The 70490-nt window shown below is 33.7% G+C and overlaps 8 protein-coding genes across 15 annotated transcripts; 6 read left to right on the forward strand and 2 right to left on the reverse strand.

Annotated features, from left to right (window-relative positions):
• Nucleotides 1-17237: 17237 nt before the first annotated feature.
• LOC130634823 (uncharacterized) lies at nt 17238-18758 on the forward strand. 2 transcript variants are annotated; one of them, XM_057444662.1, is made up of 4 exons: nt 17238-17630; nt 17976-18011; nt 18076-18094; nt 18620-18758. In XM_057444662.1, the coding sequence occupies exons 1-4, from the start codon at nt 17281-17283 to the stop codon at nt 18662-18664; spliced, it is 450 nt and encodes a 149-aa protein (XP_057300645.1). In that variant the 5' UTR covers nt 17238-17280; the 3' UTR covers nt 18665-18758. The 2 variants fall into 2 exon arrangements, with proteins under 2 accessions (XP_057300645.1, XP_057300636.1); XM_057444653.1 differs by lacking the exon at nt 18076-18094.
• Nucleotides 18759-21358: 2600 nt separating this feature from the next.
• LOC130635085 (uncharacterized) lies at nt 21359-24596 on the forward strand. 3 transcript variants are annotated; one of them, XM_057444690.1, is made up of 4 exons: nt 21359-21772; nt 22118-22153; nt 22239-22257; nt 22797-22935. In XM_057444690.1, the coding sequence occupies exons 1-4, from the start codon at nt 21423-21425 to the stop codon at nt 22839-22841; spliced, it is 450 nt and encodes a 149-aa protein (XP_057300673.1). In that variant the 5' UTR covers nt 21359-21422; the 3' UTR covers nt 22842-22935. The 3 variants fall into 3 exon arrangements, with proteins under 3 accessions (XP_057300673.1, XP_057300664.1, XP_057300657.1); XM_057444681.1 differs by lacking the exon at nt 22239-22257; XM_057444674.1 differs by lacking the exon at nt 22239-22257 and having other exon boundaries at nt 21718-21772; nt 22797-24596.
• A 938-nt stretch (nt 24597-25534) lies between these two features.
• Nucleotides 25535-27101, forward strand: LOC130635419 (uncharacterized). 2 transcript variants are annotated; one of them, XM_057444848.1, is made up of 4 exons: nt 25536-25953; nt 26284-26319; nt 26405-26423; nt 26963-27101. In XM_057444848.1, the coding sequence occupies exons 1-4, from the start codon at nt 25604-25606 to the stop codon at nt 27005-27007; spliced, it is 450 nt and encodes a 149-aa protein (XP_057300831.1). In that variant the 5' UTR covers nt 25536-25603; the 3' UTR covers nt 27008-27101. The 2 variants fall into 2 exon arrangements, with proteins under 2 accessions (XP_057300767.1, XP_057300831.1); XM_057444784.1 differs by lacking the exon at nt 26405-26423 and having other exon boundaries at nt 25535-25953.
• An 8478-nt stretch (nt 27102-35579) lies between these two features.
• Nucleotides 35580-37145, forward strand: LOC130635566 (uncharacterized). 2 transcript variants are annotated; one of them, XM_057445046.1, is made up of 4 exons: nt 35580-35972; nt 36325-36360; nt 36454-36472; nt 37007-37145. In XM_057445046.1, the coding sequence occupies exons 1-4, from the start codon at nt 35623-35625 to the stop codon at nt 37049-37051; spliced, it is 450 nt and encodes a 149-aa protein (XP_057301029.1). In that variant the 5' UTR covers nt 35580-35622; the 3' UTR covers nt 37052-37145. The 2 variants fall into 2 exon arrangements, with proteins under 2 accessions (XP_057301029.1, XP_057300948.1); XM_057444965.1 differs by lacking the exon at nt 36454-36472.
• A 3623-nt stretch (nt 37146-40768) lies between these two features.
• On the reverse strand, nt 40769-41713 carry LOC130657047 (uncharacterized). Its single transcript, XM_057460044.1, has one exon. It carries the CDS (start codon nt 41711-41713, stop codon nt 40769-40771), a length of 945 nt encoding a protein of 314 aa, XP_057316027.1.
• Nucleotides 41714-45700: 3987 nt separating this feature from the next.
• Nucleotides 45701-47263, forward strand: LOC130635700 (uncharacterized). 2 transcript variants are annotated; one of them, XM_057445249.1, is made up of 4 exons: nt 45701-46114; nt 46460-46495; nt 46578-46596; nt 47130-47263. In XM_057445249.1, exons 1-4 carry the CDS (start codon nt 45765-45767, stop codon nt 47172-47174), a joined length of 450 nt encoding a protein of 149 aa, XP_057301232.1. In that variant the 5' UTR covers nt 45701-45764; the 3' UTR covers nt 47175-47263. The 2 variants fall into 2 exon arrangements, with proteins under 2 accessions (XP_057301232.1, XP_057301153.1); XM_057445170.1 differs by lacking the exon at nt 46578-46596.
• A 9683-nt stretch (nt 47264-56946) lies between these two features.
• Nucleotides 56947-58850, forward strand: LOC130635836 (uncharacterized). Of its 2 annotated transcripts, XM_057445445.1 has the most exons (4): nt 56947-57334; nt 57681-57716; nt 57802-57820; nt 58294-58850. In XM_057445445.1, the coding sequence occupies exons 1-4, from the start codon at nt 56985-56987 to the stop codon at nt 58336-58338; spliced, it is 450 nt and encodes a 149-aa protein (XP_057301428.1). In that variant the 5' UTR covers nt 56947-56984; the 3' UTR covers nt 58339-58850. The 2 variants fall into 2 exon arrangements, with proteins under 2 accessions (XP_057301428.1, XP_057301351.1); XM_057445368.1 differs by lacking the exon at nt 57802-57820.
• Nucleotides 58851-61363: 2513 nt separating this feature from the next.
• Nucleotides 61364-62797, reverse strand: LOC130657147 (degenerin mec-10-like). The gene has a single exon (XM_057460147.1). It carries the CDS (start codon nt 62795-62797, stop codon nt 61364-61366), a length of 1434 nt encoding a protein of 477 aa, XP_057316130.1.
• Between the last annotated feature and the right edge of the window lie 7693 nt (nt 62798-70490).

Consider the following 70490-nt stretch of genomic DNA (forward strand, 5'->3'; position numbering starts at 1 on the left):
TAAAGACCTGTTGCCCAAAGAATTAAAGTCAGGTGTCATTTACAAATATAAGTGCAGTGGCTGCAACGCCACTTATATTGGTGAGACGTCGCGTCATCTTAAGGTTCGGGCAAGCGAGCACCTCAGAGTGTCTCCCTTAACAGGTAAGAAATCAACCTAATCTAATAGCACGGCAATTAAAGATTATCTTAAAGCCTGTCACACCACATCATCTCTTGACGATTTTAGTATACTCTCTAGGGGTAGCAACCGGTATTTGCTAGAGATTAGGGAGAGTTTGTTCATAATGCGGGATAGTCCCCAGTTGAATAACAACATTAGATCTGCTCCATTGTATTTATACAATTAGTGTTTAATCTGTAACTATGGTTACTGTTAAACTTGTATATATTTAGTAGAACATAGTACGTTTTTGATTGCTTGAAAATGAGTGTGATTGAACACCCGAACGTCGCAAATAATGTAGTTTTTTGTTGTCAATTTACTAGCGCGATGATTCTTCATCATTGTATTTGTTAACAAAACTACAAGATATGCAGTTTTGTTACAAAAAAACTTGGAATTGCTTAGAAAACAACAACAATAAGATCATTCACAACACACAAAAACAGGTCACTCATCAGCTGAATTTATATGTTTACAAAGGTTTAGTAACCTTTGTAAACATATAAATTCAGCTGATGAGTGACCTAAGTGTCTTATTTTTATTCCAATGTCTAGTCAGAGTATTAAAAGTTAAAGGTATTCAATGAAAATCACTGCGAACTTATTATTACCAATAACTTTCGTAAGACTGCACTGTCTGAATTTTTTTCCTTAGTATTAAGGAGGATTAAATTGCCATTATTACCCCAAAAAGGTATACAAATGACGGTAGAAACGCGGAAAAAAAACAAGTTAAAGTTAATTAAAAAAAACACTGCGATCTAATTATTACTAATTAGTTTAGGAAATATGCAGTGTCTGATTTTTTTCTTTAGTATTAAGGAGATTTAAATTGCCATTATTTCCCCAAAAAGGTATAGAAATGACGGTAGAAACGCGGAAAAAAACAAGTTAAAGTTGCTGTGCATATTAACAATCGCAATGGAGAAACGATGTTTTTGTGCAGAAACAATTCATGAATTATTAATGAAGATTAAAATAACAGACCAATTTGCATATTTTTTCTACACTTTGTAAATATAGTGCGTATAAAAGTAATTGTTTTAAACCACCTCAAAAACGTCGAACTGACGATGAGCCGAGACGAAATCAAACCATCGCGCTATCGCGATTGAAGATGCACCGCGATTTTATTACTACTTCTACATCTAGCTAACCTTGTTAAGCCTATTCAGGTTGGGGAGGGGCTAAAATGCCTATATATTCCTTGTTCCCTTAAATCTAATGTAGTTTATAAATTTATTGTGCTAGCTGTAATACTAGTTACATTGGTCAAACGACCAGACATTTTGCTACTAGAGTTAAGGAACATTTAAAGAGTGACAAGAGTTCCCATGTCTACAAACATCTTAATAATAATTTGGAGTGCAAATACAGTTGTAATGAATCTTATTTTTTCTATTATAGACTATGCGTCTACCAAATAGCAATTAAATGTGAAGGAAGGTTTGTATATAGGTTGGCAACAACCCATTCTTAATAAGCAGATCTGGCAGCTAAGTTGTACTCATCTATCTATTTCGTTATTATTAATATTTTATTACTATTTTCTTCATTTTATTGAAGATATTATTTCTGTTTGTCTGTCGGTTTGTCAGTATTCATATTACTGTGGAAAGTTTATCATTTCTTGAACATGATAGTTTAATAGGCGACGTTTCGGGAGATCCTTCTCCCATCATCGGGCAAAGTAAAATGATGTTGAGCATGTATTTATATAATTGTAGAGGATCGAAATTCATAAAAATTAACCAATCAGAAACGAGCTGATAATTACAGCTAATTACGGTAATTAACAGTTTCGGACCTAGATGTAGGTAACTACTTCTTCTGTAGGGCTGGTAACCACATCCCAGGAAGTTGATACGAGATGCTGTTTATGTGTTTGTTACGTGCTACACTGTTGATGGTTTCTTCAATCTTCCTGGCCGTTGTTCTGGATTCTCTGTCAATGATTTTCTTCTCATCTCAATTAAACTGATGCCTTCTGCTCCAGCTGTGGTCCGCAATTTCGTTTTTCTTTACATCTCCGTTTCTCACTGCGCGCATATGTTCTTGTACTCGTAGCTTAAATTTTCTTTTTGTTTTGCCTATGTACACTGCATCACAATCTTTACAGGGGATTTCGTAAACAACATTGCATTGTTCTTCCAGGTTTATTTTGTCTTTTGGTTTAGGCAAAGTGCTTCTTAGGGTGTCTTTAGAGTTAAGAATGCGTTTGATCTTGTGTTGCCTTAAAACTCGACGAGGGATCTCGCTAGTACCTGGTACAAAGGGTAGGAATGCTGATGCGATGAAATCCTCTGATGTTTCCTTGTTGTCTCCGTTGCATCTTCTCTTCATTTTATTTTCTACTTGCGTGATGACTTTATGACTGTATCCATTTGCGATTAATGCATTTCTTACACGTCGAATTTCTTCTTTCCTCTCCTGTTTGTCACTGACTACGCTGTTGGCACGATTCAGTAATGAAGATATGACACTTTCTTTGCAAGATTTCTGATGGTTTGATTCGAAGTTAAGGTACTGGTCAGTGTGTGTTGGTTTACGATACACTGAAACTGAAAGGAACCATTCTTGCGTTTGACCAAAGTGTCCAGGAAAGCGATACTTCCATCGTGTTCAAGCTCAACAGTGAATTTGATTTGTCGATGTAGGCCGTTGATGTGTTCATGGAACTCTTCTAGATGAGATCTTTTGATTATGGCGAATACGTCGTCAACAAATCTTTTCCAAATCTTTAGACGTCTGTCTGATGTGACTAATGCTGTTGTCTCGTGTGCTTGCATCCAGTACCGGATTTTCTGCGTTTGGTCGAACTTGTTCTAACCAAAACATGGTATCTGTTTAACAAGAACTTCTACACTCAAACAGACGGAGTTGCCATGGGAGGCCCTGCATCATCAGTAGTCGCAGAAATATACATGCAAGCACAGTTGAAAATTCAGTTGAAAATGATTGATGTATTACAAGCAAATCATGTTCTGCAAATTATAAAATGTTTTTTTCACCTCAACATTTGTTGTTGATATGTGGTCTAGCCTCTAAAAAAATTTTTAGATGTCTATTTGCAAGGGAACCTATTCTCAATTTTTTGAAATATTCAGACAATCGTGTGCATCATATGTTCCCAACATATGATGCACACGATTTGTTTTAAAAAAACCCTCCCCCCATTTCTCAATGTTGGAGAGCCAGGGTAGACCGTAACGATATTTCAACATTGATAAAGGCGGGAGGGGGTCAATAAAATGTATGGGGGGGTTAGTTTTTGTAAAAAAAGTAATTACTCTCGTGGCATGTTTTTGTTGCCGATAGAGAGACTCCAATTTAGTTTTGTGAGTACTACTCCAAACTATGTTTCCAATACATGACTAGTCCTATAGAGAATACCAAAAGATTCAGAAATTTTTGAGTTAACGATAGTGATATGTTTATCCCAGTTTACATTCTCTCGAATCCATTTCGGAAGGGACGGGTTGATGACGTCATCAAAAAACCTTCAAACTCTAATATCTCACCAACCGTTTGTCAAAAGTACATGATCAGCGTTTCAAGATCTATACGAGGAAGGCAAGAGGTATATAAATTTCTATAATAAAATTTTTGTGTTTTCACGGGCCTTTGTTGACGTCAGCATAATTTTTAAACCCTTATATCTCCTTTTGCATTCGTCGAAAACATATCATCCTATACATTATTTTGATCAACGTTTTAACCTCTACACATCACAATAAAAAAATAAAATAAATTTCTCTAATTTTTTTTGGGATCTTCACTGCTGTCGTCAGCAAAACATCTGAAACAACCTATTTTTAAACCCTTATATCTCATTAACCATTCATCAAAAGCACGTGACTACATACATTTTCTTGATCAGCGCTTTAGGATCTACACAATAGGTAACGTAAAAACAAGGTTCTAATTTTTTTGCGGATGGGTTGCTGATGTTATCAAAATTCATACGACGCTTATTTTTCAATTATATCCTGCCTCAGTGGATTTTTCCACTGGTTTTATCGACTAGTTATTATTATTATTATTATTAAGCATAAATTTGGGTTCCATATTATACAATGGTTCTTCGCCCTAAAGTCAAAAAAAGAAATAAAAAGAAATAATGGCTTATTAACCGTTTAGCCGGTCTATACGGCAAAATATAGACCGAGGTCATGACGTCATGGACCGAGCGCAGTGAGGTCCATGCGAGTGACAGAGGTCTATATTTTCCCGTATAGACAGGCTAATAAGGTTAATAAGTCATTTACTACCCCACTGATTATTTCATAACCATTAATGAAAAAAAGGTTTTAGAGTCCAGGGGTCTTTAACAAAAAAGGCTTAGGTGGAAACCATGTAACTTTCTTTATATTCCGAACGTACACAGACATTCGATCCACAACTCGTTCAAAAATAAACAATACAATACAACTTTTAAAAATAGAATATTTTCAAAACAGTTTTAAAATTCAATTCTTTGTCGTTTCGCTGGTGGAGTGTTCGTATTAAAATTAAATATACAATTGTTAAAATTTCCTCCGGAAAAAAATAAAGAGAGGGTTGAAGACTGCGTGGAACTGGAAGTATTAAGAGCTGTCGATTGGTTATGTACGTCAAGTTGGTTATTATTTGAGCTCAAGATGTTTGACATTTTGTAACGGTGAGTGGTACTAGCTGATTTGTAATTTCTTAACGAATCAATATTTTTGTGACCACTGTGTTGGGCTACATAAACTTCGGGGACATTTGCATCCAAAAGCTTTCCAATCGATGTTTTTCTAACGGAATGATTTGCCACTTTTCTGCCTGTAAGCCCGTGTTTTTTGGAACTTAAAAATTCTTCAATTTTATTTTTCCCTAGGGGAGTTTTCAAATACCAACTGTCTTCTCTTGTGTAGTCAATTTTTTGCCTCAATGTAAGAAAAAAAGGCGAGTTTTCCATCAGCAATTCCTCCGGTCGATGTTTTTTGAACTCTTTGTAAAGGGAGACTGGGCATCTTTCCGTTACGGTGGCATATGCAGTGGGATAGAAAAATCTTTTTTCTTCCCTTTCATTTCCTTTTCTGGTTTTCGTACCTCTTTCCTTTACCAAAACTAAACATTCCCCTCTTTCTGGATCGTTTTCCAACACAATGTCTCCCCAAAGCAACTTTCTTGCCTCATCTCTTGCACGAAAGCCAAAATGTAATGAGATAACCCACCACATTGTTCTTTGCAGTGTGAGTGCATCCTGTTTTCCAAAAAAGCCAGTCTTGTATAATTTTTCAATTTCATGTTCCTCCAATTCCCTTATAGCATTTGGTTTATTTCCGTACCCAAGTTTTGTCAACTGTTTTCGTTTTGCTGCTAACACTTTTCTGGACTCTTCAAAATCATCATAAACGAGGATGTTAAAAGGAACTTTCATACTGTCTAGATGTCTTTGTAAGCCACGGTGTAGTGATGTAAGGGAGTCAGGTTCATATTCTTTTCCGTTCTTTTGTTTGACATTAATAAATAGTTTGCACAGTGTGTTGTTCAGTTCTTCTGGTGGTATGAGATGAGGTGGTCTATATTCTTGAATGCTTCAACAATACCTGACAAAGGTGTTTGCTGCAAACGTCCTACAATATTTTGTAGCTTTTGACTGTTGTCCTGCTATGAATTCGTCTATTTCATTTAAATCGTCAAATAAACTATCGTCTACCAGACGAAAACAAGGAGTAATTGACATTTTTCTACCACTTTAAATTAACTTTCTTGTTTTGTTTTTGTTTTGATGTCGGTTAATACGGCGTCATATAGACTGGTCACGTGAAAAAAAAAACCAATCAAATTTTCCGAGAACGTTCGAATAAACGTAAACATTCGAAAATACTCAACAGTGGGGTAATAAAAGTACATACAATTTAGATAAATTATCAATAAATGTTAGTTTAAAAACGGATAATATCAGAAGTGAAGAGTACATAAAAACTGACTTTAAAATCGCGTTACGGTAGAATGAAGAGCGTTGGAATACAAAAGCTGATATTGAAACCTGGAATAGAATGGAACATTTAAAAAGAAATCAAACAAGATTGGCAAAATAAAATCCAAAAAGAAAGAGATTAGAATCAAATTGATAATGTACGAGCAAGAGCTTTGTCTCTATAAAATTGCTTTGCTTTTAAATAAAAACTCTATTTCTCTTTTATTTGCCTGACCGCCGAAGGAAGTTCATTAAATATCTTCGCTTGGCTTTGGGAGGTTTTCGGGTTATTAATGTGATCGATCAATGGACCTTGAGCATTAGATCGTATTGTTCTCGTGTGGCTAATGATTTTTATTTTGAAGTAACCTGGCCAAAGCTTGTCGTTGAGCCCACGATGCACCAGTTTAACGACATTATAATCAATGTTTTCTCGAATTTGCAACCAATTGAGGACAATTCTTCAGGTGCTTGGCGTGACGACAAAGAACGTATCCAGCAGCACAGTTTCGAAGCCGCTGTATGGATTCTGAGTGGATATTTGCAGGTAACTCGGTTACGTAGATGTTAAAAAGAACAGGACCCAAAATGCTTCCCTGAGGAACGGCAAAGCATATGGGAATGTGAGATGATGTTTTGTTGTCAATTTGTACAAACTGCTTCCTGCTGGTAAGATAGCTCGATAGGATTTTGATCTTGCTTTTGTCAAAGTTGAAAGCAGCGAGTTCTTTTTAAAAAATACGGTCGTCAATAGTGTCAAATGCTTTTGAGTAATCAATCAATACTGCTGTTGTAACACTTCTGGTTAAGGCTTTTTGAATTTCGTCTCTGAATTTTAAGAGAATTGTGGTGGTTGAGTGTCCTTTCCTAAAACCTGATTGTGTGTTGTTGTAGATGGCTCACATTTTCACATCACCTTTTTGTAGACTTTTGACAGTACTGGCAGAATGGAGATTGGCCTGTAGTCCTTCAGATGCAGCGGGTTGTCAACTTTTGGTATTGGGCAGACTTGCGCTGTTTTCCAGCTGTCAAGAAAGATCTGTTTGTCGATGGAATTGGTAATGATGTGGACGATATTGTCAGCAACTGGTTTCAGGAATTTTACTGTTATTTGGTGGTATCCGGTGGAGCAGTCATTCCGGAGACTGGTAATGATTCTCTTCACTTCACAATTTTAATTATATAAGTGGCTAACAAAATTGAAGGTGTCTAACAGCTGCGGTATATTTGTGACATTTAAACTATAAAGCTACTAAAATTACTTCTTCTTACAATGCGAAAATTATTCAGAAAAACGTTGGCCAAAGCATCTCAATATAAATCCGGCCCATGAAATTTAAATCATTCAAATTGTATGTGGTAACATATTTTATCATGTGTGAAACAAAAAAAGCTGATCTCTAAACTCTTAACAACCACACTTAGCAACATGTCAAACACAAATCTTCATCAAAATTGGTTATATTATTGCACAATCCACCCTGCCAAAGGTTGACACCAAATGTGAAGAATAAACAGTTAACTACCTTTCAAATAATGCATAGTGCCTCTAACAGGAAATTTTATCTTAAATGTCAAAAATGGTTTGCAAGGATAAATTATCATAAACGTTTTTCGACATACTGCATACGGTCCTTTTTCACCAAACTTTACACAAAAATTCAAAAAGAACGGTTGTAAGCCTTAAATTAACAAAAATCTTACATTAGATAAATCTCAAATCTCATACATTAGTTTTTTACAAAAGGTTACATAATATATATATAAAAAATAACAGCTGATATGGTGTTAAACTAATTGGCTAAAATGTTTTTTGTCTTACATATGCTCTTTCCCCACGAAAGTCAAATTTAAAAAGCAAATAGTTTGCACCAAAATTTGCAACACAAAATACAAATTCTAAATAATACTCAATTCTCTTATTTTGGTCTATTGCATACCGATGGTCTATGTAGAATATGATAATAACGACAAAATCAAAAATTGCCAAATTTAATTATTTTTGTATATCTATTGCATATTTTCTTTTAATCCAAAATGTTAAAGAAAAACAGTTTGCAACAAAAATCAGTTATTTTGATAATATTGCATACACTCTTTCCGCACAATAGCATTTGATTCAACAAAAATCAGTTCTTTTGACATTTTCATGTTGTCCTTTTCCATTAAATCTTACAAACAATTTCAATAAACAACGATTTTAAACGCATCAAATTTAAATCAAGAAGGTGCCGACGACGTCCGGGACGATTTTTTATGTCCGTCCTAAGGAGAAGCCCTCTTTAAAGGATGTCTGTTTTAAAGAGGTTCCGCGGTATTATAACAAGGTTCTACGTATTAATACTAACAAAGTATGTATCAATTAAAATACATAAAATTATACATCATAAGAATTTCTATAAAAACCCTTCTCGCAACACGCCCTCACGCAAACATCGATGATGAAGAAGTGACTATCGTTAGCGCAATGTCCGAGCTCGGCCAGATGTTTACATTCACCGGTATGCATATGGTTTGTAAAAAAGACACAGCGATCATTCTCAGGACCAGTGCATGTTCCACAGGTCTTTGGGCATTGTTGCCGATAGTAGCGATCTTGACAATCTATGCTAATGTTGCTAAGGAAAGTACATGTGTTGTTACGATCAGCGCATACTGAAAGGAAAAGAAATAAGAATTTATATTGTCATTATTTTGTGCAGCCTTCACCCTGATTTCAGGAAACATTTTTGGGGAGAAAGTAAAGGCATTTAATATGAAAAGGGCATCAGATAAACATATTAAAATCGTAAATATTTCTTTTTTTGTTTTTGGCGGGCTTTAAATCACCATATGTATTACTTCTCATGGCTTGTAACAACAAAATAATAATAATATTTTTATCTTTCAAATTTTGGTTTTATAAAACTTAATAAAGTTATGCTCGCATTTTTTTCAAAGCAATGAAGTTCCTAAAAAAATTAAAATGAGTCAAACCTTTGTTCTGCGAAGTAACTCCAACCAAAGATACAATATATACTCACCGTTGTTTGGTTTTTCTACAACAGGTTGAGGGCAATTGTAAAGGCTGTTGATATGAAGAATGTCATATTGGGTTAGTTCTTTGCCACCAAGAGGTGCGAAAGGGTCAATGTTCCAACTAAGAGTTGTACCACTTCCATTTGAGAAAGCGTACCTATAGGTAGCAAAGAATACAATACTGTCAAATTTTACATAACATAACATTTTACAAAGATAGATCAGTCCCTAACCTGTACTCAAATGCAGCAAAGAACAAAATGGTGTCACCAGGGGTCGCCCGTTAGATGCCACACTATTGCGTGTGCCGTAGCACAACCTTTTTTGCGCGCGCACGCACACACAGATAGAAAACAGGTATTATTATTATAGAAATTGCGGTCCTAATATATGAATAAAATGTTCCCTCAAGGTAGAATAGATTCTTCTTCATTGCTACTATTTTATTGCAAAGAACTATTTGTCTCAAAGTAGATACTTGCAATATTATAACGCACTATCAAAACGAAATTACAGAAGATGGGTTCTCCTCATTGTTTTTATTTCTTATTTATTTCTAATAGCAAGATAGGATATTACTAGATGGCAATCTAATAACTTATCAATGACGTAATTGGAGATTTAGTATCTATGGCACTATTTCAAAAATTTCCAATGTTCAATATTCCTTAACCCTTTTGCAATATTATGACTTACATGTGTATCTGTGATTCACGGAAACCTTTTACAATGAAACCCTGTAAAGAACCCTTTAAGAAACCATGAAAGTATTTAAAATCTTCATGTCGTATATAGTCCAAGAATCAAATGTTTACTGTCGTACATATTCTGAGCACAGCTACTTCATGCACAACATAGCAATTTGGCAGCCATTTTCAACATAAAACTGGTATTATTTAAGACTAGTCTGTGGTCCATGGAAAGATTCATGTGTTCGCCCGTACTCTTTATACCGCATTATGTGTTGCTCGATACTCGCAGTACCATTTTGCGTGGAAAAATGCAATCCCGTCCTTTATATATCACATTTTTTGTTTCCGCCCGGAACTCGTTTATCGCACACAGACAGACAGACAAAGTACGGCTATTATTAAAGAGATATATGTTGTTGCAACAGGCGATCTATAATTTATAGATACTTACTCTCCATAATGCATGATCGAAAAAATATCATAATGCGTGTTCAAACTCTCGTCGTCTATCTCTTTTGCAAAATCTTCATCGTGACCTTCAAGTAGAATAGAATCGGAATTCCACATTTAAGTTTTCTTTAAAATCCCCTTTGCTTTGGTTTTAGAGAAACAAACGTTGCGCGTCATTTTCCAGTGATAAAATTACTTAGTTATTAAAATGAAGGAAAAAGCAAGGAATAAAAGAAATCAGTATGACATTTCTGAAGAGTTTCATTATTTCAGATTAAGTCACATAAACGTTCAATTCCATCTTTCCTCCATCCTAATTTTATTGATTTTGTTATGGTATGGGCTTTTTAAATCGTCTAATTATAATTCTATGAAATGTTTGGCCCGATCTGTGCGGGATTGTCAATGATGTAAACTAAATCAACTCACCTGCTTTGATCCTGTCGGTGTGAACTGTTACATGTTGGTCACGATCTGTACGTGATTGTTCGTGATATATTCCAAGAACATGGAGCAGTTCATGCAGAATAATTGATCTCCTTATGCAACCGAATCTCTCCAAGATTAATTCTTGCTTTCCACCAACCATTCCAACTGATGATCTGCAACTAGTGGCATGTCAATATGGAGTTTTAAATAATGCAGCGATGCATAATCTTCTTAACCTCTGTTAAAAGGGACGCCTGATATGTTTCGAGTCTTTCTTATTAGAGCTTATTACCAGAAACTCCAATTAAAATTGGTAACTCAGGACCAGTAGAGGATTTCGTGAATTCCTGTGAATTTTTAATAGGCTTGCAACTATCTCTTAGTCTCATCCACATAAAAATTTTACTTGTCTCACATGGCTAGTTTATGTGATATCGAAAAAGGCAATATCACATAACTAAAAACTTTTGGAGTTGTTTATACTTTATAATCGTTAGTCTTCTTCTTCTTATTATTATTATTATTACTAATATTCCCAAGGATAGCCCCAGTTCCAAATGGTGCTGTTATCAATGAGTGTATTAATGCATTTAAAACTCCCATTTGAGATACGGAAGCCGCTGATCTCGACAACCGTCTAACATATCAATCCTAGTATCATTCCGAACGTCAAACAGAAAGGAGCTATCCATACATTTATATTCTGGCATAACTCGGCCAGAATTAAACACGAGACTTTCTGCACTAGAATCGAACACTCTACTACCAACCATCGGAGAGTTTCACATAAGTTTTTTTAATTTTATTTCATGTAATATTTACAATATGTTATAATTTTTTAGCTTTGTGTATCGTGAAGCGTATAATCTAGAACTGTAGTAATTTAGTTGAATCTGTGTGCTATATAGATTGTCCAGTCAAACAACTGTATAGAAAATTGGTGTAATTGACGGGGAAAGATTTAGACGTTAAAGCAGTAGAAAATGCAAATTTACGTTAAATAAATATTTCTTTGCAACTATGCTTACCCTTTCCCTGTGCGAATCTCCACATGCGTCGATGGTACAATATCAGCTTCGTATTCTTGGAATTTCACACAAGTTACATTTTCAATGTCCCTCATTGCGCTGCGAATGACATCAACTTGACTTGTTCCAGAGATGTTGACTAAATGTTAGACATTGCTATTCAGATTACAAAAAATAAGGAAGAAAAAACAAACCATTTGAGACAAAAAACAAACTTAGCCCATGAATACAGGTATCTGTTGTGACAAAAGTATTGAGTAGTTACGTACGGAAACCGGGTTTAATTATGTAGGGAATGATTCCATTTGACCATAAGTTACGCGTTGACGTCGATCTTCGTTTGCGGCTTTGTGATTGGTGCATAATCACATCGCCGTATGCGACATCAGGCATTTCTGAATGATAAAAAGCACAAAACATAAAATTAACAATAATTCACTGGAAAAACGCGTCTGCCTTACGAAACATTGTAAACTATATGTATAAAGATAAGCCACCTTTATTCCCGGAAATATCGAGTGGATTTAAATTCTAGCAACAAATAGAAAACCAAAATACACAACCTATGCACAACTTCAGTCAAATTGGGTGTAAGGCTTAGGATTATTTAAGAGTGAAAGCCCTTACATAAGAAGGGAGAAGTTTTCACAAACCATTGGGAACGCTGTTTCTATGGAAGTAACACGCACTTTAAAATTTTCAATGTTCGCTTAGATCTTAGAAGTTTTTTTGTTAGATGCAACATCAAAAACTATTTTAATATTTTTACGCTAAAACTCCCAATTTCACGATTTATGGGTCCTTCCAGGTCATGGAGCAGATTGGTCCATTAGACAGGCATCCAGCGCATTCTTGACGTCCCGGTTACAGAGTAATGTCAAGAGTTTTTTATGTTCTAAGAAATGGCCAAAAGCGTCCATTCACACATTATTATGTCCAGGTTTTAGGTGAATAAAAAGTATTAGAATTAATAGTTTTTGTGCAATACGTTAATACTAAATACACTTAATTGCGCTTTGAAATCTTTTACATTACCTTTTTCGTGAGCGTTATTTATAGAAAGAATCATTTCCATAGCTGAGGTCATTGAATCCATGTAATGATCTAAAGATTGAAAGATCAAATTTAATATTTTGTGAAAAAATTGATCGTTTCCCACTTACAAATGGATGGTGATGGTAACCTACCAACAGGCAACAGCTGAAATTCGATCATTATAAAGAAATAAGATCTTTTGGAATAGAAAACTTCTTAAGCATAGCTACGTTTTCTCAACATATCTCTCAAAAAAATTATTAGAAAAACATTAATGTTTTTTAATCGAAATTGTTTAAATTTACCAAACCTATCTCTATAAAAATAGTCATATTTTGTTTAAAATAGCAGCCGAATCTCCAAGTTATGCCAAGGATGCACCAATTCCACAGGCTAACGGCCTGTATCTCTATAATAATAGCCGCATTCTGTTCAAAATGGTTACGCGCAGCTTTTTTTGGAAAATTATTGCAGAAACCGATAATTTGCGGACCCTTTGTTTTTTTGTTTTACGCAGCTTAATTTCGGATTCAGGGCAGAACCCAGAAACCCCCACACAAGTTGCGAATGTCATTTTTGGTTTGGAAGTGTCGTGAGGTTTGTAGATCTCCTTTTGACCCTTTTGTCTTCCAAATTCTTTGTATCTATAAAAATAAGTATTTTTTCAGCTCTCATATGCTAAGATAGATATATCGTTACGTTTTCTAGCCATGTATAAATCTTAAACAAACCAATTTTAAGATTTTAACTAGGAACTTAAGTTTCGAGACAGCATTCTGCTAAAGCTAGCGTGACTCGACGCCGAAATTCCGGGTCTCTGGTTAGTCTATAATAATAGCCGTATCTTGTTCAAAATGGTAGCGAAATCGTCACCTTATGCTAAGAATTCACGAAATACATAACCGGTGGAATTTTGAAGCTACAACTGAGAATTTTCCCACAGGCTAATAACTAGTTGAGCATGTTAACCTAAAAGGAATTGCGGTAGTGCAACCAGTTACCACATTGTCACATGGGTTTACCTTGAAGGAAATATTTCAGCTTCTGATTGGTTCAAGCTTTATTTCTCCATTCCTTAGAAAAGGAGCACTTAGTTTATTAGAAAACCTTTTTATATTAAGTCAAAATAATCTATCAACGATGAATCAATAACATTCAAGAATTTGTTACTTTGACCTAGCATACATTTCATCACAATTGTGTTACATAATATGTAATGAAATCTGATGAAGTTGGACACATCTTTGTTATTGAATCCCATCAACTCGCGCAATTAACAGGAAAAGGATAAGGATGTAGGATTTACGTTTAGGACGTGTTTAAAACTAATTATAGTAGCTAATTACCAAAACAAACAGCCCCTCACGATTTAATTAAAAACCCAGTAAGGTAACCTTGTAAGTGGGGGTAACATATATGTAACAAAACATTAGCATTGAAGCATACTTTTCTTTGCCTTTCCTTACGAATATTTTCCTAGTTTCACTTATTTTGATTCGTTGGAAAGGAATACTTACCATCCATATTTTCATGAACATCGGTCGTGGTTGGTTGATCACTGGACAATGGAAACGCCTTCGCTAAATCTAAATAAGATTAACATGATATCTAAAATTAAAAAGTTTGGTTTTACAGTAAGCTGCATGATGACGCAGTGTCTATCAGTGTTCCTCAGTTTTTTTGCTCCCTCGAACTCTCTAAACCCTTCCCATTTAACCACTTATAATTCATTCTAATAAATTCTAATAAACCATTCTAATAAACTGCAATATTGCATAAAAACTGTTTCGTAGTAAAGAAAACTTGCTAGTATCAATCCTATTCCGATCGGGACTTTTTGCCACTAATGTAACCCCCTTAAACCTACAATGCCTAAAACTTGTCAATTGCAAGTGCTATTTATGTTTTCTGAAATTTGAAAAAAAATGTTAAAAATCAAAAAGGTCGGCTATTGCATTCACAGCATTCATATATGCATAGTCGAAAAGAGACTTTAATTTAACACAAAACGGAATGTGCTTACAAATGAGCAAAAGTGTCAAATTATAACCGTTTTTGCCTTATTTCTATGTTGTGTGGCAATAGTAACACGAAGAAAAAATATATTGGTAATTCTAATTTTTTTATGTCACATGACTAATGATGACTATTGATGAGATATTAAAAGTCAAAAAAATTCAGTACACAAGAGAAAAGACATAAAAATGGCAAATGATAATGTACAGGGAGAGCCGAATGAGCACCTGCTCGGTAGGAATAGGGTTAACAAATATGTTATGAAGTTGTAATATTGCTGAAATTCCATGTTGAAATAAGAAGCTAATTCAAGGCATCAGAGTCCTTATATTTGGTTCCGTTTGGCACCAATTAACAAATTTACCTGCAATAAGTAACAAAACACCGATTGTATACGCGTCCATCATTGTTATAGAGAGTATATTTAATTCCTTGAATCTACCAAATAAGTATCCACTGCTCGCTGCATCAGATTTCTCAAATTAAAGGCTGTCCAATTGTCAGCCATCTTATAGCGTTTTTTGCACATTAACCCTTCGCTACCTACGCGAGTTAATTACATTGTAGTTAAAAACATTCTTGTGGAAATTCATTATGTAAAGAGAGCAAGTAAAGGTTAAGTTGAAGGGTGAGAATAATTAAATCAGATATTTTCGTTGTTGTTTGTTAGAAAGCATTTTTAACAGGACTTGTATGATTTTCTTTACTTTTTTTATGAAATGTTACTGCACCTATAAGGAAGACCTAAGGTACCTTATCCGTACTAACTTTACGCTTACATTGCGTTGTTCAGAATTTAAATATTCACTTGGATAAAAATAAAGTATTGCCTATGTTTTTTTTTATTTGTATATTTGCATTAATGCATTGGACTATTTATAACAGATGTACATTTAATTGAAAACAAAACGTATATGGGGCTTTTATTGTAAAAAAAATCATAGGAAACATCATGTGTTTATTATCCTGACGAGAAAAACAAAAATTCTGAATTATATTAAAGTGAAGTGACATATAGCTATTTTAATTGTCATTGGCACGAAAAATGGGGTTAAAATACATTTTTATTGGGGAAAAACGTTTTGCGGAAAAGATGTCCCTAAATGATTGATTTTGTTAAATAGATTTGCGTGGGTGACACATTAGTGAACTTTCGCAAACAAACCGAGAACTGACGGCAACTTTTGTTTCCATGGTTGCTAGCCTTCGGAGTCCGTCCTCGGTTTGTTTTTAAAAAATAATTTCGCCAAATTAAATGCCATATCATCGAAACAAGATAGAGGATTTGCTTTTGCATAAGCTGGAGTTATGTATAATCAATGATGAAGAATATCTGCTTCTTTCAGAAACAAACAAAAAATTGACTTATAAAACAACTGTGAATTTAGTTATTCATTTACTTTGTTGGTTTCGGGCCTACACAAAAATGCCCTATCCTTCTCTTTGTTACTTGTAACTTTTGTTTGACTGGCCTATTTTACTTTTACAAGAAAAAATTAAAATTGCGCCCTTTTAGCAGGTGGCCATCTACGCTCATATTTCTAAGGTCTCTTATGCAAAAATTAAACATGGAATATTTTTTTAGAATATAAAGTGCATTTTACTATATGTGATCAATATATTAGATTTACATTTTATTGTGTTGTGCTTACGCCTTTTATTACGCTCTCACATAATATTTTGCGCCATGTGGGCGTAATTTACGCCCCTACGTTGCGACAAATTACTTTTTATCGTTTTGACACTCCATTTTTGGCTTAATTAATATTTTTAGCACAAAAGGCACCCTATTACGTAAGTGTTGGCCAATAAATAACATTAGAACACAAATGTATTATATAGAAACAGTTTGAAATTTCCATAGTCAATATACGATAAAAAGATAATAATAATTATAGTCATTTTAGCGCCTCAATAAAATAATTGCTAGACATGTAATGAAAACTAAAGACTAAAAACCCAATATTCTAGGCTGGAAAATATTTATACGCTAGGCGCAGGGATTGCGGTCGTTTTTTTGCAGTCCGTATGTTAAGCGTAGATCATTACATATTTTTAGAAAATATTTTCAATATCTTCCAAGACCCTTATGGACTTTAGTTTTAACTTGTATTTCGTAACATGTGATTAACAACAAACTTCTTGCTACAATTTGACAGTTGTGGCTATGTGCTTGAAAACGTACTCTGTGATATCAACTGCTATTCAATCAATTCAACTCCCGTGGGACTATTCTTTGGGTTTAGCCTACACCGCAAAATCACAATTTTATGGCTGTTAAAGATGATTCATAAGTGAGCCATTCTTTACAAGAAATCGCAATCTAAATGTTTATTTCAATTGAATTAGTTTGGGATTAATTTAAGTTGCTTGAAACATGCAACGCCAATTGACCTCTTGGGAATCGAAATAGCATAAAGCGGGAAAATTATCTAAGTAATTTTACCATTCACTTCTCAGCGTTTATGAATAAAGGCCGCCATATCTAGAACTGAAGATGTTGATCGCAGGAGTTTTAATATCATTTTTTTACCTCAATGTTGCCTCAAGTTTTAATCCGGGAAAAAGAGATGAGGAAATGAGAAGAGCTTTGTATCTACGAAGCGAATCATCCCGTCCGCAGATAGAAAAGGATCAGGAATGGAACAAACATAATTTGGTTATGAATGATTTTTACGCAGCCAGGGATGAAGTTGCCAGAAGAAATCTAAGGATCCAACAATGGAAAGACATGGAACGAATGAGGAGAATGAGACAACCGCAGTTTTTCGACATGACTAGAGATGGAGCTAGAATCAAGCAGCAAGAAAGTGGTTATTTTAAGCGAGAAATAGATTACGTGCATTGGTAAGTCCTTAATTAATGCTAAAAATAATTGATACTTTTTATATTTAGAAATGCATTATTAATTTAAAATTTTAATTTTATCCAGTTAATTTTCAGTCAGTGTGCATCTGGCAGTTGTGGCGGCTGTTAAGATTGCATAAAATGATTGTTAGTTAATAAATTTTTAACTCGCGCGATTTAAAAAGTATTAAACGGCGCTTGATGTTTTCTTGGACTCCATATCACTTTGTTTAAGAAAGAAAGTGTTCTGTACTTTCTTTGCAGATAATGTGGTACCGAAAACCAATTACTATATTCTCCATTTGGATATAAGTGTTTATGAATAATAAGCGGTTTTCTTTTTAGCATGGACACTTGCAAAAATGAATATGATCCACAATTGTAAGTCATAATGTTCATTATTTCGTTATTTATATTTGTAACATTTAATATCGATTATTTTTAGATGCTGTAAAATGAAATGCGTAAGTATTTATCAGAAAAATTAACTTATACAGCTACATGAAATATTTTTTTTGTAGAAAAACAATTCTGAATAGGAATGGATAATTAAAAACACTGTTTGTTTACATCACATTTTTAAGTTCACATATTTATCCTTCAATTACATTTTCAGACATTCCTGTTCTTTGTGCAGCAAAAAGGAAAAATAAGACTGTTTATTACATCAATTCTGATATGCAATAAATTACGTTCTTTAAAATGTCAGCAAGATGGGCCATTCAGGCAAATTTTTTGTCGGAATTTCCGACTTTTTTAATTAATAAGATGCCGAGAAATTATTGTCGCATTTTACGCAGAAAATTGTGAGTTTTAATCAAAAATTTTACATTACAGATTCAGGACTTTAAGCATGGCTAAGCTAACATGTATATGTTTGATTAGTCTTAAGAAAATGCGGCTGTCACGTAATTCAATTTTTGATTTCCCACGACTATGCCTTATTTTTGAAACATCATTCAGTTATACATTGTGATTTTTTTTTTTAGAAAATGGATTTTTGTTTATTGCAACTTCCGGGAGTTGCAGCTTGAGTGCTACTGTTATTTATCTTTAAATATTAACTACGTGTATTACTGTGTATATAGTTTTTGCTATTGTTTTTGCTATTAAAAATGAATGCTGGGATACAGGCCTTTTTACTTTATTAAAACACCCGCAAAGTTATTCCGAATTCAAAATCGGAAGACGATCTAACACCTGAATCTTTACAACCAGATTGTCAATTGACGTAGAAACTTAACGCACTGCAAAACGTGGCGTAGAGCATTCTTATAGAACACGACCAATTAATTCTTTACTGACTGATAGTCTTTGGTAGAGCGTTTGCTTCCAGTGAGGCAGGTCTTCGGTTTAAACCCCGGCCGAGTCATACCAGAGGCTATAAAGTTCCTTTCTGCTTAGCGCTTAGCATGAAGAAATGATTGATATCTTAGGCCGTTGTTTAGTTATGCGATTGCTGTGCTTGCACAACTTTTGTAGATCGAATGGGAGCTAGGGCTCCCTTCAATTAAAAGAATTTTTCTAAACGTGAAGGCACTGAAATTTTGCGTTTTTATTACAAAGATCTTATAGGAAGTTAATTGTCTCAAAAAATCAATTATCAACATAACCCAAATGAAAGTGTAATTTGGAAGAAGTGGTTTTTAGTTTAACACACCTGCCATAACAGCACAAAATGTAGAATGCTCTCCAACACGGTGGCCATCAATTTTATCATGAACAGCAGATAATGCCGACCTTTGACAACAATATATTACGTTAAAATTCCTTTTTAAATTAGCTTAATAGTTTATTACAAAACTTATGGAATAGGGAAAAATTTAAGATATTGTGACGCTCACCAACCAGTTTACTTGACCTTTAACGACGAGTAATTTGATTATTAGCCTTTCATATGGAAGCATTGGGTATCCGTGGTAAAAAATGGATTTTGCCTGAATAAGCGTGAATTTCTTGACAGTATTTCTTTACGTTACGGATGGAGCATTAAAGGATTGCCACTAGTTTGTGCTTGTGGCAAACAAAATTCTATTGAACATGCATTGTCATGTCATGTTGGTGGTTTCGTGAATATTCGACACAACAAACTGCGCGATCTGATGGTTACCTTATTGCAGGAGGTATGCAGGGACATACGCTGTGAACCTCCCCTGATTCCCCTGACCACTGAAGCAACTGATTTTCCCCGTTCTGCAGTTACAGACGCAGAAGCAAGAGCTGACATAAGTGTAAGAGGTTTTTGGCAGAGAGGACAACGAGCATTTTTAGATGTAAGGATTTTTAATCCCATTGCTCCAAGTTATCGACGCCAAACAATGTCATCATTATTTACTTTTCAAGAAAAAGAGAAAAAAAGATCTTATAACAGACGCATCATAGACGTCAAACATGGGACGTTTACACCTCTAATATTTTGCATCAATGAAGGTATGAGTCGAGAAACAAGTGTTTTCGTATCCAGAGTAGCCGACATGATCGCGGAAAAAAGAGATGAAACAAAGGGAGAAGTTGTAGCGTGGCTGAGACGCAAAATTTCGTTTAGTTTGGTGCGTTCGGCAATTCTATGTCTGCGTGGTTCCAGAAACTATTCCGTCCGTAGCATGTGCGACGACGACGTGCGGATTACAAATGAGTTAGCAATAATCCGAGAAAGTTGAACTGTTAAATCGATATTTTAGTTTATGTTGTGTCGTTCAGTAATGTCAACTATCAATGTTTTTTGTTATCTTTCCACGTATAATGTCTACGTCCTTTAGTGTTGTATTGTAAAAAAATTATTTAGTTAAATAAAGCTATTAATCTAAAACAAAGGGTACTTCTAACTTGAAAGAAGATGAATTATTCTTAAAACAATAGATTTATAAAGTGGTCAATTAGAGACAGACGTGAACATTATTTTTAAAAGTACATCCTTGCTGTCAATAAAAAATTGAGAGTTACAGAATTAATGTAAAGAACTACTCTATCTATTAAAGTAAAACGCGCCTTGTTAAAATTTCGGTTAAATAAGCAATAAATCTTGTTGAACCTACATTGGCGAAACCAATGAAATCCAAAATGCCAGAATGTCTAGCTTATTTAGGTGTTATTTGGCAATTTTATGGGCCTATTAAATGCAGTAGTTCCGCTGTAATGTTAAATGCTTTAACTGCATTTCTTTAACTGTTTTGTTAAGTTGAATCGACGAAGTGTATGGTAGGTTCAATTTTCTATGTGGTAGATTAGTAAAGGTAGTAATTAGTAAAACACGAATTTGTCGTTTCATGGCGAATTAAGGAAAATCAATAAGGCAGTTATTGCATTCCATACACAAAATATGTATTCTTAGTAATCCAAAGCGCATGCACATCAACAAAGAACCAGGTTTGCATTGCAGCACAGAATGCAAAAAGAAACTTCGTTCCCGGTCGATTACACAACTTCGTAACCAGTATACTTTTCTTATATCTTTAAACTCTGATTTCAACGGGTCCTGATTCTCCGGTAATTAGTTTAATCCAATGGGAAAATGTAATTTCAATTCACAAATTGCTTATTAGGCATTGTGTCTTTGTTGAACGTTGTTTTCGCACATCAAAATTGAAATGATTGTGATTAAATGTTGATTTGGGCAATCTAAATGTTTATTTCAATTGAATTAGTTTGGGATTAATTTAAGTTGCTTCAAACATGTAACGCCCATTGACCTCTTGGGAATCGAAATAGCATAAAGCGGGAAAATTATCTAAGTAATTTTACCATTCACTTCTCAGCGTTTATGAATAAAGGCCGCCATATCTAGAACTGAAGATGTTGATCGCAGGAGTTTTAATATCATTTTTTTACCTCAATGTTGCCTCAAGTTTTAATCCGGGAAAAAGAGATGAGGAAATGAGAAGAGCTTTGTATCTACGAAGCGAATCATCCCGTCCGCAGATAGAAAAGGATCAGGAATGGAACAAACATAATCTGGTTATGAATGATTTTTACGCAGCCAGGGATGAAGTTGCCAGAAGAAATCTAAGGATCCAACAATGGAAAGACATGGAACGAATGAGGAGAATAAGACAACCGCAGTTTTTCGACATGACTAGAGATGGAGCTAGAATCAAGCAGCAAGAAAGTGGTTATTTTAAGCGAGAAATAGATTACGTGCATTGGTAAGTCCTTAAGTAATGCTAAAAATAATTGATACTTTTTATATTTAGAAATGCATTATTAATTTAAAATTTTAATTTTATCCAGTTAATTTTCAGTCAGTGTGCATCTGACAGTTGTGGCGGCTGTTAAGATTGCATAAAATGATTGTTAGTTAATAAATTTTTAACTCACGCGATTTAAAAAGTATTAAACGGCGCTTGATTTTTCCTTGGATTCCATATCACTTTGTTTAAGAAAGAAAGTGTTCTGTACTTTCTTTGCAGATAATGTAGTACCGAAAACCAATTACTATATTCTCTATTTGGATATAAGTGTTCATGAAAAATAAGCGGTTTTCTTTTTAGCATGGACACTTGCAAAAATGAATATGATCCACAATTGTAAGTCATAATGTTCATTACAGTTTTTTATATATATCTTATTTCGTTATTTATATTTGTAACATTTAATATTGATTATTTTTAGATGCTGTAAAATGAGATGCGTAAGTATTTATCACAAAAATTAACTTATACAGCTACATGAAATATTTTTTTCGTAGAAAAACAAAATTCTGAATAGGAATGGATAATTAAAAACACTGTTTGTTTACATCACATTTTTAACTTCATATATTTATCCTTCAATTACATTTTCAGACATTCCTGTTCTTTGTGCAGCAAAAAGGAAAAATAAGACTGTTTATTACATCAATTCTGATATGCAATAAATTACGTTCTCTAAAATGTCAGCAAGATGGGCCATTCGGGCAAATTTTTTGTCGGAATTTCCGACTTTTTTAATTAATAAGATGCCGAGAAATTATTGTCGCATTTTACGCAGAAAATTGTGTGAGTTTTAATCAAAAATTTTACATTACAGATTCAGGACTTTAAGCATGGCTAAGCTAACATGTATATAAAATTATGTTTGATTAGTCTTAAGAAAATGCGGCCGTCACGTAATTCAATTTTTGATTTCCCACGACTATGCCTTATTTTTGAGACATCATTCAGTTATACATTGTGATTTTTTTTTTTTTAGAAAATGGATTTTTGTTTATTGCAACTTCCGGGAGTTGCAGCTTGAGTGCTACTGTTATTTATCTTTAAATATTAAGTACGTGTATTACTGTGTATATAGGTTTTGCTATTGTTTTTGCTATTAAAAATGAATGCTTGGATACAGGCCTTTTTACTTTATTAAAACACCCGCAAAGTTATTCCGAATTCAAAATCGGAAGACGATCTAACACCTGAATCTTTACAACCAGATTGTCAATTGACGTAGAAGCTTAACGCACTGCAAAACGTGGCGTAGAGCATTCTTATAGAACACGACCAATTAATTCTTTACTGACTGATAGTCTTTGGTAGAGCGTTTGCTTCCAGTGAGGCAGGTCTTCGGTTTACACCCCGGCCGAGTCATGCCAGAGGCTATAAAGTTCCTTTCTGCTTAGCACTTAGCATGAAGAAATGATTGATATCTTAGGCCGTTATTTAGTTATGCGATTGCTGTGCTTGCACAACTTTTGTAGATCGAATGGGAGCTAGGGCTCCCTTCAATTAAAAGAATTTTTCTAAACGTGAAGGCACTGAAATTTTGCGTTTTTATTACAAAGATCTTATAGGAAGTTAATTGTCTCAAAAAATCAATTACAATCAACATAACCCGAATGAAAGTGTAATTTGGAAGAAGTGGTTTTTAGTTTAACACACCTGCCATAACAGCACTAAATGTAGAATGCTCTCCAACACGGTGGCCATCAATTTTATCATGAACAGCAGATAATGCCGACCTTTGACAACAATATATTACGTTAATATTCCTTTTTAAATTAGCTTAATAGTTTATTACAAAACTTATGGAATAGGGAAAAATTTAAGATATTGTGACGCTCACCAATCAGTTTACTTGATCTTTAACGACGAGTAATTTGAATTATTAGCCTTTCATATGGAAGCATTGGGTATCCGTGGTAAAAAATGGATTTTGCCTGTATAAGCGTGAATTTCTTGACAGTATTTCTTTACGTTACGGATGGAGCATTAAAGGATTGCCACTTGTTTGTGCTTGTGGCAAACAAAATTCTATTGAGCATGCATTGTCATGTCATGTTGGTGGTTTCGTGAATATTCGACACAACGAACTGCGCGATCTGATGGTTACCTTATTGCAGGAGGTATGCAGGGACATACACTGTGAACCTCCCCTGATTCCCCTGACCACTGAAGCAACTGATTTTCCCCGTTCTGCAGTTACAGACGCAGAAGCAAGAGCTGACATAAGTGTAAGAGGTTTTTGGCAGAGAGGACAACGAGCATTTTTAGATGTAAGGATTTTTAATCCCATTGCTCCAAGTTATCGACGCCAAACAATGTCATCATTATTTACTTTTCAAGAAAAAGAGAAAAAAAGATCTTATAACAGACGCATCATAGACGTCGAACATGGGACGTTTACACCTCTAATATTTAGCATCAATGGGGGTATGAGTCGAGAAACAAGTGTTTTCGTATCCAGACTAGCCGACATGATCGCGGAAAAAAGAGATGAAACAAAGGGAGAAGTTGTAGCGTGGCTGAGACGCAAAATTTCGTTTAGTTTGGTGCGTTCGGCAATTCTATGTCTGCGTGGTTCCAGAAACTATTCCGTCCGTAGCATGTGCGACGACGACGTTCGGATTACAAATGAGTTAGCAATAATCCGAGAAAGTTGAACTGTTAAATCGATATTTTAGTTTATGTTGTGTCGTTCAGTAATGTCAACTATCAATGTTTTTTGTTATCTTTCCACGTATAACGTCTACGTCCTTTAGTGTTGTATTGTAAAAAAATTATTTAGTTAAATAAAGCTATTAATCTAAAACAAAGGGTACTTCTAACTTGAAAGAAGATGAATTATTCTTAAAACAATAGATTTATAAAGTGGTCAATTAGAGACAGACGTGAACATTATTTTTAAAAGTACATCCTTGCTGTCAATAAAAAATTGAGAGTTACAGAATTAATGTAAAGAACTACTCTATCTATTAAAGTAAAACGCGCCTTGTTAAAATTTCGGTTAAATAAGCAATAAATCTTGTTGAACCTACATTGGCGAAACCAATGAAATCCAAAATGCCAGAATGTCTAGCTTATTTAGGTGTTATTTGGCAATTTTATGGGCCTATTAAATGCAGTAGTTCCGCTGTAATGTTAAATGCTTTAACTGCATTTCTTTAACTGTTTTGTTAAGTTGAATCGACAAAGTGTATGGTAGGTTCAATTTTCTATGTGGTAGATTAGTAAAGGTAGTAATTAATAAAACACGAATTTGTCGTTTCATGGCGAATTAAGGAAAATTAATAAGGCAGTTATTGCATTCCATACACAAAATATGTATTCCTAGTAATCCAAAGTGCATGCACATCAACAAAGAACCATGTTTGCATTGCAGCACAGAATGCAAAAAGAAACTTCGTTCCCGGTTGATTACACAACTTCGTAACCAGTATACTTTTCTTATATCTTTAAACTATGATTTCAACGGGTCCTGATTCTCCGGTAATTAGTTTAATCCAATGGGAAAATGTAATTTCAATTCACAAATTGCTTATTAGGCATTGTGTCTTTGTTGAACGTTGTTTTCGCACATCAAAATTGAAATGATTGTGTTTAAATGCTGATTTGGGCAATCTAAATGTTTATTTCAATTGAATTAGTTTGGGATTAATTTAAGTTGCTTGAAACATGTAACGTCAATTGACCTCTTGGGAATCGAAATAGCATAAAGCGGGAAAATTATCTAAGTAATTTTACCATTCACTTCTCAGCGTTTATGAATAAAGGCCGCCATATCTTGAACTGAAAATGTTGATCGCAGGAGTTTTAATATCATTTTTTTACCTCAATGTTGCCTCAAGTTTTAATCCGGGAAAAAGAGATGAGGAAATAAGAAGAGCTTTGTATCTACGAAGCGAATCATCCCGTCCGCAGATAGAAAAGGATCAGGAATGGAACAAACATAATTTGGTTATGAATGATTTTTACGCAGCCAGGGATGAAGTTGCCAGAAGAAATCTAAGGATCCAACAATGGAAAGACATGGAACGAATGAGGAGAATGAGACAACCGCAGTTTTTCGACATGAGTAGAGATGGAGCTAGAATCAAGCAGCAAGAAAGTGGTTATTTTAAGCGAGAAATAGATTACGTGCATTGGTAAGTCCTTAAGTAATGCTAAAAATAATTGATACTTTTTATATTTAGAAATGCAGTATTAATTTAAAATTTTAATTTTATCCAGTTAATTTTTAGTCAGTGTGCATCTGGCAGTTGTGGCGGCTGTTAAGATTGCATAAAATGATTGTTAGTTAATAAATTAAATTTTAACTCACGCGATTTAAAAAGTATTTAAACGGTGCATCACTTTGTTTAAGAAAGACAAAGTGTTCTGTACTTTCTTTGCAGATAATGTGGTACCGAAAACCAATTACTATATTCTCTATTTTGATATAAGTGTTTATGAATAATAAGCGGTTTTCTTTTTAGCATGGATACTTGCAAAAATGAATATGATCCACAATTGTAAGTCATAATGTTCATTACAGTTTTTTATATATATCTTATTTCGTTATTTATATTTGTAACATTTAATATCGATTATTTTTAGATGCTGTAAAATGAGATGCGTAAGTATTTATCAGAAAAATTAACTTATACAGCTACATGAAAAATTCTTTTTGTAAAAAAACAAAATTCTGAATAGGAATGGATAATTAAAAACACTGTTTGTTTACATCACATTTTTAACTTCACATATTTATCCTTCAATTACATTTTCAGACATTCCTGTTCTTTGTGCAGCAAAAAGGAAAAATAAGACTTGTTTATTACATCAATTCTGATATGCAATAAATTACGTTCTCTAAAATGTCAGCAAGATGGGCCATTCAGGCAATTTTTTGTCGGAATTTCCGACTTTTTTAATTAATAAGATGCCGAGAAATTATTGTCGCATTTTACGCAGAAAATTGTGTGAGTTTTAATCAAAAATTTTTCATTACAGATTCAGGACTTTAAGCATGGCTAAGCTAACATGTATATAAAATTATGTTTGATTAGTCTTAAGAAAATGCGGCTGTCACGTAATTCAATTTTTGATTTCCCACGACTATGCCTTATTTTTGAGACATCATTCAGTTATACATTATGATTTTTTTTTTTTTAGAAAATGGATTTTTGTTTATTGCAACTTCCGGGAGTTGCAGCTTGAGTGCTACTGTTATTTATCTTTAAATATTAACTACGTGTATTACTGTGTATTTAGTTTTTGCTATTGTTTTTGCTATTAAAAATGAATGCTGGGATACAGGCCTTTTTACTTTATTATTAACACCTGAATCTTTACAACCAGATTGTCAATTGACGTAGAAACTTAACGCACTGCAAAACGTGGCGTAGAGCATTCTTATAGAACACGACCAATTAATTCTTTACTGACTGATAGTCTTTGGTAGAGCGTTTGCTTCCAGTGCGGCAGGTCTTCGGTTTAAACTCCGGCCGAGTCTTGCCAGAGACTATAAAGTTCCTTTCTGCTTAGCGCTTAGCATGAAGAAATGATTGATATCTTAGGCTGTTGTTTAGTTATGCGATTGCTGTGCTTGCACAACTTTTGTAGATCGAATGGGAGCTAGGGCTCCCTTTAATTAAAAGAATTTTTCTAAACGTGAAGGCACTGAAATTTTGCGTTTTATTACAAAGATCCTATAGGAAGTTAATTGTCTCAAAAAATCAATACGGTGGCCATCAATTTTATCATGAACAGCAGATATTGCCGACCTTTGACAACAATATATTACGTTAATATTCCTTTTTAAATTAGCTTAATAGTTTATTACCAAACTTATGGAATAGGGAAAAATTTAAGATATTGTGACGCTCACCAACCAGTTTACTTGACCTTTAACGACGAGTAATTTGAATTATTAGCCTTTCATATGGAAGCATTGGGTATCCGTGGTAAAATTCCTTTCTTGTGTAGATTTTTTTAGAGATTGTTCAAACAGCTAATTGTAACGTTTCTGTCATGGTTTCTCTCCTTTTTAGAAGACTTCCCTAATGTTTCTTTACTAGCAGATGCAAGACTTTAAGAATACTACTTTTGTGACTGCAATGCCAGAGTGACCAGGACCTTTTCTACATCCAGACACTTTGGAATCCAGTGTTAAAGAAACGCATCTGTACCCAGGCTGTGAGGGCCTGGTTTTCATGAATAATAAAAACCAATCAATGTCTGGAAGACCAACAATTATTTTGTTGAGCATAGCGTCGATTCCGCTAAACCCTGCGCGTCAATACACACAAAAGAATTCAGACACAAACACGTGGATAGTTCTGCGAAACTAACTTAAGATGTGTGATATTTCTGCTTATTCCGCATTTTTGCTTTCTAGGTCACGTGACGAAGCAAAGTGAAGCATAAAGTGGCAGGGGCACTTGTTGTCACATTAAACAAATGCAAGAAAGAGCAGTTGGTTTTCTTTTTTTCGTTTTTTTTTTTGTATAAAAGAAAATTTAATTTCAGCTGGATGTGCTTATGAGGTTGTCATTTTATTGCTTATTGAATCTATTTCTCAGCCTCAAATGTACTAATTTTTGTTTTTCCGAAATACGTTGGAAACTTGAACTCGTTTTTTAAAAAAGAAAAACAAGGAAAACTGTACGGAAATATTTTTTTTTACTATTTTTAGAATCTAAAGCCAATTATGTTCTTTATATGCTAAGATTTTTTCTCATTATTTTTATCAAGCAGGTTCTCGTTGTATACGTTTAGTCGGATAGTAATATGGACAGTTGTTCTTGACACAAATGACATTAATAGCACACTTGTACTTTTCTGTGACGAAAAACACAGGAACGAGGTTTAACTTAAAAAAAGCTTAAGATTCATCAGAGTAAATAAAGTATATTGATTAAAAATGTTAAATAAATCTAGAACATGGCTGAGGTGGTATTATAATTTTAAATTTTTTTTGCTCAGTAGACTGAAAACACGAGTCTTCTTAGTGACCTATCCGGAGAAAACGTCCGTATCAGTAGTTTAACTAACGCTTGTGTTAGAGGGTGTGTCCAAATAAAAGACTACTTTCTTGTCATCTATACTTTCTTAGCACACATTTCTTTGTTACAACCAACCAGCCTGCACTGCCTACTGTGCCTCTACTTATAGGTTTCCTTACTTGGGCCTAGCCTCCGTGATGTGAGCTCAATTAGGCACATTATACTAAAATGCACTTGATAGGAACTGGGGAAAGCTGGGTACCAAACTCAACTGGTGTAGACTTAACCCAAAACAAAATGGTATCCAGCTACAAGAAAGAGGAACAAGGTTTTACAACTAATATATCTCACACTTCCAGCAACACCTCTGGTCAGTGTAATTGTTATGATTACAACCCATTGTATCCTTTATATTGGAATGATCCTGCATGATAGAAAAGCTCCCTTTTTGCAGAAGGCTTCGTGAAAAATACAGTAATCATTATGTTGTTGAAATAATCAAATCAACAGACGGGACAGTTTACTTATCCTTGTTAAAACATCCAAGAATATTAAAAAAGAAAAGATAATTGCAGTAGTTGTAGGAAGTGCACATTCGTGGAAATTTTTGATCAGATGTAAAAAAGGATTACTATTTATAGTCACTTTACGGCCAAGGTGTGCCAAAAAGTATGCAGATTAAGAAAAAGGATCAATCTAAGCTGGATACGGTTATATTAGAGTGATTTTTGTTAAATTTAATGCGCAGTGCAGATGGGAAACAACTAAATGTGTACAATGTATGCGTGTGTATACCTATGCATTTTAATATAGGAATAGGAAGAACACAGAAGATCTACACACAAAAAAACCTCAACTTCTGAAAGTCAATTTCACACTGGCCAACTAAAATTCATTACTTAGGGTTAAGCTTCCTACAAATTTACAAATCGACCTTACTGAGAAACACGTTCTAAAGAAGTTAGTTACACATATAATGAAATAAGAACTAGTTGAAATTTTATGTCCGTGCTAACGTGTTAATAATGAAGGGTATATTAATAACAATATTCACAAGGAACCCACGATAAACATAAAAACAAAGTAAACATCGTATTACTTGATATTGCTGTATTTGCTTTTATTGCTGTCATTGTCGTCAAAGTGGAATGCCATCAAAACCTTTTCCATTACATTCTAGTCAGATATATAAAAAACAATGGTAACCAAGATGTGGATGGTTTGTCGCCATCTCTTTGAAATTGTTTGGAAAGTCAAATATTTCTTAATCAGTATCTAGATTAAACATGCCCGGTGAATATGGAAAACATATTCTATTTCCCATGAGACAGTACGGTGTTTTGTCAGGTTTTTACCTTTAAGGCTTCCCACTAACATACCATGTTATAGTCCTTTTTCTTGTAACTTGAAAAAATTTTTTTGCACAATAGAATAAAAGAGCTCCCAAAATGCATATATATTCCCAACAGGTTATAAACGAAATGCCTGTAAACAAACCGCATAAACCACCCATTTCTCCAGATAATTGTTCAAATCTATAGGCAGGTTGTTCTTCCCATACTTCTGTTCTTAGCTCTCTAAAAAATAGTTTAATTTCAACAGCTCCTGAATTTTTTATTGAACTTGGTGTTATAGGTCGGCTGGATACTTGTTGTTCAAAAATCGTCTCATGGCATGGTAAAGGGCATTTCGATATGTATTTACCTGAGAACGTCTGATTAAAACTGCAACTGTCATTTATTCCACATACTAACTTTTCATCAATTATTTTTGCAATAGTTGCAACGTTGGTGCATCTGCACATCTCCATACTCTCCTTAAACATTTCTATCAGTCTACACATCCGTTGATTTGCTTTATTGTAAGAAATATTAGGGGAATAGTGCTGTAATGAATTTGTAACCCAATAGTCTTCCATACAAGTGTTGTTACCAAATCGATCAATCCTTTTGACAATTTTTTTTTTCAAACCGATATTGTACGAATAACCAGGGGCCAAGCTCTCTCCATCATAGCCGGGAAAAAACATGTAATTTTTATCCTGAATCAAAATGTCAACACCAGGATATGATGTGAAATCTTCTAAACTAGAATTACGATTCGAAGATAGATCTATTTTTATTGTAATACCATCAAAACTCCCTTTGTCGATAGATCTTAACTTTTCTTGCGTTAGATCAACAAGCCAACAGTTGCCACGAGCTGAGCTCCATTTGATTGAAGAAGAACAATCGACTTTGTAATATTTGTAATAGCATTTTATGTCTAACGTTTCTTTAAGATATTTTGATTGTATCGCTGAGATGCCATATTTAGCAACCATTGAATAATGCAATATTCTAAATAGATCTTCAGTGCGTAAATCTGCAAAAGGCATTAAATTAGTGTCATTAAAATGCATCTCTTTGTAAGCCTCTATACCCTCTTTTATAAACTTGTTCTTTAATTTCTCTTTGACAGGATCTAGGTTACACATTAAAATGTCAGGAAAATCCATATATTCGTTTTCTTCAAAGTAAACGTTGGTCGTGATTGGCTTACTCTTATAAAATTTAAATAAAGATGATCCTTCTTTGTATAAATATACATACGCAGCCAAGGTGACCAACATCCAAAACATTTTTGTTGATGTTCGACCACTCAAATTTATCTGAGCAAAGCCATGAGCTGTTGTGTTAGAAGCAAAATCTTCCAATAACTCTTTTATATTTGACCTAGTGTCACTATCGATTGGATTCGTTTGAACGCTTTTGTCGTGAAAACACGAGCCCTGTTTTGTCATCGAAATCATACTTTTTGCACGCTACAGAATGGAAAATCACAACTAAGAATTTTTTTCTAACAGCTGCATGGCCGATAAATAGTTATTAATTCCTAAATCAATTTTTTATGTTTTGTTTTGTTATCATGTTAAACATTTCTTTAGTTTTTGCTTTTTATATCTGATTATATAACCCTTTTTGCAAATAGGTTCTGTTCCAGCGCTAATTTTTTGGGGGGAAATAATGAAAAGGAAGAAGAAAATAAAGAATCTTTTGCCGTTTATTTTAAATAAACGCCATAAAAAGCATTATATTAATTTTAATTCTTCCTTGAAAGAAAAGATAGAATGTAGAGAGAGGGAAAGAGAACCAGGTTTTTTCAAAAGCAGAATTTAAAGGAAGAAACTTTTATGAATCAAAAAAGAATGGCGGGCTCAAGAAAAAAAAATTTCGCAGGTGGCCTCTTTTAATATTTTTTCCGAAACAACTATCGCGAATGATCATGTAAACTATTTTTTGCGAGAATTAACTTTCGCAATAGGCATAGCTGTTGATTTTTGCATTACACATATTTCTAACAATATGACACATAAAAAAAAACACTTGTTAGCAGCATATTTTACCGGACTGTGCATCGCATACAATGTGTAAAGATGCAATAAAATGCCACCAACGATAAAAAAAAACCGCACGATCTTGAATCGATTCAAATAGTTGAGAAACAGTTATTACACAAAACGTTTAAAAAATGACGATGGGAGTGATATAAGGGAATAGCTCATTTCATTATATTTTCGCAAGGTTTAACTTTCGGGATCTACGCCAAAAATTGCGAATCGCGATTCTGTTTAAGTAGTATTGTGCTCGGGGATTTTATTAAAGGACTTAAATTGTACTGACTTAAACTGTATTAATTCTTCTTAATTGATCTTAATTTTAGTCAGTAAATATAAACCAACTTTCTAGTCAGCAAAGTAAAAAATAATGACATAGATGGACAAGCAGAGCATGTGGAACTGTTCAAAAGATTGAAAGTATTTTCCTAATGTTACAGAACAAGTCGATTTTGATTTTTTTGAGCTGTGTTATGTATGTTTTGTTCTTATGCAACTATGTGTTTGTTACATAATGGTCACAACCATATTTTAAAGTAGCTAGCTATAGCTAGGTTTGTTACCTAAATTACAACAGGTGTCGGGTCGATTAAAATTAACATGCTGTTTTGTTTTGTGGAGAATATGATGGTGGATGAGTTACGAATCCTTGTAAATAATAAAGACTAGCTTGTACTGTAAATATTCTCACTTATTTTTTCATGTACTCGATCTTCGAGGAGGTGGTTCTGCTACGAGATTTCACTTTCATCAAATGCACAGTATATTCAAGTAAGCTTTAGCGAACACCAAAGTTATAAGAGTTCCTGTGGCAAAGAAATCATGATTTTTTTCCCAATCTATCTATCTTGGTTAGAATAGCAGCACTGAAACTTTGCTACATACCAGTTTTCTATAGTGCATGAACAAGAGGTGGAAAAATAAGAACAATTATAAGGTTTAAATTTTTGACTTTTTGTTTTTCCTGAAAACAAACACAAACATAGAGAAGCATAACCAGACTTAGGTTTAACATTTGAAAACATGAGGATGACATTAATGTTCAGGTTTTTGCAAAGGGGTGTACGCAGGAACACTGAGCAATACTTACTGCTTCACATGTATATTCTTTGTTTACAAATGAGAACTAACTATAGAAAATATGGCTTCATAGGTCTAAAATTTTAAGAAAGTTTAAGGTTTTATTATTACTAGTGATTATATGCCATTATATCAGGGTAAAACAAAAAAATAAATATGCGATTTTTACCGGTGGATGTCTATAACATTCTTTACTAAACATTGCATTGCACACGACAACAACAATGCCACTCAAGAAAAATCAAAATGGCAGACACAGGCGAACGAATCATGAGGCACGTTGGGTCTATTTAAAGGAAAATAAAAACTGTCAGTTTAACCTTTATTTACTTCTTATTAAGTTATATTTATATTCAGCATAACCTCCCGCATTAACAGGTAACTTGCAAATGTAACTTGAAGGTGCTAAACATGTTTAGTTACCTAACAAAATATTTCAAAATTTCGCAACTGGTAATATATGACGTTGAAAACGCGCTACATACTTGTTTTCTGTGTACTGGCTCATTAAATTAATCTCTGTGTTTGATTTTGTTCTCACTGTTCTGTCTCGTTTTGTTTACAACATACTTCGATATTGATTCATTGCAGGATCTCCGCTGCAGATATAAGCATTCTAAAACATTCAAGATAATATACCAACATATATAGCATATGTTTGCATATTATCTTTAAGATTCAAAAGTAGCAAAATAAGGGAAATATTAAAAGCAATTAAAAAACTTTTGAGGCTTCAAATTGTACGGTTTAAACACATTCGAAGGCTTCTTGTGTGTGTTCTGAAACAAGGAATAAGCCTTTGTCAGTAGTGCAAATTTACGACTAATGAGTGTTGGTGCCACAATTTGTTCTGCTTTATGGCATTTAATAGCAGTGCGTTGGCAGCGAAACTTGTTTTTGTTGTAATACCCTCATCTTATTGAATACATAATAGATATAAAACAAAAATAAAACAAAGCTACGGTTTATGCATAGTCACAAGGAGGCTCTATGTGTTTTTGATATAAGCTCATATCAATAAGGAAAAAAAACCTGGTAAAGGAGGCTCTTGCTACTTTAGTTTACGAAAATATTCCTGCTTAGGGAATTCCCCCAAGACCCTCAGCTGTTTTGACCAATTTTCGTTTTTCTCTTAGGTCATAACGCTTCGCTAAAAATACTGGCTAGATTCTCCCATGCAGTGTGTGATAAACAGAACACTCAAAATATGGGTAACAGAGATGCAAGTCAAATCGGGATTTATGCAACTACGGAAAACTCCATATAGATGAGTATTTATCATAGCACATCCGTATTAAATTCTCAACAGAGAATGGTTCACCCCGATCAGACCTCTGATCATCACAGCGAGAATAAAGCGTGTAAGTCATATTGAAGAATAACTATTTTTTAGTGTAGTGAAACGTAGCGTAGTGGGTTTGTCTGCGGCTCCCAGTTCTGGGGACTGCGGATCGAATCCAGCTCACTGCTTGGCAGCATGTTAATGATAAACAAAATAGTTCTTCTTCAGTATGACTTACGGAAAACTACTTTTTGTGATAGCTTTGTATTTTTTAAAAAATGCTATATTACTGGCTTCGATGATTCTACTGAGAATAATTTTTTTAAATTATATCAAAGACAGATCTTGGAAAAAAGATGTAAATCATAGCTAAACATGCAAACAAGTTAGATGTGTTACATTAAAAATACTTATAACTACACGTAAATGATATGCTGTTAATTAGTAATCGAGTCTTTCTTAAAAACGTATAGTAAATTTATCTTTTATATATTTATTATCTTTTATATATTTATCAACATTAATTTCACAGGTAATATGAAATAATGCACATGACAGAATCCATATATGTCCACCGTCTAGTCAATAAGGCAGTTATTGCATTCCATACACAAAATATGTATTCTTAGTAATCCAAAGCGCATGCACATCAACAAAGAACCAGGTTTGCATTGCAGCACAGAATGCAAAAAGAAACTTCGTTCCCGGTTGATTACACAACTTCGTAACCAGTATACTTTTCTTATATCTTTAAACTCTGATTTCAACGGGTCCTGATTCTCCGGTAATTAGTTAAATCCAATGGGAAAATGTAATTTCAATTCACAAATTGCTTATTAGGCATTGTGTCTTTGTTGAACGTTGTTTTCGCACATCAAAATTGAAATGATTGTGTTTAAATGTTGATTTGGGCAATCTAAATGTTTATTTCAATTGAATTAGTTTGGGATTAATTTAAGTTGCTTGAAACATGTAACGCCAATTGACCTCTTGGGAATCGAAATAGCATAAAGCAGGAAAATTATCTAAGTAATTTTACCATTCACTTCTCAGCGTTTATGAATAAAGGCCGCCATATCTAGAACTGAAGATGTTGATCGCAGGAGTTTTAATATCATTTTTTTACCTCAATGTTGCCTCAAGTTTTAATCCGGGAAAAAGAGATGAGGAAATGAGAAGAGCTTTGTATCTACGAAGCGAATCATCCCGTTCGCAGATAGAAAAGGATCAGGAATGGAACAAACATAATTTGGTTATGAATGAATTTTACGCAGCCAGGGATGAAGTTGCCAAAAGAAATCTAAGGATCAAACAATGGAAAGACATGGAACGAATGAGGAGAATGAGACAACCGCAGTTTTTCGACATGACTAGAGATGGAGCTAGAATCAAGCAGCAAGAAAGTGGTTATTTTAAGCGAGAAATAGATTACGTGCATTGGTAAGTCCTTAAGTAATGCTAAAAATAATTGATACTTTTTATATTTAGAAATGCATTATTAATTTAAAATTTTAATTTTATCCAGTTAATTTTCAGTCAGTGTGCATCTGGCAGTTGTGGCGGCTGCTAAGATTGCATAAAATGATTGTTAGTTAATAAATTAAATTTTAACTCACGCGATTTAAAAAGTATTTAAATGGCGTTTGATGTTTCTTTGGATTCCATATCACTCTGTTTAAGAAAAACAAAGTGTTCTGTACTTTCTTTGCAGATAATGTGGTACCGAAAACCAATTACTATATTCTCTATTTGGATATAAGTGTTTATGAATAATAAGCGGTTTTCTTTTTAGCATGGACACTTGCAAAAATGAATATGATCCACAATTGTAAGTCATAATTTTTTTTAATGTTCATTACAGTTGTTTTTATATTTTCTTTTGTTATTTATATTTGTAACATTTAATATCGATTATTTTTAGATGCTGTAAAATGAGATGCGTAAGTATTTATCAGAAAAATTAACTTATACAGCTACATGAAATATTTTTTTGTAGAAAAACAAAATTCTGAAAAGGAATGGATAATTAAAAACACTGTTTGTTTACATCACATTTTTAACTTCATATATTTATCCTTCAATTACATTTTCAGACATTCCTGTTCTTTGTGCAGCAAAAAGGAAAAATAAGACTGTTTATTACATCAATTATGATATGCAATAAATTACGTTCTCTAAAATGTCAGCAAGATGGGCCATTCAGGCAAATTTTTTGTCGGAATTTCCGTCTTTTTTAATTAATAAGATGCCGAGAAATTATTGTTGCATTTTACGCAGAAAATTGTGTAAGTTTTAATCAAAAATTTTACATTACAGATTCAGGACTTTAAGCATGGCTAAGCTAACATGTATATAAAATTATGTTTGATTAGTCTTAAGAAAATGCGGCTGTTACGTAATTCAATTTTTGATTTCCCACGACTATGCCTTATTTTTGAGACATCATTCAGTTATACATTGTGATTTTTTTTTAGAAAATGGATTTTTGTTTATTGCAACTTCCGGGAGTTGCAGCTTGAGTGCTACTGTTATTTATCTTTAAATATTAACTACGTGTATTACTGTGTATTTAGTTTTTGCTATTGTTTTTGCTATTAAAAATGAATGCTGGGATACAGGCCTTCTAACTTTATTAAAACACCCGCAAAGTTATTCCGAATTCAAAATCGGAAGACGATCTAACACCTGAATCTTTACAACCAGATTGTCAATTGACGTAGAAACTTAACGCACTGCAAAACGTGGCGTAGAGCATTCTTATAGAACACGACCAATTATTAATTCTTTACTGACTGATAGTCTTTGGTAGAGCGTTTGCTTCCATTGCGGCAGGTCTTCGGTTTAAACCCCGGCCGAGTCATGCCAGAGACTATAAAGTTCCTTTCTGCTTAGCGCTTAGCATGAAGAAATGATTGATATCTTAGGCTGTTGTTTAGTTATGCGATTGCTGTGCTTGCACAACTTTTGTAGATCGAATGGGAGCTAGGGCTCCCTTCAATTAAAAGAATTTTTCTAAACGTGAAGGCACTGAAATTTTGCGTTTTTATTACAAGGATCTTATAGGAAGTCAATTGTCTCAAAAAATCAATTACAATCAACATAACCCAAATAAAAGTGTAATTTGGAAGAAGTGGTTTTTAGTTTAACACACCTGCCATAACAGCACTAAATGTAGAATGCTCTCCAACACGGTGGCCATCAATTTTATCATGAACAGCAGATAATGCCGACCTTTGACAACAATATATTACGTTAATATTCCTTTTTAAATTAGCCTAATAGTTTATTACAAAACTTATGGAATAGGGAAAAATTTAAGATATTGTGACGCTCACCAACCAGTTTACTTGACCTTTAACGACGTGGTAAAATTCCTTTCTTGGGTAGATTTTTTAGAGATTGTTCAAACAGCTAATTGTAACGTTTCTGTCATGGTTTCTCTCTTTTTTAGAAGACTTCCCTAATGTTTCTTTACTAGCAGATGCAAGACTTTAAGAATGCTACTTTTGTGACTGCAATGCCAGAGTGACCAGGACCATTTCTACATTCTTTAAAATTCTGTAAAATGCATCCAGACACTTTGGAATCCAGTGTTAAAGAAACGCATCTGTACCCAGGCTGTGAGGGCCTGGTTTTCATGAATAATAAAAACCAATCAATGTCTGGAAGACCAACAATTATTTTGTTGGACATAGCGTCGATTCCGCTAAACCCTGCGCGTCAATACACACAAAAGAATTCAGACACAAACACGTGGATAGTTCTGCGAAACTAACTTAAGATGTGTGATATTTCTGCTTACTCCGCATTTTCGTTTTCTAGGTCACGTGACAAAGCAAAGTGAAGCATAAAGTGGCAGGGGCACTTGTTGTCACATTAAACAAATGCAAGAAAGAGCAGTTGGTTTTCTTTTTTTCGTTTTTTTTTTTTTTTTGTATAAAAGAAAATTTAATTTCAGCTGGATGTGCTTATGAGGTTATCATTTTATTGCTTATTGAATCTATTTCTCAGCCTCAAATGTACTAATTTTTGTTTTTCCGAAATACGTTGGAAACTTGAACTCGTTTTTTAAAAAAGAAAAACAAGGAAAACTGTACGGAAATATTTTTTTTTTACTATTTTTAGAATCTAAAGCCAATTATGTTCTTTATATGCTAAGATTTTTTCTCATTATTTTTATCAAGTAGGTTCTCGTTGTATACGTTTAGTCGGATAGTAATATGGACAGTTGTTCTTGACACAAATGACATTAATAGTACACTTGTACTTTTCTGTGACGAAAAACACAGGAACGAGGTTTAACTTAAAAAAAGCTTAAGATTCATCAGAGTAAATAAAGTATACTGATTAAAAATGTTAAATAAATCTAGAACATGGCTGAGGTGGTATTATAATTTTGAATTTTTTTTGCTCAGTAGACTGAAAACACGGGTCTTCTTAGTGACCTATCCGGATAAAACGTCCGTATCAGTAGTTTAACTAACGCTTGTGTTAAAGGGTGTGTCCAAATAAAAGACTACTTTCTTGTCATCTATACTTTCTTAGCACACATTTCTTTGTTACAACCAACCAGCCTGCACTGCCTACTGTGCCTCTACTTATAGGTTTCCTTACTTGGGCCTAGCCTCCCTGATGTGAGCTCAATTAGGCACATTATACTAAAATGCACTTGATAGGAACTGGGGAAAGCTGGGTACCAAACTCAACTGGTGTAGACTTAACCCAAAACAAAATGGTATCCAGCTACAAGAAAGAGGAACAAGGTTTTACAACTAATATATCTCACACTTGCAGCAACACCTCTGGTCAGTGTAATTGTTATGATTACAACCCATTGTATCCTTTATATTGGAATGATCCTGCATGATAGAAAAGCTCCCTTTTTGCAGAAGGCTTCGTGAAAAATACAGTAATCATTATGTTGTTGAAATAGGCAAATCAACAGACGGGACAGTTTACTTATCCTTGTTAAAACATCCAAGAATAATAAAAAAGAAAAGATAATTGCAGTAGTTGTAGGAAGTGTACATTCGTGGAAATTTTTGATCAGTAAAATAGGATTACTGTTAATAGTCACTTTACGGCCAAGGTGTGCCAAAAAGTATGCAGATTAAGAAAAATGATCAATCTAAGCTGGATACGGTTATATTAGAGTGGTTTTTGTTAAATTTAATGCGCAGTGCAGATGGGAAACAACTAAATGTGTACAATGTATGCCTGTGTATACCTATGCATTTTAATATAGGAATAGGAAGAACACAGAAGATCTACACACAAAAAAACCTTAACTTCTGAAAGTCAATTTCACACTGGCCAACTAAAATTCATTACTTAGGGTTAAGCTTCCTACAAATTTACAAATCGACCTTACTGAGAAACACGTTCTAAAAAAGTTAGTTACACATATAATGAAATAAGAACTAGTTGAAATTTTATGTCCGTGCTAACATGTTAATAATGAAGGGTATATTAATAACAATATTCACAAGGAACCCACGATAAACATAAAAACAAAGTAAACATCGTATTACTTGATATTGCTCTAATTGCTTTTATTGCTGTCATTGTCGTCAAAGTGGAATGCCATCAAAACCACCAAGATGTGGATGGTTTGTCGCCATCTCTTTGAAATTGTTTGGAAAGTCAAATATTTCTTAATCAGTATCTAGATTAAACATGCCCGGTGAATATGCAAAACATATTCTATTTCCCATGAGACAGTACAGTGTTTTGTCAGGTTTTTACCTTTAAGACTTCCCACTAACATGCCATGTTATAGCCCTTTTTCTTGTAACTTGAAACAATTTTTGTGCGCAATAGAATAAAAGAGCTCCCAAAATGCATATGTATTCCCAACAGGTGATTAACGAAATGCCTGTGAACAAACCGCATAAACCACCCATTTCTCCAGAAAAATGTTCAAATTTATAGGCAGGCTGTTCTTCCCATACTTCTGTTCTTAGCTCTCTAAAAAATAATTTAATTTCAACAGCTCCTGAATTTTTGATTGAACTTGGTGTTATAGGTCGGCTGGATACTTGTTGTTCATAAATCGTCTCGTGGCATGGTACAGGGCATTTCGATATGTATTTACCTGAGAACGTCGGATTAAAACTGCAACTGTCATTTATTCCACATACTAACTTTTCATCAATTATTTTTGCAATAGATGCAACGTTGGTGCATCTGCACATCTCCATACTCTCCTTGAACATTTCTATCAGTCTACACAACCGTTAATTTGCTTTATTGTAAGAAATATTAGGGGAATAATGCTGTAATGAATTTGTAACCCAATAGTCTTCCATACAAGTGTTGTTACCAAATCGATTAATCCTTTTGACAATTTTTTTTTTCAAACCGATATTGTACGAATAACCAGGGGCCAAGCTCTCTCCATCATAGCCGGGAAAGAACATGTAATTTTTATCCTGAATCAAAATGTCAACACCAGGATATGATGTGAAATCTTCTAAACTAGAATTACGATTCGGAGATAGATCTATTTTTATTGTAATACCATCAAAACTCCCTTTGTCGATAGATCTTAACTTTTCTTGCGTTAGATCAACAAGCCAACAGTTGCCACGAGCTGAGCTCCATTTGATTGAAGAAGAACAATCGACTTTGTAATATTTGTAATAGCATTTTATGTCTAACGTTTCTTTAAGATATTTTGATTGTATTGCTGAGATGCCATATTTAGCAACCATTGAATAATGCAATATTCTAAATAGATCTTCAGTGCGTAAATCTGCAAAAGGCATTAAATTAGTGTCATTAAAATGCATCTCTTTGTAAGCCTCTATACCCTCTTTTATAAACTTGTTCTTTAATTTCTCTTTGACAGGATCTAGGTTACATATTAAAATGTCAGGAAAATCCATATATTCGTTTTCTTCAAAGTAAACGTTGGTCGTGATTGGCTTACTCTTATAAAATTTTAATAAAGATGATCCTTCTTTGTATAAATATACATACGCAGCCAAGGTGACCAACATCCAAAACATTTTTGTTGATGTTCGACCACTCAAATTTATCTGAGCAAAGCCATGAGCTGTTGTGTTAGAAGCAAAATCTTCCAATAACTCTTTTATATTTGACCTAGTGTCACTATCGATTGGATTCGTTTGAACGCTTTTGTCGTGAAAACACGAGCCCTGTTTTGTCATCGAAATCATACTTTTTGCACGCAACAGAATGGAAAATCACAACTAAGAATTTCTTTCCAACAGCTGCATGGCCGATAAATAGTTCTTAATTCCTAAATCAATTTTTTATGTTTTATTTTGTTATCATGTTAAACATTTCTTTAGTTTTTGCTTTTTATATCTGATTATATAACCCTTTTTGCAAATAGGTTCTGTTCCAGCGCTAATTTTTTGGGGGGAAATAATGAAAAGGAAGAAGAAAATAAAGAATCTTTTGCCGTTTATTTTAAATAAACGCCATAAAAAGCATTATATTAATTTTAATTTTTCCTTGAAAGAAAAGATAGAATGTAGAGAGAGAGAAAGAGAACCAGGTTTTTTCAAAAGCAGAATTTAAAGGAAGAAAATTTTATGAATCAAAAAGAATTGCGGGCTCAAGAAAAAAAAATTTCGCAGGTGGCCTCTTATAATATTTTTTCCGAAACAACTATCGCGAATGATCATGTAAACTATTTTTTTGTGTGAATTAACTTTCGCAATAGGCATAGCTGTTGATTTTTGCATTTTTTTCACATCTTCCTAACAATATGACACATAAAAACACATTTGTTTGCGACATATTTTACCGGACTGTGCATCGAATACAATGTGTAAAGATGCAATAAAATGCCACCAACGATAAGAAAACCGCACGAACTTGAATCGATTCAAATAGTTGAGAAACAGTTATTACACAAAACGTTTAAAAAATGACGATGGGAGTGATATAAAGGAATAGCTCATTTCATTATATTTTCGCAAGGTTTAACTTTCGGGATCTACGCCAAAAATTGCGAATCGCGATTCTGTTTAAGTAGTATTGTGCTCGGGGATTTTATTAAAGGACTTAAATTGTACTGACTTAAACTGTATTAATTCATCTTAATTTTAGTCAGTAAATATAAACCAACTTTCTAGTCAGCAAAGTAAAAAATAATGACATAGATGGACAAGCAGAGCATGTCGAACTGGTTTAAAAAAATGAAAGTATTTTCCTAATATTACAGAACAAGTCGATTTTGATTTTTTTGAGGTGTGTTATGTATGTTTTGTTCTTATGCAACTATGTGTTTGTTACATAGTGGTCACAACCATATTTTAAAGTAGCTAGCTATAGCTAGGTTTGTTACCTAGATTACAACAGGTGTCGGGTCGATTAAAATTAACATGCTGTTTTGTTTTTTGGGGAATATGATGGTGGATGAGTTACGAATCCTTGTAAATAATAAAGACTAGCTTGTACTGTAAATATTCTCACTTATTTTTTCATGTACTCGATCTTCGAGGAGGTGGTTCTGCTACGAGAGTTCACTTTCATCAAATGCACAGTATATTCAAGTAAGCTTTAGCGAACACCAAAGTTATAAGAGTTCCAGTGGCAAAGAAATCATGATTTTTTTCCCAATCTATCTATCTTGGTTAGAATGGCAGCACTGAAACTTTGCTACATACCAGTTTTCCATAGTGGATGAACAAAAGGTTGAAAAATAAGAACAATTATAAGTTTTAAATTTTTGACTTTTTGTTTTTCCTGAAAACAAACACAAACATAGAGAAGCATAACCAGACTTAGGTTTAACATTTGAAAACATGAGGATGACATTAATGTTCAGGTTTTTGCAAAGGGGTGTACGCAGGAACACTGAGCAATACTTACTGCTTCACATGTATATTCTTTGTTTACAAATGAGAACTAACCATAGAAAATATGGCTTCATAGGTCTAAAATTTTAAGAAAATTTAAGGTTTTATTATTACAAGTGATTATATGCCATTATATCAGGGTAAAACAAAAAACTAAATATGCGATTTTTACCGGTGGATGTCTATAACATTCTTTACTAAACATTGCATTGCACACGACAACAACAATGCCACTCAAGAAAAATCGAAATGGCAGACACAGGCGAACGAATCATGAGGCACGTTGGGTCTATTTAAAGGAAAATAAAAACTGTCAATTTAACCTTTTATTTACTTCTTATTAAGTTATATTTATATTCAGCATAACCTCCAGCATCAACAGGTAACTTGCAAATGTAACTTGAAGGTGCTAAACATGTTTAGTTACCTAACAAAATATTTCAAAATTTCGAAACTGGTAATATATGACGCTGAAAACGAGCTACATACTTGTTTTCTGTGTACTGGCTCATTAAATTAATCTCTGTGATTGATTTTGTTCTCACTGTTCTGTCTCGTTTTGTTTACAACATACTTCGATATTGATTCATTGCAGGATCTCCGCTGCAGATATAAGCATACTAAAACATTCAAGATAATATACCAACATATATAGCATATGTTTGCATATTATCTTTAAGATTCAAAATTAGCAAAATAAGAGAAATATTAAAAGCAATTAAAGAACACTTTGAGGCTTCAAATTGTACGGTTTAAACACATTCGAAGGCTTCTTGTGTGTGTTCTGAAACAAGGAATAAGCCTTTGTCAGTAGTGCAAATTTACGACTAATGAGTGTGGGTGCCACAATTTGTTCTGCTTTATAGCATTTAATAGCAGTGCGTTGGCAGCGAAACTTGTTTTTGTTGTAATACCCTCATCTTATTGAATACATAATAGATATAAAACAAAAATAGAACAAAGCTACGGTTTATGCATAGTCACAAGGAGGCTCTACCCTCATCCCCAGTTTTTTATGTGTTTTTGATATAAGCTCATATCAATAAGGAAAAAAAAACCTGGTAAAGGAGGCTCTTGCTACTTTAGTTTACGAAAATATTCCTGCTTAGGGAATTCCCCCAAGACCCTCAACTGTTTTGACCAATTTTCGTTTTTCTCTTAGGTCATAACGCTTCGCTAAAAATACTGGCTAGATTCTCCCATGCAGTGTGTGATAAACAGAACACTCAAAATATGGGTAACAGATATGCAAGTAAAATCGGGATTTATGCAACTACGGAAAACTCCATATAGGTGAGTATTTATCATAGCACATCCGTATTAAATTCTCAACAGAGAATGGTTCACCCCGATCAGACCTCTGATCATCACAGCGAGAATAAAGCGTGTAAGTCATACTGAAGAATAACTATTTTTTAGTGTAGTGCAACGTAGCGTAGTGGGTTTGTCTGCGGCTCCCAGTTCTGGGGACTGCGGAGCGAATCCAGCTCACTGCTTGGCAGCATGTTAATGATAAACAAAATAGTTCTTCTTCAGTATGACTTACGGAAAACTACTTTTTGTGATAGCTTTGTATTTTTTAAAAAATGCTATATTACTGGCTTCGATGATTCTACTGAAAATAATTTTTTTAAATTATATCAAAGACAGATCTTGGAAAAAAGATGTAAATCATAGCTAAATATGCAAACAAGTTAGATGTGTTACATTAAAAATACTTATAACTACACGTAAATGATATGCTAATAATTAGTAATCGAGTCTTTCTTAAAAACGTATAGTAAATTTATCTTTTATATAATTATTATCTTTTATATATTTATCAACATTAATTTCACAGGTAATATGACATAATGCACATGACAGAATCCATATATGTCCACCGTCTAGTCAATAAGGCAGTTATTGCATTCCATACACAAAATATGTATTCTTAGTAATCCAAAGTGCATGCACATCAACAAAGAACCAGGTTTGCGTTGCAGCACAGAATGCAAGAAGAAACTTCGTTCCCGGTTTATTACACAACTTCGTAACCAGTATACTTCTCTTATAACCTTAAACTCTGATTTCAACGGGTCCTGATTCTCCGGTAATTAGTTTAATCCAATGGGAAAATGTTATTTCAATTCACAAATTGCTTATTAGGCATTGTGTCTTTGTTGAACGTTGTTTTCGCACATCAAAATTAAAATGATTGTGTTTAAATGCTGATTTGGGCAATCTAAATGTTTATTTCAATTGAATTAGTTTGGGATTAATTTAAGTTGCTTGAAACATGTAACGTCAATTGACCTCTTGGGAATCGAAATAGCATAAAGCGGGAAAATTATCTAAGTAATTTTACCATTCACTTCTCAGCGTTTATGAATAAAGGCCGCCATATCTTGAACTGAAAATGTTGATCGCAGGAGTTTTAATATCATTTTTTTACCTCAATGTTGCCTCAAGTTTTAATCCGGGAAAAAGAGATGAGGAAATGAGAAGAGCTTTGTATCTACGAAGCGAATCATCCCGTCCGCAGATAGAAAAGGATCAGGAATGGAACAAACATAATTTGGTTATGAATGATTTTTACGCAGCCAGGGATGAAGTTGCCAAAAGAAATCTAAGGATCCAACAATGGAAAGACATGGAACGAATGAGGAGAATGAGACAACCGCAGTTTTTCGACATGACTAGAGATGGAGCTAGAATCAACCAGCAAGAAAGTGGTTATTTTAAGCGAGAAATAGATTACGTGCATTGGTAAGTCCTTAAGTAATGCTAAAAATAATTGATACTTTTTATATTTAGAAATGCATTATTAAGTTAAAATTTTAATTTTATCCAGTTAATTTTCAGTCAGTGTGCATCTGGCAGTTGTGGCGGCTGTTAAGATTGCATAAAATGATTGTTAGTTAATAAATTTTTAACTCGCGCGATTTAAAAAGTATTAAACGGCGCTTGATGTTTCCTTGGATTCCATATCACTTTGTTTAAGAAAGAAAGTGTTCTGTACTTTCTTTGCAGATAATGTAGTACCGAAAACCAATTACTATATTCTCTATTTGAATATAAGCGTTTATGAATAATAAGCGGTTTTCTTTTTAGCATGGACACTTGCAAAAATGAATATGATCCACAATTGTAAGTCATAATGTTCATTACAGTTTTTTTATATTTTCTTTCGTTATTTATATTTGTAACATTTAATATCGATTATTTTTAGATGCTGTAAAATGAGATGCGTAAGTATTTATCAGAAAAATTAACTTATACAGCTACATGAAATATTTTTTTATAAAAAAACAAAATTCTGAATAGGAATGATTAATTAAAAACACTGTTTGTTTACATCACATTTTTAACTTCACATATTTATCCTTCAATTACATTTTCAGACATTCCTGTTCTTTGTGCAGCAAAAAGGAAAAATAAGACTTGTTTATTACATCAATTCTGATATGCAATAAATTACGTTCTCTAAAATGTCAGCAAGATGGGCCATTCAGGCAAATTTTTTGTCGGAATTTCCGACTTTTTTAATTAATAAGATGCCGAGAAATTATTGTCGCATTTTACGCAGAAAATTGTGTGAGTTTTAATCAACAATTTTACATTACAGATTCAGGACTTTAAGTATGGCTAAGCTAACATGTATATGAAATGTTTGATTAGTCTTAAGAAAATGCGGCTGTCACGTAATTCAATTTTTGATTTCCCACGACTATGCCTCATTTTTGAGACATCATTCAGTTATACATTGTGATTTTTTTTTTAGAAAATGGATTTTTGTTTATTGCAACTTCCGGGAGTTGCAGCTTGAGTGCTACTGTGATTTATCTTTAAATATTAACTACGTGTATTGTATTTAGTTTTTGCTATTGTTTTTGCTATTAAAAATGAATGCTGGGATACAGGCCTTTTTACTTTATTAAAACACCCGCAAAGTTATTCCGAATTCTAACACCTGAATCTTTACAACCAGATTGTCAATTGACGTAGAAACTTAACGCACTGCAAAACGTGGCGTAGAGCATTCTTATAGAACACGACAAATTTATTCTTTACTGACTGATAGTCTTTGGTAGAGCGTTTGCTTCCAGTGCGGCAGGTCTTCGGTTTAAACCACGGCCGAGTCATGCCAGAGACTATAAAGTTCCTTTCTGCTTAGCGCTTAGCATGAAGAAATGATTGATATCTTAGGCTGTTGTTTAGTTATGCGATTGCTGTGCTTGCACAACTTTTGTAGATCGAATGGGAGCTAGGGCTCCCTTCAATTAAAAGAATTTTTCTAAACGTGAAGGCACTGAAATTTTGCGTTTTTATTACAAAGATCTTATAGGAAGTTAATTGTCTCAAAAAATCAATTACAATCAACATAACCCAAATGAAAGTGTAATTTGGAAGAAGTGGTTTTTAGTTTAACACACCTGCCATAACAGCACTAAATGTAGAATGCTCTACAACGCGGTGGCCATCAATTTTATCATGAACAGCAGATAATGCCGACCTTTGACAACAACATATTACGTTAATACAGTGGAATCCCTCTAAAGCGGACACCATTGGTGCAAAAAAAAGTGTCCGCTTTAGAGGGATGTCCGCTTTATAGGAAGTTGACCAAAAAATTAGTTTTAGACCTAATTTTGACCAAAAAAGCTTTTTTTGTAGTACTGGCGGGTATCATGGGGTGACTTGCAACACTAGGGTAGACGGCAACATCAATAGATTTAGCTTATCGAGCAAAGAACCCAAGTTGGCTGTGTAAAGTAAGTTTAGCAGCTCAAATTTGTCGGTGTTGCAACCAACCTTTAAGTGTTGCTAAGGTTATAAACTAAGAAACCAAGTTATATTACGAAGATATATTTCATTTATCTTATAGGTCTTTCAATACACGTTTTTCTCCCTATTTGAAATAATCTTTGATTGAGGATTGTTTTCTATTTTGAAGCTGAAGTTCCTCAATCTTTTTCGTAATGGTTGACAACATTTCTTGGCATGTATCATCAAAAATAGTAGATCGCTTAATTTTATGCTTACATGGACATATGTCGGAGAAGAAAATTTTTGTTTAAAAGCGGAAGAAGATAACGAACATGACAAGTTTGCTGTAGCTGTTACAGATGACGATAAAGTAGTTGGGCACGTCCCTAAAAACCTTAGTAAACTATTCAACAAATTCATGTCGCTTCCTAACTGTACCATCGGATGTAAAGTGACTGGGAAGCGAGTGAACCGTGGTGCTGGCTACGAAATACTAGAAATTCCTGCCCAGTACCAATTAATTGGTGTTGAAAAGGCAGTTGAGTGGGCCGAGAAAAATATAAGGAAAGTGTTGGACTCGGTAAATAACAAAACTCAAAGATGTACTAAGTAAAATGGTTTAAATTTTAAGAAAAAGTGACATTTCATCTCGTTATTTTTCCATTGTCCGCTTTATAGGGAGTGTTTATAAGGGAAACTGTCATTTGGTGCAAAGATTTTTGTCCGCTTTATAGAGTGTCCGCTTTATAATCGTCCGCTTTATAGAGATTTTTTTATGAGAGTTTGACCTAAATTCTGCCGGTGCAAAAATTTTTGTCCGCTTTAGAGGGCTGTCCGCTTTATAGGGTGTCCGCTTTAGGGGGATTCCACTGTATTCCTTTTTAAATTAGCTTAATAGTTTATTACAAAACTTATGGAATAGGGAAAAATTTAAGATATTGTTACGCTCACCAACCAGTTTACTTGACCTTTAACGACGAGTAATTTGAATTATTAGCCTTTCATATGGAAGCATTGGGTATCCGTGAAAAATTCCTTTCTTGGGTAGATTTTTTTAGAGATTGTTCAAACAGCTAATTGTAACGTTTCTGTCATGGTTTCTCTCCTTTTTAGAAGACGTCCCTAATGTTTCTTTACTAGCAGATGCAAGACTTTAAGAATGCTACTTTTGTGACTGCAACGCCAGAGTGACCAGGACCTTTTCTACATTCTTTAAAATTCTGTAAAATGCATCCAGACACTTTGGAATCCAGTGTTAAAGAAACGCATCTGTACCCAGGCTGTGAGGGCCTGGTTTTCATGAATAATAAAAACCAATCAATGTCTGGAAGACCAACAATTATTTTGTTGAGCATAGCGTCGATTCCGCTAAACCCTGCGCGTCAATACACACAAAAGAATTCAGACACAAACACGTGGATAGTTCTGCGAAACTAACTTAAGATGTGTGATATTTCTGCTTATTCCGCATTTTTGTTTTCTAGGTCACGTGACAAAGCAAAGTGAAGCATAAAGTGGCAAGGGCACTTGTTGTCACATTAAACAAATGCAAGAAAGAGCAGTTGGTTTTCTTTTTTTCGTTTTTTTTTTTTTTGTATAAAAGAAAATTTAATTTCAGCTGGATGTGCTTATGAGGTTATCATTTTATTGCTTATTGAATCTATTTCTCAGCCTCAAATGTACTAATTTTTGTTTTTCCGAAATACGTTGGAAACTTGAACTCGTTTTCTAAAAAAGAAAAACAAGGAAAACTGTACGGAAATATTTTTTTTTCACTATTTTTAGAATCTAAAGCCAATTATGTTCTTTATAAGATTTTATAAGATTTTTTCTCATTATTTTTATCAACTAGGTTCTCGTTGTATACGTTTAGTCGGATAGTAATATGGACAGTTGTTCTTGACACAAATGACATTAATAGTACACAAACACAGGAACGAGGTTTAACTTAGAAAAAGCTTAAGATTCATCAGAGTAAATAAAGTATACTGATTAAAAATGTTAAATAAATCTAGAACATGGCTGAGGTCGTATTATAATGTTGAATTTTTTTTGCTCAGTAGACTGAAACCACGAGTCTTCTTAGTGACCTATTCGGATGTGTTAGAGGGTGTGTCCAAATAAAAGACTACTTTCTTGTCATCTATACTTTCTTAGCACACATTTCTTTGTTACAACCAACCAGCCTGCACTGCCTACTGTGCCTCCACTTATAGGTTTCCTTACTTGGGCCTAGCCTCCCTGATGTGAGCTCAATTAGGCACATTATACTAAAATGCAATTGATAGGAACTGGGGAAAGCTGGGTACCAAACTCAACTGGTGTAGACTTAACCCAAAACAAAATGGTATCCAGCTACAAGAAAGAGGAACAAGGTTTCACAATTAACTTATCTCACACTTGCAGCAACACCTCTGGTCAGTGTAATTGTTATGATTCCAACCCATTGTATTCTTTATATTGGAATGATCCTGCATGATAGAAAAGCTCCCTTTTTGCAGAAGGCTTCGTGAAAAATACAGTAATCATTATGTTGTTGAAATAGTCAAATCAACAGACGAGACAGTTTACTTATCCTTGTTAAAACATCCAAGAATATTAAAAAAGAAAAGATAATTGCAGTAGTTGTAGGAAGTGCACATTCGTGGAAAATTTTGATCAGATGTAAAAAAGGATTACTATTTATAGTCACTTTACGGCCAAGGTGTGCCAAAAAGTATGCAGATTAAGAAAAAAGATCAATCTAAGCTGGATACGGTTATATTAGAGTGGTTTTTGTTAAATTTAATGCGCAGTGCAGATGGGAAACAACTAAATGTGTACAATGTATGCCTGTGTATACCTATCCATTTTAATATAGGAATAGGAAGAACACAGAAGATCTACACACAAAAAAACCTTAACTTCTGAAAGTCAATTTCACACTGGCCAACTAAAATTCATTACTTAGGGTAAGCTTCCTACAAATTTACAAATCGACCTTACTGAGAAAGACGTTCTAAAGAAGTTAGTTACACATATAATGAAATAAAAACTAGTTGGAATTTTATGTCCGTGCTAACGTGTTAATAATTAAGAGTATATTAATAACAATATTCACAAGGAACCCACAATAAACATAAAAACAAAGTAAACATCGTATTACTTGATATTGCTGTATTTGCTTTTATTGCTGTCATTGTCGTCAAAGTGGAATGCCATCAAAACCTTTTCCATTACATTCTAGTCAGATATATAAAAAACAATGGTAACCAAGATGTGGATGGTTTGTCGCCATCTCTTTGAAATTGTTTGGAAAGTCAAATATTTCTTAATCAGTATCTAGATTAAACATGCCCGGTGAATATGGAAAACATATTCTATTTCCCATGAGACAGTACAGTGTTTTTTCAGGTTTTTACCTTTAAGACTTCCCACTAACATGCCATGTTATAGCCCTTTTTCTTGTAACTTGAAACAATTTTTGTGCGCAATAGAATAAAAGAGCTCCCAGAATGCATATGTATTCCCAACAGGTGATTAACGAAATGCCTGCGAACAAACCGCATAAACCACCCATTTCTCCAGAAAAATGTTCAAATTTATAGGCAGGCTGTTCTTCCCATACTTCTGTTCTTAGCTCTCTAAAAAATAATTTAATTTCAGCAGCTCCTGAATTTTTTATTGAACTTGGTGTTATAGGTCGGCTGGATACTTGTTGTTCATAAATCGTCTCATGGCATGGTAAAGGGCATTTCGATATGTATTTACCTGAGAACGTCTGATTAAAACTGCAACTGTCATTTATTCAACATACTAACTTTTCATCAATTATTTTTGCAATAGATGCAACGTTGGTGCATCTGCACATCTCCATACTCTCCTTGAACATTTCTATCAGTCTACACAACCGTTGATTTGCTTTATTGTAAGAAATATTAGGGGAATAATGCTGTAATGAATTTGTAACCCAATAGTCTTCCATACAAGTGTTGTTACCAAATCGATCAATCCTTTTGACAATTTTTTTTTTCAAACCGATATTGTACGAATAACCAGGGGCCAAACTCTCTCCATCATAGCCGGGAAAGAACATGTAATTTTTATCCTGAATCAAAATGTCAACACCAGGATATGATGTGAAATCTTCTAAACTAGAAATACGATTCGGAGATAGATCTATTTTTATTGCAATACCATCAAAACTCCCTTTGTCGATAGATCTTAACTTTTCTTGCGTTAGATCAACAAGCCAACAGTTGCCACGAGCTGAGCTCCATTTGATTGAAGAAGAACAATCGACTTTGTAATATTTGTAATAGCATTTTATGTCTAACGTTTCTTTAAGATATTTTGATTGTATTGCTGAGATGCCATATTTAGCAACCATTGAATAATGCAATATTCTAAATAGATCTTCAGTGCGTAAATCTGCAAAAGGCATTAAATTAGTGTCATTAAAATGCATCTCTTTGTAAGCCTCTATACCCTCTTTTATAAACTTGTTCTTTAATTTCTCTTTGACAGGATCTAGGTTACATATTAAAATGTCAGGAAAATCCATATATTCGTTTTCTTCAAAGTAAACGTTGGTCGTGATTGGCTTACTCTTATAAAATTTAAATAAAGATGATCCTTCTTTGTATAAATATACATACGCAGCCAAGGTGACCAACATCCAAAACATTTTTGTTGATGTTCGACCACTCAAATTTATCTGAGCAAAGCCATGAGCTGTTGTGTTAGAAGCAAAATCTTCCAATAACTCTTTTATATTTGACCTAGTGTCACTATCGATTGGATTCGTTTGAACGCTTTTGTCGTGAAAACAGGAGCCCTGTTTTGTCATCGAAATCATACTTTTTGCACGCAACAGAATGGAAAATCCCAACTAAGAATTTTTTTCTCTAACAGCTGCATGGCCGAAAAATAGTTATTAATTCCTAAATCAATTTTTTATGTTTTGTTTTGTTATCTGTTACACATTTCTTTATTTTTGTTTTTTACATTCGATTATATAACCCTTTTTGCAAATAGGTTCTGTTCCAGCGCTAATTTTTGGAGGGGAAATAATGAAAAGGAAGAAGAAAATAAAGAATCTTTGGCCGTTTATTTTAAATAAACGCCATAAAAAGCATTATATTAATTTTAATTCTTCCTTGAAAGAAAAGATAGAATGTAGAGAGAGAGAAAGAGAACGAGGTTTTTTCAAAAGCAGAATTCAAAGGAAAAACTTTTATGAATCAAAAAAAATTGCGGCTCAAGAAAAACAAATTTCGCAGGTGGCCTCTTTTAATATTTTTTGCGAAACAGCTATCGCGAATGATCATGTAAACTTGTTTTTGCGAAAATTGACTTTCGCAATAGGCATAGCTGTTGATTTTTGCAATTTTTTTTTCACATCTTCCTAACAATATGAAACATAAAAGCACATTTGTTTGCGGCATATTTTACCGGACTGTGCATCGCATACAATGTGTAAAGATGCAATAAAATGCCAACAACGATAAAAAAAACTGCACGACCTTGAATCGATTCAAATAGTTGAGAAACAGTTATTACACAAAACGTTTAAAAAATGACGATGGGAGTGATATAAAGGAATAGCTCATTTCATTATATTTTCGCAAGGTTTTACTTTCGGGATCTACGCCAAAAATTGTGAATCGCGATTCTGTTTAAGTAGTATGTGCTCGGGGATTTTATTAAAGGACTTAAACTGTACTGACTTAAACTGTATTAATTCATCTTAATTGATCTTAATTTTAGTCAGTAAATATAAACCAACTTTCTAGTCAGCAAAGTTAAAAATAATGACATAGATGGACAAGCAGAGCATGTCGAACTGGTTCAAAAGATTGAAAGTATTTTCCTAATGTTACAGAACAAGTCGATTTTGATTTTTTTGAGCTGTGTTATGTATGTTTTGTTCTTATGCAACTATGTGTTTGTTGCATAGTGGTCACAACCATATTTTAAAGTAGCTAGCTATAGCTAGGTTTGTTACCTAAATTACAACAGGTGTCGGGTCGATTAAAATTAACATGCTGTTTTGTTTTGTGGAGAATATGATGGTGGATGAGTTACGAATCCTTGTAAATAATAAAGACTAGCTTGTACTGTAAATATTCTCACTTATTTTTTCATGTACTCGATCTTCGAGGAGGTGGTTCTGCTACGAGAGTTCACTTTCATCAAATGCACAGTATATTCAAGTAAGCTTTAGCGAACACCAAAGTTGTAAGAGTTCCTGTGGCAAAGAAATCATGATTTTTTCCCAATCTATCTATCTTGGTTAGAATGGCAGCACTGCAACCTTGCTACATACCAGTTTTCCATAGTGGATGAACAAAAGGTTGAAAAATAAGAACAATTTTAAGGTTTAAATTTTGACTTTTGTTTTTCCTGAAAACAAACACAAACATAGAGAAGCATAACCAGACTTAGGTTTAACATTTGAAAACATGAGGATGACATTAATGTTCAGGTTTTTGCAAAGGGGTGTACGCAGGAACACTGAGCAATACTTACTGCTTCACATGTATATTCTTTGTTTACAAATGAGAACTAACCATAGAAAATATGGCTTCATAGGTCTAAAATTTTAAGAAAGTTTAAGCTTTATTAGTACTAGTGATATGCCATTATATCAGGGTAAAACAAAAAACTAAATATGCGATTTTTACCGGTGGATGTCTATAACATTCTTTACTAAACATTGCATTGCACACAACAACAACAATGCCACTCAAGAAAAATCAAAATGGCAGACACAGGCGAACGAATCATGAGGCACGTTGGGTCTATTTAAAGGAAAATAAAAACTGTCAATTTAACCTTTTATTTACTTCTTATTAAGTTATATTTATATTCAGCATAACATTCCGCATCAACAGGTAACTTGCAAATGCAACTTGAAGGTTCTAAACATGTTTAGTTAACTAACAAAATATTTCGAAATTTCGAAACTGGTAATTTATGACGTTGAAAACGCGCTACATACTTGTTTTCTGTGTACTGGCTCATTAAATAAAGCTCCGTGATTGATTTTGTTCTCACTGTTCTGTCTCGTTTTGTTTACAACATGCTTCGATATTGATTCATTGCAGGATCTCCGCTGCAGATATGAGCATACTGAAACATTCAAGACAATATACAAACATATATAGCATATGTTTGCATATTATCTTTAAGATTCAAAAGTAGCAAAATAAGGGAGATATTAAAAGCAATTAAAAAACATTTTGAGGCTTCAAATTGTACGGTTTAAACACATTTGATGGCTTCTTGCGTGTGTTCTGAAACAAGGAATAAGCCTTTTTCAGTAGTGCAAATTTACGACTAATGAATGTGGGTGCCATTTAATAGCAGTGCGTTGGCAGCGAAACTTGTTTTTGTTGTAATACCCTCATCTTATTGAATACATAATAGATATAAAACAAAAATAAAACAAAGCAACGGTTTATGCATAGTCACAAGGAGGCTCTACCCTCATCCCCAGTTTTTTATGTGTTTTTGATATAAGCTCATATCAATAAGGAAAAAAAAACTGGTAAAGGAGGCTCTTGCTACTTTAGTTTACGAAAATATTCCTGCTTAGGGAATTCCCCCAAGACACTCAGCTGTTTTGACCAATTTTTGTTTTTCTCGTAGGTCATAACGCTTCGCTAAAAATACTGGCTAGATTCTCTCATGCAGTGTGTGATAAACAGAACACTCAAAATATGGGTAACAGAGATGCAAGTAAAATCGGGATTTATGCAACTACGGAAAACTCCATATAGGTGAGTATTTATCATAGCACATCCGTATTAAATTCTCAACAGAGAATGGTTCACACCGATCAGACCTCTGATCATCACAGCGAGAATAAAGCGTGTAAGTCATATTGAAGAATAACTATTTTTTAGTGTAGTGCAACGTAGCGTAGTGGGTTTGTCTGCGGCTCCCAGTTCTGGGGACTGCGGATCGAATCCAGCTCACTGCTTGGCAGCATGTTAATGATAAACAAAATGGTTCTTCTTCAGTATGACTTACGGAGAACTACTTTTTGTGATAGCTTTGTATTTTTTAAAAAATGCTATATTACTGGCTTCGATGATTCTACTGAGAATAATTTTTTTTAAATTATATCAAAGACAGATCTTGGAAAAAAGATGTATATCATAGCTAAATATGCAAACAAGTTAGATGTGTTACATTAAAAATACTTATAACTACACGTAAATGATATGCTGTTAATTAGTAATCGAGTCTTTCTTAAAAACGTATAGTAAATTTATCTTTTATATATTTATTATCTTTTATATATTTATCAACATTAATTTCACAGGTAATATGACATAATGCACATGACAGAATCCATATATGTCCATCGTCTAGTCAATAAGGCAGTTATTGCATTCCATACACAAAATATGTATTCTTAGTAATCCAAAGCGCATGCACATCAACAAAGAACCAGGTTTGCATTGCAGCACAGAATGCAAAAAGAAACTTCGTTCCCGGTCGATTACACAACTTCGTAACCAGTATACTTTTCTTATATCTTTAAACTCTGATTTCAACGAGTCCTGATTCTCCGGTAATTAGTTTAATCCAATGGGAAAATGTAATTTCAATTCACAAATTGCTTATTAGGCATTGTGTCTTTGTTGAACGTTGTTTTCGCACATCAAAATTGAAATGATTGTGTTTAAATGTTGATTTGGGCAATCTAAATGTTTATTTCAATTAAATTAGTTTGGGATTAATTTAAGTTGCTTGAAACATGCAACGCCAATTGACCTCTTGGGAATCGAAATAGCATAAAGCGGGAAAATTATCTAACTAATTTTACCATTAACTTCTCAGCGTTTATGAATAAGGGCCGCCATATCTAGAACTGAAGATGTTGATCGCAGGAGTTTTAATATCATTTTTTTACCTCAATGTTGCCTCAAGTTTTAATCCGGGAAAAAGAGATGAGGAAATGAGAAGAGCTTTGTATCTACGAAGCGAATCATCCCGTCCGCAGATAGAAAAGGATCAGGAATGGAACAAACATAATTTGGTTATGAATGATTTTTACGCAGCCAGGGATGAAGTTGCCAGAAGAAATCTAAGGATCCAACAATGGAAAGACATGGAACGAATGAGGAGAATGAGACAACCGCAGTTTTTCGACATGAGTAGAGATGGAGCTGGAATCCAGCAGCAAGAAGGTGGTTATTTTAAGCGAGAAATAGATTACGTGCATTGGTAAGTCCTTAAGTAATGCTAAAAATAATTGATACTTTTTATATTTAGAAATGCATTATTAATTTAAAATTTTAATTTTATCCAGTTAATTTTCAGTCAGTGTGCATCTGGCAGTTGCGGCGGCTGTTAAGATTGCATAAAATGATTGTTAGTTAATAAATTAAATTTTAACTCACGCGATTTAAAAAGTATTTAAACGGAGCTTGATGTTTCTTTGGATTCCATATCACTTTGTTTAAGAAAGACAAAGTGTTCTGTACTTTCTTCGCAGATAATGTGGTACCGATAACCAATTACTATATTCTCTATTTGGATATTTATGAATAATAAGCGGTTTTCTTTTTAGCATGGACACTTGCAAAAATGAATATGATCCACAATTGTAAGTCATAATGTTCATTACAGTTTTTTATATATATCTTATTTCGTTATTTATACATGAAACATTTAATATCGATTATTTTTAGATGCTGTAAAATGAGATGCGTAAGTATTTATCAGAAATATTAACTAATACAGCTACATGAAATATTTTTTTGTAAAAAAACAATTCTGAATAGGAACGGATAATTAAAAACACTGTTTGTTTACATCACATTTTTAACTTCACATATTTATCCTTCAATTACATTTTCAGACATTCCTGTTCTTTGTGCAGCAAAAAGGAAAAATAAGACTGTTTATTACATCAATTATGATATGCAATAAATTACGTTCTCTAAAAAAAGGTGTCAGCAAGATGGGCCATTCAGGCAAATTTTTTGTCGGAATTTCCGACTTTTTTAATTAATAAGATGCCGAGAAATTATTGTCGCATTTTACGCAGAAAATTGTGTGAGTTTTAATCAAAAATTTTACATTACAGATTCAGGACTTTAAGCATGGCTAATTATGTTTGATTAGTCTATGCCTTATTTTTGAGACATCATTCAGTTATACATTGTGATTTTTTTTTTTAGAAAATGGATTTTTGTTTATTGCAACTTCCGGGAGTTGCAGCTTGAGTGCTACTGTTATTTATCTTTAAATATTAACTACGTGTATTACTGTATTTAGTTTTTGCTATTGTTTTTGCCATTAAAAATGAATGCTTGGATACAGGCCTTTTTACTTTATTAAAACACCCGCAAAGTTATTCCGAATTCAAAATCGGAAGACGATCTAACAACTGAATCTTTACAACCAGATTGTCAATTGACGTAGAAACTTAACGCACTGCAAAACGTGGCGTAGAGCATTCTTATAGAACACGACCAATTAATTCTTTACTGACTGATAGTCTTTGGTAGAGCGTTTGCTTCCAGTGCGGCAGGTCTTCGGTTTAAACCCCGGCCGAGTCATGCCAGAGACTATAAAGTTCCTTTCCGCTTAGCGCTTAGCATGAAGAAATGATTGATATCTTAGGCTGTTGTTTAGTTATGCGATTGCTGTGCTTGCACAACTTTTGTAGATCGAATGGGAGCTAGGGATCCCTTCAATTAAAAGAATTTTTCTAAATGTGAAGGCACTGAAATTTTGCGTTTTTATTACAAAGATCCTATAGGAAGTTAATTGTCTCAAAAAATCAATTACAATCAACATAACCCAAATGAAAGTGTAATTTGGAAGAAGTGGTTTTTAGTTTAACACACCTGCCATAAAAGCACTAAATGTACACTGCTCTCCAACACGGTGGTCATCAATTTTATCATGAACAGCAGATATTGCCGACCTTTGACAACAATATATTACGTTAATATTCCTTTTTAAATTAGCTTAATAGTTTATTACAAAACTTATGGAATAGGGAAAAATTTAAGATATTGTGACGCTCACCAACCAGTTTACTTGACCTTTAACGACGAGTAATTTGAATTATTAGCCTTTCATATGGAAGCATTGGGTATCCGTGGTAAAATTCCTTTCTTGAGTAGATTTTTTTAGAGATTGTTCAAACAGCTAATTGCAACGTTTCTGTCATGGTTTCTCTCCTTTTTTAGAAGACTTCCCTAATGTTTCTTTACTAGCAGATGCAAGACTTTAAGAATGCTACTTTTGTGACTGCAATGCCAGAGTGACCAGGACCTTTTCTACATCCAGACACTTTGGAATCCAGTGTTAAAGAAACGCATCTGTACCCAGGCTGTGAGGGCCTGGTTTTCATGAATAATAAAAACCAATCAATGTCTGGAATACCAACAATTATTTTGTTGAGCATAGCGTCGATTCCGCTAAACCCTGCGCGTCAATACACACAAAAGAATTCAGACACAAACACGTGGATAGTTCTGCGAAACTAACTTAAGATGTGTGATATTTCTGCTTATTCCGCATTTTAGTTTTCTAGGTCACGTGACAAAGCAAAGTGAAGCATAAAGTAGCAGGGGCACTTGTTGTCACATTAAACAAATGCAAGAAAGAGCAGTTGGTTTTCTTTTTTTCGTTTTTTTTTTTTGTATAAAAGAAAATTTAATTTCAGCTGGATGTGCTTATGAGGTTATCATTTTATTGCTTATTGAATCTATTTCTCAGCCTCAAATGTACAGTAGTTCTTGACACAAATGACATTAATAGTACACTTGTACTTTTCTGTGACGAAAAACACAGGAACGAGGTTTAACTTAAAAAAAGCTTAAGATTCATCAGAGTAAATAAAGTATACTGATTAAAAATGTTAAATAAATCTAGAACATGGCTGAGGTGGTATTATAATTTTGAATTTTTTTTGCTCAGTAGACTGAAAACACGAGTCTTCTTAGTGACCTATCCGGAGAAAACGTCCGTATCAGTAGTTTAACTAACGCTTGTGTTAGAGGGTGTGTCCAAATAAAAGACTACTTTCTTGTCATCTATACTTTCTTAGCACACATTTCTTTGTTACAAACAACCAGCCTGCACTGCCTACTGTGCCTCTACTTATAGGTTTCCTTACTTGGGCCTAGCCTCCGTGATGTGAGCTCAATTAGGCACATTATACTAAAATGCACTTGATAGGAAAATGGTATCCAGCTACAAGAAAGAGGAACAAGGTTTTACAACTAATATATCTCACACTTGCAGCAACACCTCTGGTCAGTGTAATTGTTATGATTACAACCCATTGTATCCTTTATATTGGAATGATCCTGCATGATAGAAAAGCTCCCTTTTTGCAGAAGGCTTCGTGAAAAATACAGTAATCATTATGTTGTTGAAATAGTCAAATCAACAGACGGGACAGTTTACTTATCCTTGTTAAAACATCCAAGAATATTAAAAAAGAAAAGATAATTGCAGTAGTTGTAGGAAGTGTACATTCGTGGAAATTTTTGATCAGATGTAAAATAGGATTACTGTTAATAGTCACTTTACGGCCAAGGTGTGCCAAAAAGTATGCAGATTAAGAAAAAGGATCAATCTAAGCTGGATACGGTTATATTAGAGTGGTTTTTGTTAAATTTAATGCGCAGTGCAGATGGGAAACAACTAAATGTGTACGCCTGTGTATACCTATGAATTTTAATATAGGAATAGGGAGAACACAGAAGATCTACACACAAAAAAACCTTAACTTCTGAAAGTCAATTTCACACTGGCCAACTAAAATTCATTACTTAGGGTAAGCTTCCTACAAATTTACAAATCGACCTTACTGAGAAAGACGTTCTAAAGAAGTTAGTTACACATATAATGAAATAAAAACTAGTTGGAATTTTATGTCCGTGCTAACGTGTTAATAATTAAGAGTATATTAATAACAATATTCACAAGGAACCCACGATAAACATAAAAACAAAGTAAACATCGTATTACTTGATATTGCTGTATTTGCTTTTATTGCTGTCATTGTCGTCAAAGTGGTATGCCATCAAAACCTTTTCCATTACATTCTAGTCAGATATATAAAAAACAATGGTAACCAAGATGTGGATGGTTTGTCGCCATCTCTTTGAAATTGTTTAGAAAGTCAAATATTTTTTAATCAGTATCTAGATTAAACATGCCCGGTGAATATGGAAAACATATTCTATTTCCCATGAGACAGTAGGGTGTTTTGTCAGGTTTTTACCTTTAAGGCTTCCCACTAACATACCATCTTATAGTCCTTTTTCTTGTAACTTGAAACAATTTTTTTGCACAATAGAATAAAAGAGCTCCCAAAATGCATATATATTCCCAACAGGTGATAAAGGAAATGCCTGTGAACAAACCGCATAAACCACCCATTTCTCCAGATAATTGTTCAAATCTATAGGCAGGTTGTTCTTCCCATACTTCTGTTCTTAGCTCTCTAAAAAATAATTTAATTTCAACAGCTCCTGAATTTTTTATTGAACTTGGTGTTATAGGTCGGCTGGATACTTGTTGTTCATAAATCGTCTCATGGCATGGTAAAGGGCATTTCGATATGTATTTACCTGAGAACGTCTGATTAAAACTGCAACTGTCATTTATTCCACATACTAACTTTTCATCAATTATTTTTGCAATAGATGCAACGTTGGTGCATCTGCACATCTCCATACTCTCCTTGAACATTTCTATCAGTCTACACAACTGTTGATTTGCTTTATTGTAAGAAATATTAGGGGAATAATGCTGTAATGAATTTGTAACCCAATAGTCTTCCATACAAGTGTTGTTACCAAATCGATCAATCCTTTTGACAATTTTTTTTTTCAAACCGATATTGTACGAATAACCAGGGGCCAAGCTCTCTCCATCATAGCCGGGAAAGAACATGTAATTTTTATCCTGAATCAAAATGTCAACACCAGGATATGATGTGAAATCTTCTAAACTAGAATTACGATTCGGAGATAGACCTATTTTTATTGTAATACCATCAAAACTCCCTTTGTCGATAGATCTTAACTTTTCTTGCGTTAGATCAACAAGCCAACAGTTGCCACGAGCTGAGCTCCATTTGATTGAAGAAGAACAATCGACTTTGTAATATTTGTAATAGCATTTTATGTCTAACGTTTCTTTAAGATATTTTGATTGTATTGCTGAGATGCCATATTTAGCAACCATTGAATAATGCAATATTCTAAATAGATCTTCAGTGCGTAAATCTGCAAAAGGCATTAAATTAGTGTCATTAAAATGCATCTCTTTGTAAGCCTCTATACCCTCTTTTATAAACTTGTTCTTTAATTTCTCTTTGACAGGATCTAGGTTACATATTAAAATGTCAGGAAAATCCATATATTCGTTTTCTTCAAAGTAAACGTTGGTCGTGATTGGCTTACTCTTATAAAATTTTAATAAAGATGATCCTTCTTTGTATAAATATACATACGCAGCCAAGGTGACCAACATCCAAAACATTTTTGTTGATGTTCGACCACTCAAATTTATCTGAGCAAAGCCATGAGCTGTTGTGTTAGAAGCAAAATCTTCCAATAACTCTTTTATATTTGACCTAGTGTCACTATCGATTGGATTCGTTTGAACGCTTTTGTCGTGAAAACACGAGCCCTGTTTTGTCATCGAAATCATACTTTTTGCACGCAAGAGAATGGAAAATCACAACTAAGAATTTCTTTCCAACAGCTGCATGGCCGATAAATAGTCCTTAATTCCTAAATCAATTTTTTATGTTTTGTTTTGTTATCTGTTGAACATTTCTTTATTTTTGTTTTTTACATTCGATTATATAACCCTTTTTGCAAATAGGTTCTGTTCCAGCGCTAATTTTTGGAGGGGAAATAATGAAAAGGAAGGAGAAAATAAAGAATCTTTGGCCGTTTATTTTAAATAAACGCCATAAAAAGCATTATATTAATTTTAATTCTTCCTTGAAAGAAAAGATAGAATGTAGAGGGAGAGAAAGAGAACGAGGTTTTTTCAAAAGCAGAATTTAAAGGAAGAAACTTTTATGAATCAAAAAAAATTGCGGGCTCAAGAAAAACAAATTTCGCAGGTGGCCTTTTTTAATATTTTTTGCGAAACAACTATCGCGAATGATCATGTAAACTATTTTTTTGTGTGAATTAACTTTCGCAATAGGCATAGCTGTTGATTTTTGCATTTTTTTCACATCTTCCTAACAATATGACACATAAAAACACATTTGTTTGCGACATATTTTACCGGACTGTGCATCGCATACAATGTGTAAAGATGCAATAAAATGCCACCAACGATAAAAAAACCGCACGATCTTGAATCGATTCAAATAGTTGAGAAACAGTTATTACACAAAACGTTTAAAAAATGACGATGGGAGTGATATAAAGGAATAGCTCATTTCATTATATTTTGGCAAGGTTTAACTTTCGGGATCTACGCCAAAAATTGCGAATCGCGATTCTGTTTAAGTAGTATTGTGCTCGGGGATTTTATTAAAGGACTTAAATTGTACTGACTTAAATTGTACTGACTTAATCTTAATTTAAGTCAGCAAAGAAAAAATAATGACATAGAAGGACAAGCAGAGCATGTCGAACTGGTTTAAAAAAATGAAAGTATTTTCCTAATATTACAGAACAAGTCGATTTTGATTTTTTTGAGGTGTGTTATGTATGTTTTGTTCTTATGCAACTATGTGTTTGTTACATAGTGGTCACAACCATATTTTAAAGTAGCTAGCTATAGCTAGGTTTGTTACCTAAATTACAACAGGTGTCGGGTCGATTAAAATTAACATGCTGTTTTGTTTTGTGGAGAATATGATGCTGGATGAGTTACGAATCCTTGTAAATAATAAAGACTAGCTTGTACTGTAAATATTCTCACTTATTTTTTCATGTACTCGATCTTCGAGGAGGTAGTTCTGCTACGAGAGTTCACTTTCATAAAATGTACAGTATATTCAAGTAAGCTTTAGCGAACACCAAAGTTATAAGAGTTCCAGTGGCAAAGAAATCATGATTTTTTTCCCAATCTATCTATCTTGGTTAGAATGGCAGCACTGAAACTTTGCTACATACCAGTTTTCCATAGTGGATGAACAAAAGGTTGAAAAATAAGAACAATTATAAGTTTTAAATTTTTGACTTTTTGTTTTTCCTGAAAACAAACACAAACATAGAGAAGCATAACCAGACTTAGGTTTAACATTTGAAAACATGAGGATGACATTAATGTTCAGGTTTTTGCAAAGGGGTGTACGCAGGAACACTGAGCAATACTTACTGCTTCACATGTATATTCTTTGTTTACAAATGAGAACTAACCATAGAAAATATGGCTTCATAGGTCTAAAATTTTAAGAAAGTTTAAGCTTTATTAGTACTAGTGATATGCCATTATATCAGGGTAAAACAAAAAACTAAATATGCGATTTTTACCGGTGGATGTCTATAACATTCTTTACTAAACATTGCATTGCACACGACAACAACAATGCCACTCAAGAAAAATCAAAAGGGCAGACACAGGCGAACGAATCATGAGGCACGTTGGGTCTATTTAAAGGAAAATAAAAACTGTCAATTTAACCTTTTATTTACTTCTTATTAAGTTATATTTATATTCAGCATAACATTCCGCATCAACAGGTAACTTGCAAATGCAACTTGAAGGTGCTAAACATGTTTAGTTAACTAACAAAATATTTCGAAATTTCGTAACTGGTAATTTATGACGTTGAAAACGCGCTACTACTTGTTTTCTGTGTACTGGCTCATTAAATAAAGCTCCGTGATTGATTTTGTTCTCACTGTTCTGTCTCGTTTTGTTTACAACATGCTTCGATATTGATTCGTTGCAGGATCTCCGCTGCAGATATAAGCATACTGAAACATTCAAGACAATATACCAACATATATAGCATATGTTTGCATATTATCTTTAAGATTCAAAAGTAGCAAAAAAAGGGAAATATTAAAAGCAATTAAAGAACACTTTGAGGCTTAAATTGTACGGTTTAAACACATTCGAAGGCTTCTTGTGTGTGTTCTGAAACAAGGAATAAGCCTTTGTCAGTAGTGCAAATTTACGACTAATGAATGTGGGTGCCACAATTTGTTCTGCTTTATAGCATTTAATAGCAGTGCGTTGGCAGCGAAACTTGTTTTTGTTGTAATACCCTCATCTTATTGAATACATAATAGATATAAAACAATAATAAACAAAGCTATGGTTTATGCATAGTCACAAGGAGGCACTACTTTTTGTGATAGCTTTGTATTTTTTAAAAAATGCTATATTACTGGCTTCGATGATTCTACTGAGAATAATTTTTTTAAATTATATCAAATACAGATCTTGGAAAAAAGATGTAAATCATAGCTAAATATGCAAACAAGTTAGATGTGTTACATTAAAAATACTTATAACTACACGTAAATGATATACTGTTACTTAGTAATCGAGTCTTTCTTAAAAACGTATAGTAAATTTATATTTTATATATTTATCAACATTAATTTCACAGTTAATATGGCATAATGCACATGACAGCATCCATATATGTCCACCGTCTAGTCGGCTATTCAAATATTACTGAATATGGCTCGTTGCTATTATCTTGGCGGATTTTAAGAAGTTCGCATACAGGTTTATGATGTTTTAGGACAGCATGCGCAATAAATAAGAAAACCCATTCAGATGTTGATTATCTCACTTGCTAGACATGGCTCTACTGCAGCGTTTTTGGAATTGCTTTTTCGCAGTTTCCAACATTTTTCGTGTAGTATAAAACAAAAGTGCTCCAAGCATATATAAATATTCCCAAAATGTGATAAAAGAAATTCCAGTGAGCAAACTACATAGCCCACCGATTTCTCCAGAAAAATGTTCAAATTTATAGGCAGGTTGTTCTTCCCATACTTCTGTTCTTAGCTCTCTAAAAAATAATTTAATTTCAACAGCTCCTGAATTTTTTATTGAACTTGGTGTTATAGGTCGGCTGGATACTTGTTGTTCAAAAATCGTCTCATGGCATGGTAAAGGGCATTTTGATATGTATTTACCTAAAAACGTCGGCTTAAAAGTGCAACTGACATTTATTCCACATAGTAATCTTTCATCAATTATATTAGCAATAGATGCAACGTTGGTGCATTTGCACATCTCTATACCCTCCTTGAACATTTCTGTCAACCTACACAAACGTTGACTTACTTTATGGCAAGAAATATTAGGAAAATAACGCTGTAATGAATTTTTAATCCAGTTATTTCCCATGCAAGTGTTATTACCAAAGCGATCAATCCTTTTTAGTATTTTTTTTCTTAAACCGACGTTGTAGGAATAACCGGCAAGCAAACTATCACCGTCATATTCGGGGAAAAATATATAAGTGCTATCCTGAATGAAAATGTCAACACCAGGATATGATGTAAAATCTTTTAAACTAGAATTGCCATTGGAAGATAGATCTATCTTTATCGTAATTCCATCAAAGGTACCTATATCAATAACTCTAAAATTTTGCCCATTTAGATTCATATTCATGCAGTTGCCACGAGCTAAGCTCCATTTGATCGTCATAGAAGAGGAACAATCGACTTTGTAGTATTTGTAAAAACATTTAATGTCCAAAGTGTTTTTAAGGTATTTTGATCGCACTGCTGCAATACCGTATTTAATGACCATCGAATAATGCAATATTCTAAATCGATCTTCAGTGTGTAAGGCTTCAAAAGACAACCTTGTGTCATTTAAATGCAACTCTCTGAAAGCTTCCATGCCTTTTTTTATGAACTCATTTTTTAACTCCTCTTTTACTGGGTGCAAATTACATATCAAAATGCCAGGGTAATTCATGTATTCGTTTTCTTCAAAGTAAACTTTGGTCGTGACTGGCTTGCTGAGATACAGTTTGAATAATGATCTTCCCTCAAAATATAAACATATGTGAGAAGATAAAAGTAGGATTCCCCAAAACAATTTTGTTGATGTACGAGTACCCAAATTAATCCGAGCAAACCCATGCGCATTCGTGTTACAGGCAAAGTCTGATAATAACACTTTTATATTTGATTTGTGTTTCTTGCTATCTTTTTCGTTTGGTTTCGTTTGGACGCTTTTGTAGTAAGAATCTGAGTCAGGTTTTGTCACCGAACCCATACTTTATTCACGAGACCTTCTGAAAAAGATATTTATAATATTTTTTATATATTATTTTTTCATTTTTCTTTTTGATCAGCTGCGCTACGTTCGACAAAGTTTTTTTTTAAATTCAATTTTTTTTTAATTTCCTCATCCATTGAAGTTTTTGCTGTTGTTCTTGTTGTTATAAGAAAAAGTTCTTTTATTTTAATTTCTGTTTCGTTTTATTTTATTTTAATTTTGGCTGATCCTTTTTAAAAAAAATAATTTTTCTTTTTTGTCTTGCTTGAATGGTTATAGTTGGTTTAATGGCGAGCACGTGAAACTTTTCTTTTTTTATTTTCTGTGTTTCCCAAGACACAGTTTCTATAGTTCCCAGCGGTAATTATCCTATTTGGCATTCTAAAAACACCACCCTTTCGTTGTCAAACTATTGAAAATTGACATAAAATGTTAATTTTAATTTCACCTAGCTACCTTACTACATTTATCAAGAAAATTATATTAAAACCATTTTTTGCAGCTAACTAGTATTTGGTCACTTTCATTTTTTAATGGAGTTAGCTACATCCCAAGTTGTAGCTTATGAAAAATCATATTTGTGAGGCTAACACAAAAAGAAATAATAACAATGGTTTGGATAAAAAGCACTTATATAAAACTAAAGAAGAAAACCTATTGGTTTGAACACACAATCCAATCTTTTCTCGGCTAGCAGGACCTTCTCGAATGGGTCGAGCACCACGATGTAAATTGATAGCACTTTGGGCTTCTATGGGTAGTAGATCAACCGAAATATAGTCATGAAAATCTGTCGATGCAAGAAAAAGAACTTGTACTGGAATATAAAATATACGTCATAAGATAAACAATTATTAATACACTATAATAAATACAGCATTTTTTCTCATTGTCACTCTATGTTATATTAAAAATAAATGAGCAGCAAAAACTTCTGTTCATTCAATGCATTCTTGCATTGGGCATTATGGCCTAAATTTTTGAAATTTGTGTGGTGAAAAGGTAAACAATTTTTAAAATAATCAAATGGCTTATAAAACGACAGAAGTTTAATTCTAAATTTATATTTGTAAAGGTCACACCCGTTCAACATCATTGTATAGGAACTACCAAGCATTATTTTAATGGATTTATAGGTATTTAAGAAAATATAAACAGCAGATCACCAGATTAATAAAATCTAGTTAAAAAAAGTTAATAAGAAATTTACAGTCAAATTGGCGAAACTTGCATTACTAAACAAGAAAAAAGTTAAAACCAATTTCATTATTATAATAAAAAAATGATCTATAAGTAAGGAATTTACGCTACATGATCCTGCGTTTAGAAAAAGAAATTTCCTAGTCGGATTGTCAGGTGGAACAAATTTCGGTTGAAAGAAAGCACGAACGTTTTACGGTCAAACTCTCACAAAAGAAGTTTTGATTAAACAAGAACTACAAGTATTTGAATTAAAGTTAAAGTAGCAAGAGCTTGCCTACGCAATACGACAGGTTTGAAGTTAGAAAACAAAGAATCTGTGAAAAATCCAACCCCTATTTTTAAAGAGGTGACAGGCGTGTTTTACCTGAATTCATATTAGCTTTTTTGAAAATACAAACTTGTAATAGGTTTAAAAAGTATCACGTGACATTTTCTGACCCGGAGAATGCCCAAGCAAGCGCACAAAAGCAGATGTAAACCAATACTTGTTTATAGCTATATACAATGTAAAAAATGGCTATATATATATTGTATGTTTTCAATACTTTAAAATTTAGCTAAATAAATCAGCAGGATGGCCTGATGTTATTTCAACTTCGCATCGTATTTCCAAATGTATCAAGAGACAATGAATACACGTTGCAACATTTTTCTTCTTGTGTATAAACAAACGACCCGCTGAAGGGTTATGTAATGTTTTTATGTTAAAATCCAGTGAAATACACATCCCGCATTGACATCAAAGGGGTTCCGGAGGAAAAGAAATTTGAATAGAATTTTAATGCGCATTGAGTTTAATCTGCGTCTCCATTTCTACTTCTATGATTGAAACAAGGTTTTGTCAACATTCTGGGTACAGGGAATATAATCAAACCAAAAAACACAAACTTGACTAGAAGCTCTAAAGCAGCTAGCTAGTTAATAAGCTCTTAGGAAACATTATTGGAATCTGCGAAAAAAAAGTTATGTTGGTCATGCAACAACAGCGACAGGAATGTGGAAAGGATCTGGGACTTTATTGTAATGTTGCCCACACACACCTATACGCAGTAAGCTAACTAATTAGGCAATTCTCTAATTTAAGATTAGACAAAGCAATAAGATCTCAGTCCATCCCCTTTTGATTGGCAAGCACTAAATCTATGATTTTACCTGCTTGAATATAAGGCTAGGCTCTGTAGTGGCTATGTACACAATTTAGGAAAGGCATTTGTTTTTTTTCACTTATTTAAGTGATTTTCTGAAGTAGGTGATTCGAGCCACGTAGACTTCAAAAATGGTGAAAAGCAAATGTGTAATTTATCAAATTAGGATTCCATGATTTTGGATTTGTTAGCTTAATTAGGCATTCGTCATCCAAATTAGGCTAGAACATTCTACTAATACACCCAATCATAGTGCCGTGTTTGTCCTGTGTGCGCATCATATAACATTACATAATGCTATCCCAAAAAGATGCGTGCGCAGAAATGAAGTTAACGAAAACATTAGTGCAGAAAAAAACAAGGCTAGCAAAGCGAAAAAAGAAAAGATCGACTAACTGCTGTGTTATAGGTGCATGAACAGCCAATATCCCTTAGAAAAATGAAAAGAGACTGAATATTCAATTCACGAGGGTTCATGTCCTCATTCGTGCTCGTGCAAATCACCGTTCGTTAGGGGCACATATTATGGTTCAAATTATAGAGTTAAAAGATTGCTTTCTTAAAGCATAGATTAGATGCCTACTTTGCGTAATCCGTTTCTGAAAATTACTTTGCTAAACAAGCATAAAAGTGACAACAAAGGTTGCGCATAGATGAAGAAATCAAGCTTTGGATGCATGTTTTATTTGTATGAATGTTAAAGTAAAATTGTGCAAGTATAGCATGGTTAAACATATTGTGAATAAACGATGAAACCTGAATTTCCCCCACGTTTTTATTGTTTGCTTACTTTGAACGTTTTCCTCCGTCTCTGCTTGGTTTGT

Source organism: Hydractinia symbiolongicarpus, chromosome 1 (assembly GCF_029227915.1).
Source record: "Hydractinia symbiolongicarpus strain clone_291-10 chromosome 1, HSymV2.1, whole genome shotgun sequence".
Lineage (NCBI taxonomy): Eukaryota > Metazoa > Cnidaria > Hydrozoa > Anthoathecata > Hydractiniidae > Hydractinia > Hydractinia symbiolongicarpus.

What these genes read in the sequence shown, in the direction of transcription:
- LOC130634823 (XM_057444653.1), top strand. Translation starts at nt 17,281, where the DNA reads ATGTTGATCGCAGGAGTTTTAATATCATTTTTTTACCTCAATGTTGCC. An exon ending in GAAATAGATTACGTGCATTG is followed by an intron (nt 17,631 to 17,975) that starts GTAAGTCCTTAA and finishes TTTTCTTTTTAG; the next exon opens with CATGGACACTTGCAAAAATG. An exon ending in AATGAATATGATCCACAATT is followed by an intron (nt 18,012 to 18,619) that starts GTAAGTCATAAT and finishes TTTTTTTTTTAG; the next exon opens with AAAATGGATTTTTGTTTATT.
- LOC130635085 (XM_057444674.1), top strand. Translation starts at nt 23,914, where the DNA reads ATGGTTACCTTATTGCAGGAGGTATGCAGGGACATACACTGTGAACCT.
- LOC130635419 (XM_057444784.1), top strand. Translation starts at nt 25,604, where the DNA reads ATGTTGATCGCAGGAGTTTTAATATCATTTTTTTACCTCAATGTTGCC. An exon ending in GAAATAGATTACGTGCATTG is followed by an intron (nt 25,954 to 26,283) that starts GTAAGTCCTTAA and finishes TTTTCTTTTTAG; the next exon opens with CATGGATACTTGCAAAAATG. An exon ending in AATGAATATGATCCACAATT is followed by an intron (nt 26,320 to 26,962) that starts GTAAGTCATAAT and finishes TTTTTTTTTTAG; the next exon opens with AAAATGGATTTTTGTTTATT.
- LOC130635566 (XM_057444965.1), top strand. Translation starts at nt 35,623, where the DNA reads ATGTTGATCGCAGGAGTTTTAATATCATTTTTTTACCTCAATGTTGCC. An exon ending in GAAATAGATTACGTGCATTG is followed by an intron (nt 35,973 to 36,324) that starts GTAAGTCCTTAA and finishes TTTTCTTTTTAG; the next exon opens with CATGGACACTTGCAAAAATG. An exon ending in AATGAATATGATCCACAATT is followed by an intron (nt 36,361 to 37,006) that starts GTAAGTCATAAT and finishes ATTTTTTTTTAG; the next exon opens with AAAATGGATTTTTGTTTATT.
- LOC130657047 (XM_057460044.1), bottom strand. Translation starts at nt 41,713, where the DNA reads ATGATTTCGATGACAAAACAGGGCTCGTGTTTTCACGACAAAAGCGTT.
- LOC130635700 (XM_057445170.1), top strand. Translation starts at nt 45,765, where the DNA reads ATGTTGATCGCAGGAGTTTTAATATCATTTTTTTACCTCAATGTTGCC. An exon ending in GAAATAGATTACGTGCATTG is followed by an intron (nt 46,115 to 46,459) that starts GTAAGTCCTTAA and finishes TTTTCTTTTTAG; the next exon opens with CATGGACACTTGCAAAAATG. An exon ending in AATGAATATGATCCACAATT is followed by an intron (nt 46,496 to 47,129) that starts GTAAGTCATAAT and finishes TTTTTTTTTTAG; the next exon opens with AAAATGGATTTTTGTTTATT.
- LOC130635836 (XM_057445368.1), top strand. Translation starts at nt 56,985, where the DNA reads ATGTTGATCGCAGGAGTTTTAATATCATTTTTTTACCTCAATGTTGCC. An exon ending in GAAATAGATTACGTGCATTG is followed by an intron (nt 57,335 to 57,680) that starts GTAAGTCCTTAA and finishes TTTTCTTTTTAG; the next exon opens with CATGGACACTTGCAAAAATG. An exon ending in AATGAATATGATCCACAATT is followed by an intron (nt 57,717 to 58,293) that starts GTAAGTCATAAT and finishes TTTTTTTTTTAG; the next exon opens with AAAATGGATTTTTGTTTATT.
- LOC130657147 (XM_057460147.1), bottom strand. Translation starts at nt 62,797, where the DNA reads ATGATTTCGATGACAAAACAGGGCTCGTGTTTTCACGACAAAAGCGTT.